The sequence below is a fragment of the Phyllobates terribilis genome, unplaced genomic scaffold (genome assembly GCF_046119375.1).
Source record: "Phyllobates terribilis strain yellow unplaced genomic scaffold, ASM4611937v1 Scaffold_2__4_contigs__length_985480577, whole genome shotgun sequence".
Lineage (NCBI taxonomy): Eukaryota > Metazoa > Chordata > Amphibia > Anura > Dendrobatidae > Phyllobates > Phyllobates terribilis.
The window spans coordinates 177,199,402-177,271,490 of NW_027362762.1; the positions used below are offsets into that span (position 1 = coordinate 177,199,402).

The 72,089-nt window shown below is 45.6% G+C and overlaps 1 protein-coding gene across 2 annotated transcripts; it reads right to left on the reverse strand.

Moving 5' to 3' along the window:
• Positions 1 to 3,501: 3,501 nt before the first annotated feature.
• LOC141250946 (inhibin beta C chain-like) lies at positions 3,502 to 19,792 on the reverse strand. 2 transcript variants are annotated; one of them, XM_073670168.1, is made up of 3 exons: positions 19,593 to 19,792; positions 18,791 to 19,144; positions 3,502 to 4,428 (listed from the first exon to the last, which is right to left on the reverse strand). In XM_073670168.1, the coding sequence occupies exons 2-3, from the start codon at positions 19,134 to 19,136 to the stop codon at positions 3,692 to 3,694; spliced, it is 1,083 nt and encodes a 360-aa protein (XP_073526269.1). In that variant the 5' UTR covers positions 19,137 to 19,144; positions 19,593 to 19,792; the 3' UTR covers positions 3,502 to 3,691. The 2 variants fall into 2 exon arrangements, with proteins under 2 accessions (XP_073526269.1, XP_073526268.1); XM_073670167.1 differs by having other exon boundaries at positions 19,585 to 19,792.
• Between the last annotated feature and the right edge of the window lie 52,297 nt (positions 19,793 to 72,089).

Genomic DNA, 72,089 nt, shown 5'->3' on the forward strand with positions numbered 1-72,089 from the left:
TAAAAAGGAGATTAGGACCGTGGAAGAGGAAAACCACAGTTCTATTTCTCTGGCCTACACCAGAATCTTTTAAACAGATATATTTGTATCTGAACAGTCAGCGAGACACTCAATTTTTTTTTTTATGGAAAAAAGGCCAAAAGCTGGATAATACAGAGATTTGAACCGTGGAACTGCAAAACCACAGTTCTAGTTATCTGGCCTACACCAAAATCTTTTAAACAGATATATTTGTGTTTGAACAGTCAGGGAGACACTATTACTGTTTTTTTTACGGAAAAAGGCCAAAATCTTGATAATACAGAGATTTGAATCGTGGAACTGCAAAACCACAGTTATAGTTATGTGGCCTACACCAGAATCTTTTAAACAGACATATTTGTGTCTGAACAGTCAGGGAGACACTATTACTGTTTTTTTATACGGAAAAAAAGGCCAAAAGCTGGATAATACAGAGATTTGAACTGTGGAACTGCAAAACCACAGTTCTAGTTATCTGGCCTACACCAGAATCTTTTAAACAGATATATTTGTGTCTGAACAGTCAGCGAGACACTATTACTATTTTTTTTTACGGAAAAAAAGGCCAAAAGCTGGATAATACTGAGATTTGAATTGTGGAACTGCAAAACCACAGTTCTAGTTATCTGGCCTACACCAGAATCTTTTAAACAGATATATTTGTGTCTAAACAGTCAGGGAGACACTATTACTGTTTTTTTTTGCGGAAAATAGGCCAAAAGCTGGATAATACAGAGATTTGAACCGTGGAACTGCAAAACCACAGTTCTAGTTATCTGGCCTACACCAGAATCTTTTAAACAGATATATTTGTGTCTGAACAGTCAGCGAGACACTATTACTGTTTTTTTTTTACGGAAAATAGGCCAAAAGCTGGATAATACAGAGATTTGAACCGTGGAACTGCTAAACCACAGTTCTAGTTATCTGGCCTACACCAGAATCTTTTAAACAGATATATTTGTGTCTGAACAGCCAGGGAGACACTATTACTGTTTTTTTTTACGGAAAAAAGGCCAATAGCTGGATAATACTGAGATTTAAACCGTGGAACTGCAAAACCACAGTTCTAGTTATCTGGCCTACACCAGAATCTTTTAAACAGATATATTTGTGTCTGAACAGTCAGGGAGACACTATTAATGTTTTTTTTTTAAGGAAAAAAGGCCAAAAGCTGGATAATACAGAGATTTTAACTGTGGAACTGCAAAACCACAGTTATAGTTATGTGGCCTACGCCAGAATATTTTAAACATATATATTGGTGTCTGAACAGTCACAGACACACTAAATTTTTTTTTTGGGGGGGGGGATACCAAAAGGTTAATAAGACGCGTATTTGTACAGTCTGACTGAGGGAAAAAAAAATACAGGATTTAGATGAAGAAAAAGGATTTTTCCTGGCCCCTGAGACCGGGGGATAAGTCTAGCAATTTGACCAGCAGGAGCACACAGGACTGTAATGCACTGTTTGTAGGTATAACCACTGTGTCTCCTATACAGCCTGCCTGCCTGCCTGCCTGATATCTGGGATGGATATTAGTCCTGAGAAGGACTGTTTGTTTGATTTTGCTGGCTTTAGAGACCCTACACTACCTATTTCGCACTATATATCTCTCCCTAACTCAGCAGCACTGACCCTACACTGTCTGATCCCGGGCGACTGTGTCCAAGATGGCGGCGCCCATTTTAAATACTGGAGGTGACGCTGTGCAGCCAGCCAATCACTGTAATGCCCACAAACAACATGGCTGCAGCATTACAGTGACTGGCTGCCAATCCCTGCATGTTCATTGGCTCTGTAAAGAGCGCCAAACGTGCAGGGCGGAGACCCGAGCTCCCACCCGAGTAACCCAGAAATGCTCGGTGCTCGCCGAACATCCCGAGTAGTGAGATGCTCGGGCAAGTACCGAGCAGTGTCGAGCATGCTCGCTCAACACTATTTAGTACATAATTATACATATAATTTCCTCTGCCCAAGTGCGTGACCTTATATTGATATACATTAATCTTCAAGTGCCATTTCTCTGCTCAAGCCTCCACCTTACATAAACTCCTCTGTAATATTAAATTATCCTCTTCTGTGTTAAGTACCTTTCAAAGTTTAGTATCATCTGCAAATCTGTTAGATGACACAGTGAGGACATACCGTGCATTTCGGAGATCAATCCAAATTTCAACTTATACATTGCTAAGAGTAAATAGACAAATAAGAGTCCAGACAGTCTATCTGCTTTAGTGAAAAAAACGGTAGAGAAAAAGAAAGGATGCAACTAAAACGAGAAAAAAATGGCCCTTCTCTCTCAGACAATAACACTCACATGGATGTTTAAATGGACTGTCGACCACAGTACTCAGCTATCATTATCAGTCAGACATATATGGAATGGAACGGTAGTGTGCATGGCTCATGTGTGGTCTCTGCTTCATTTAAACTCAGACAGGAGCTAGGGATCAGGGGGATTCTGCAGGTGGGGCCTCCAGAGATCATATAAACAGTGGTGTGAAAAAGTGTTTGCCCCCTTCCTGATTTCTTATTCTTTTGCATGATTGTCACACTTAAATGTTTCAGATCACAAAAAAAATTTAAATATTAGAGAAAGATAACACAGGTAAACACAAAATACAGTTTTTTAAATGAAGGTCTTTATTGTTAAGGGAAAAAGAAATCCAAACCTACAGGACCCTGTGTGAAAAAGTGATTGCTTCCCTCCCCTTTAAACATGGTTTATGACTTCTTTGGGAAGCAGAGTTTAATTTCCCTAGCCACACACAGGCCTGATTACTGCAAAACCTGTTCTCAATCAAGAAATCACTTAAATAGGACCTGCCTGACAAAGTGAAGTAGACCAAAAGTTAGACATCATGCTGCGAACCAAAGAAATTCAGGAAAAAATGAGAAACAAAGTAATTGAGATCTATCAGCCTAGAAAAAGTTATAAAGCCATTTCTAAAGCTTTGGGACTCCAGCGAACCACAGTGAGAGCCATTCTAAAAGAATCATTGCCAGTTATCGCAAACGCTTGTTGCTGCTAAGGGTGGCCCAACCAGTTATTAGGTTTAGGGGGCAATCACTTTTTCACACAGGGTCCTGTAGGTTTGGATTTCTTTTTCCCTTAATAATAAAGACCTTCACTTAAAAACTGCATTCTGTGTTTACTTGTGTTATCTTTGTCTTATATTTAAATTTGTTTTGTGATCTGAAACATTTAAGTGTGACAAACATGCAAAAGAATAGGAAACCGGGAAGGGGGCAAACACTTTTTCACACCACTGTATATAGTGTGGACAGGTGATGTTTTTCATGGACTAACCACTTTATTTCATGGCTAGCATATAGGCTTTGTTCTCAGTTTGTCATCATAGACACAAATAAACCATTTTCATCTCATTGATGTGTTCCCCTCATTGGCAGCTCATAACATTGTGAAGAATTTCAAATACTGGATTGTACTGCTTACAATGACACCTACAAGCTCATTATTTTCCTGCTGTTTGAAGTTTTATTTATGGTTTTCCTCTCTGGTATCAGCCATTCATATTGCTGCTCCTCATGAACAGGATGGAACAGAGATTGAATAAGCATAAATAATTTAGATAAAGTTTGACATGGGTTCACATGAGTAACACAAGTTACAGCTGAAGAGAAGGTGAATGTACTGTTCACACATTAAGTGCAACCGCAGCTTTCCACAATCATGTCGGGAATGTCTGACTTGACAATGGTGTTGTTGATATCAAAGTAAAGAAAAGAGAGAGGCCTTCGTTTTGTTGGAACACAACACAGACTGAGGTTAGAATATGCGTTGTTTGCTTTGATAAGGCTGAAGATAGCTGTATGACTGGATGCTGAAATTCCTGGTGATCTGGCCAGGTGAACCGGACATCTTCCTTCACAGAGATTCATAAAATAACCCTTTGGGCTAATTATCCAGTCATTCCAGCCAATATCTTTAAAAGCGATGTAAAATTTTTTAAGACAACATAGTTGCATGTCACCAGTGCACTCTGTGATATGTCTCCGAATTCGCAAGTCCTCCTGTTTGTTGTGAACTTTTAGTGCCATAAACGGACGATGGACAAGGCTAATATTATCCATTTTCAGTGGATTGTGACAGTCCAGGCACATCAGTTCTATGTACATATTTTCTGTTCCCTCGTTTAGGGCTTTTCCAGAGAACATCTGTAAAGGAACCATATACCAGCCACCACTTACAGCTGTAGCTTGGGCTGTGCCTTCTATTGAATAGTCCTTAGGCATAAATGTACCAGTCACTGATAGGGTTATCTTGTTGCGGGATGTAGTTTTCAGATACAACCACAGATGCGCCTGATGGATCTCCTCTCGCTTTTCTCTGTCGGTAGATAGATGAAAGTGAAGAACACTTCTCGCGCCATTTGATTTTTCTGCATATAAAATAATGGGCAAACACTGGTAAGGCAATGTTAATCAAAGACGTTGTACACATTTGCACTGCACATTTTTTCCCTTTCTTTCTGCTGGACTGCATGTTATAAATAAAGCTGAGATTCTGGGAAGAAATAAATTCTTATAAACACTGATCTGCATAAATATTTGCAAATGTTTTAGTAAACTTTTTCTTTGCATACTGACATTTACTAAAGTTGAATGTATTAATGCATGTATCACTTTTTCTGTACTTATCTGACTGTAAGGCTAAGTTCACATACAGTGTTTTTGCTGAGTCTTTTTCTGCAGCCAAAACCTGATCTCCTGGCAGTAAACAATGATGCATTCAAATTGTCGCTTTTTTTGCTACATTTTTTGATTTGGGATTACATGTGTGTTTTGGCTACAGTACATGTTTAATAAAGTTAGTTATATTTCAGGATAGAGCAGTACATCTGTGAATCCATGATACCATCAATGAAACGTAGCTTCCCGACACAGATGTACTGCTTTATGTTCAAAGACGAGATGCTTCCATCACTCCGTATCTTTGGTAGATGTGCACTTTTCCAAAATGACAATGACCCAAAACAAAACCCACATCTGTTGCATTTCTAAAGAAGAACAAGGTGAAAGTGATTCAGTGGCCAAGTATGTCTCCTGATTTGATCCCAATCAAACTCCTATAGGGAATTCTGAAGAGACATCTGAGCATCACTTTCCATCCAGCATCCATGCTCTAAAAGAGGTCGTTCATGAAGAATGGAAAAAGACAGATGTTTCAATATGTCTCCAACTTGTTCATTCCATGCCTAAAAGATTTTATAATGTCCTTAAAAATCTTGGAGGTTATACAAAATACTAGATGTAGTAGTTTTTGATTCTGGGTGTATTCAATTTTGCATCAACTAATTTGAGTAAAACTGAAGATTTTGTAACGAAAGTTATATTATTAAAGCACCACTCCAGCGTTTTTTTTCAGCACTGTCATGATGCTTCTAATCTAAGGTCCCTGCCCACAGTATTATACTTTCCCGCTGGCGTCTTCACATTTTATCAATGTCGCTTCGGTCCTGCGGCGTCATCTTATGACCGCAATTTCTGACTGGCTAGAAGTCAGAAGATACATCACAAGCTCTCAATGTAAGTCTATGAGAGTCAGAACAAGGTTCTCATAGACTTGCATTGAAAAGTGACTTCTGGCCCCCTCCATCAAACACTGGAGCGATCCAGCAGGTCACAGTCACAAACTACTGGTTACCGACGAGAGCAGAGGCGATAAGAGGTGAAGACGGAGGCAGGTAAGTATGAAAGTAGGGGCAGGGACTTTAGATAAACAGCACCACTCCAGTGGTTAAATTAAAAAAATAAGCTGGAGTGGTGCTTTATCCTTAATTTCATGTTATTGGTTAAATACATGTTCTATGAAACTCAGTCTTGTCAAAATTTTAGAAAATGTTCTTATTTAGTGAGACATTGACTAAAATCTTACTTTTCTAAGGGAAGGGGGAGAGTGTACTCATTAATGTTTAGACATGCATAGAAGCTGCACACACAAAACAGTGTCATGTTTTAAATAAAATGTATTTTGTCAAAAAAATATATAGTTGCAAAGATGTCATACCTTATCAGTTTCCCATGGCATCTAGTAAAAGGGACTGTGGCATGGGATTCATTAAGCATGAATTAGGGCTGGCTGCGTGATTGCACCTGAGTATAAGGCAAAGTGCCCACGATGTAGAAATGCTCCGGATTTTTCCTGAGCGTTTCTGCATCTCCCTGGCAGGAAAAACGCATGCGGATTGTACATGCATTTTTCCTGCCAGGGACAAGCGTAAGTAAAGCGTTTTGATCATGCAATTTCGCATGCGGGTTGTCAAGCGCTTTCCAAGCGATTTTAGCATCACTTGGAAAGTGCTTGACAACTTGGTCACACTATATAAATCCGTGCAACTGGCATTGTTTTTTTATAGTGTGGCCAAGTTAGTTAAAAAAAGAATAAAAATGGTAAAAAGTATAAAAAAAAACATTTTACTCACCTTCCGATGGCCCCCGGTCTCCTTATCCGATGCGTCCGGTCTTCCCGGTGTCTCGCGGTTGTGTAAAAGGACCTTTCATGTCGTCATTTAGTCATGTGACAGGTCACGCGACTAAATGGCGCCATGGCAGGTCCTTTTAGACCATCGCAAGCTGCTGGGAAGCCAGGACGCATCGCTATGGAGACCAGGGGACATCGGAAGGTGAGTATAATGTATAATTTTTATTTTAATTCTTTTTTTTTTTACAGGTACTATGGTACCCAGGTCTGGAGGAGAGTCTCCTCTTCTCCAGACCCGGGTACCATCCGCACATTGAATCACTTAATATCCGGATGTGAAAATGTAGGCATGAGGATATTAAGCGATTCAATGCAAGTCAATGGCGGCGAAAACGCCGCGATTACACAAAATAATTGGTAGTGCTGCGTTTTTTTCCGCAATGATAATCTGCAGCGGAAATTTCCCCAGCATGTGCACAGCACGCAGATAATTATTGGGGAACATTGCAGACCTTCTACCAAGCATTTTTTAAGCATTTTTGCAGTGGAATTGCCGCTGCGGAAACGCTTAAAAAACACATAGTGGGCACACAGCCTATCGCTGTCCAAAATGCTGTGCTGTTTCAGAGAAAACATAGTTTGAAAAGTTGGCAGGAGACTCTAGGGACAGACTCATCTGGTGCGGCTCTCAGCCAACTACTTCACACAGGGAGAAGCTGATAGGGGGCCACCCAGGATTAGTCAGTTCTCTCCCTAAGGCCTCCGTCATCTGTCCTGTGACAAAGTCACTGGCAAAGTACTAGAGGGGAGATATGTAGCACTGTGATTATTAGCTCCAGCAATATAAACATAGAAAAAATGTTCCAGCACACGAAGTGTAGAAAGGGGTTATTCAGCCATGTTTAGTGCTAGGGTGGTTAAACACCTGTAGGAAGAGGTCAGAGGATAAATTTCCAGCCTTTTAGAGCATTTGGTGTGGGGTGGGTCTGGAGGCACAAGCTCTGGAGCTGTATTGTCATGTGAAGATAAGTTAAACCTTGGGTTGTTTGTTCCTGAAGCGGGCGGTTACCCGTAGCAACAAGGACTGTGCCAAACGTTATGTTTTGATTTTCCTGTTAGGCCGGGAAGGCTGAGCTTGTTTTGCTAATGTTGTCATGGTTTATGCAGTATTCCTAATAAACCATCAGAAGATTTAAAGAGACAGTGTTCCTATGTCTACCTCTATGTGCAGCCGAGTGAACCGATCTACCACAGTCCGTATAAAATAAGTTCGTGAAAAAATGGCTCTAGTGTCATCAGTGTTTTTAATCATTGTGTCATCAGTGTTTTTCATGGATGGATAAAGAAAGAAATTGCAAAGCTTCTCCTATACTTTACAATGTTAAACACATACAGCACATGGATGGCACTTGGATGGCTCATGGATGGCATCCGTGTGCTGTACGTATTTTTCACAGACCCATAGACTTGCATTGGCCCTTCTCATCCGTGCTGCCGGAAAAAACGAAATTGTGAGCAGCACCATAGGTTATAATGGGTATGTGTGGGTTCTGTGGAGAAAACAAATGACACAAGTAATGGAAACACGGACATGTGAAGGAGGCCTAAATTCCACTGTCAACTTTTTAAACATTTTTTTCTCGAAAATGCTGTAGACAAAACATAGCTGGTTGCAATCGCACAACCAGGCTCTGATTCATGCTGCCATGACTTTGATGACAGGTTTCCTTTAATTCACTTCACTATAGAAAACATATAGGCACTTTATTGAACACTTTAAAGGCATGTTTATACTAATCTTTGTTCCAAGACATCACTGTTTACCCTAGGGGCTTTTTGCACACTGCGTAAATGTAATTATGGATTTTGGTGCAGATTTAACTATGAAGTTCATCCCTGCAATGGAAAGGATTAGCTCTCTAACAGTTCTGCATTAGATATAAGTTTTGCTCTTTGTGTCATAGCTAGTTGAAGTCTTATAGAAACAAGAAAACAAAATATTAGTCTTGCAGTTGTGATACCTTTAACCCCTTCACAACCTTGTGATTTTCTGTCTTTGCGCTTTAGTTTTTTTCGTTCTTCCCAGAGCCATAACTATTTTTCCGTCAATATGGCCGTATGAGGGCTTGTTTTTTGTGGGAAGAGTTGTACTTTTGAATGACACCATTGATGTTACTTTTAGTGATGAGGGAGCACTAAAATGCTCGGGTACTCATTGCTTGGGTCGAGCAAATTGGAATGCTCAAGTGCTCAGTCTGTGTAACGAGCCCAATGTAAGTCTATGGGAAACTCGAGCATTTTTCAGGTGGCTCCCCCCGGCGGTCTGCAGAGGGACTAAAAATTACCCAAATCGATGGGAATAGTGCTCAAATTACATGGGAACAGCATGGGGAAGACCCCTGGAAGCATTTCTGACTCCCAGGTCACTGCTGTCAAAAATGTTGTCAGAGGTATTACGCCACTTTTACGGACTCACAATAAAGCATACAAAAACAAAACCAAAATGGATTTTCCTAGGAAATATGTTAGGGAACATCCTTTCCAGGATAATGACTTGTATATAAGGCAAAATAAATAACCAAAAACAAAAATGCTCCTCCAAACCTTGGGCTATGTTCACACCTAGCATTTTTTATGCGTTTTTGCACTTTTGCATTGCTTTCAACCAAGACAAATGCATTCACCGGGAAATGTCATTTTAACATTTTACAACCTTATTTGGCCATGTGGAGTGTGAAACATGATCAGACACATCCTGTTTCATTTATGAAGGACGGATTATTAAAGTCACAAACACTATTTTTACGGCCTTACTATTGTTAAAGGGCCAGCAGTCGGCTATGCTTTGTTGTTCCCATTATTAAAGAGTGGGTCTCCTATACTGTTACTGCGTATGCAGTGACTGCAAGGGCTGCCAAAAATTTGGACGCACCCCAATACCCCTTTGAAGAGTATAACATAGACATAAAGGAGGGTCTCAGTAAAAAAAAAATTCCCATTATAAAGGGGTGTGTCTCCTATAGTGGTAATGCCCATGCTGTGACTGCAAGGGCTGCCAAAATTTGGGAAAAACCCATCTAACAATTTAAAGACACATAGAGCTGGGCCACAGTAATGAGTACAACATGTTCCCTGTAACATACCTGGCGGCGTCCTTGCATGGTGGTCCATCTCCCACTGTGCAAGAGCGCGCACTTGATCTCCAGTCCAGAATGTCTCTCTGGCTTCCCTCCATGCTATCTGTTTGTGTCTGTTTCTGCTGCTTAAGGGCGGCGCCCGATCACTTCCTGCTTTTTGTACCTGCTGTGGGTCACACCCCTTGTGCGTCCTCAGCCTATTGCTGTCTGTCACCTGGTATATAGCTCAGCTGCTCCCATCTATTCCTGCCTGAGCATAGTGTTTCATTCAGTGTGTGCTTGCACTCTGAAGGTGCCAGGTCCCGTTCTGTGTTCTCTTGTCTGCCTATCCTGGAGGCTGTTTTTCCAGGCCTGTCTGAACACGCTCCTAGCCTGTTCCTCCTGCCTTCTAGGGGCCGATTACCTAGACCCGTTCCTGTATCTTGTCTGACCTGTCTGAACACGCTCCTAGCCTGTTCCTCCCGCCTTCTAGGGGCCGATTACCTAGACCCGCTCCTGTATCTTGTCTGTCCTGTCTGAACACGCTCCTTGCCTGTTCGTCCTGCCTCTCTGGGGGCCGTATTCCCAGACCCGCTCCTGTATTCCGCTGCAGTGTCGGTCTCTTCCGTACACTCAGTTCCAGTCTGAACTCTCTCCTATCCTTTACCTGTTTTGCCTCTATGTCCGTTCCCTTCCTGTTTCTGCAGAGTCTGAACTCGTACCTAACTCCTGCTTGTTGTCTCTGTACTCCCGTTTGTGAGTTTGTGGTCCACTCGCTACTTCTCTGCAAGTACCCTGTGGGTGTCTGGCTCTGCCTTTCCCTTCCTGTCTGTTCCGTGTGAACAGAGCCCTGTCCCCCCTACTCAGCCTTGCCTGCTCTGACTCCTTTGCTCCCCGCTCCGGCGGTTCTAGCCTGCTCTGTCTCCTTTGCTCACCGCTCCGGCGGTTCTAGCCTGCTCTGACTCCTTGCTCACTGCTCCGCAGCCTTGCTCCGCTCTGACCCTTTTGCTCACTGCTCCGGCAGCCTTGCTCCGCTCTGACCCTTTTGCTCACTGCTCCGGCAGTCCTGTCCTGCCCTGCTTCTGCCCGCTGCTCCGGCAGTCCTGTCCTGCCCTGCTTCTGCCCGCTGCTCCGGCAGTCCTGTCCTGCCCTGCTTCTGCCCGCTGCTCCGGCAGTCCTGTCCTGCCCTGCTTCTGCCCGCTGCTCCGGCAGTCCTGTCCTGCCCTGCTTCTGCCCGCTGCTCCGGCAGTCCTGTCCTGCCCTGCTTCTGCCCGCTGCTCCGGCAGTCCTGTCCTGCCCTGCTTCTGCCCGCTGCTCCGGCAGTCCTGTCCTGCCCTGCTTGTGCCCGCTGCTCCTGCAGCCCCGTCCTGCTCTGTTCTTGCCCACCGCTTCGGGCGTTCCCTCTCTGCTGTGGTTGTCTACCGCATCTGCGGTTCTGTGACCCAGTCTGTACTGGGTCTTAACCTTTCTGTGCTCCAGCCCGTCCTTTCGGCCAGTACCTCCCTGCCTGCATACTCGCTTGTATCCACCCATCTGCATACCTGCCGTGTTTGCTTACATCCACCAGTCTGTGCCAGCCTAACCTGCCTGTTCCTGAGTCCCAGTGTGTACTGGGTCCTATCCCGCCTGTGTTCCTACCTGCTAGTGCCTCCCTGTCTGCACTCTAGCTGTGCTTGCCTGTACCCCTCTGCCTGTATTGTTCCTGAGTCCCAGTGTGTACTGGGTCCTATCCCGCCTGTGTTCCTACCTGCTAGTGCCTCCCTGTCTGCACTCTAGCTGCGCTTGCCTTTACCCGCCTGCCTGCATACCAGTCGTGCCTGCCTATACCCTCCAGTCTGTGCGCCAGCCTAACCAGCCTGTTCCAGTAATCCCTGTGTGGGTCAACCCCCGTGTCCGGAGTTTGACCTGGAGTAGGACCTGGTCCCTCTGCCCGGTTTCTCCCTGGTGCACTGGCGTCGTATGCCGTCGTGCCATCTTGGTCGGATCGGCCAGATACTTAGTCACGCCCCTCCAGGCACTCTCCGGTTCATGGTCCAGTGGAACCACAACACCCGCACACGCCAGTCAGTCCGGGCGTGTGCATAACATTCCCATTAGAAAGGAGAGGGTCTGCTATGCAGTTATAGGGTATGTAGTGAGTCCAACGGCTGCCAAAATTTAGGAAAAACCCTACTAACCATTTAAACACACATAGAGCTGGGCCACAGTAACGACATGTTCCCATTAGAAAGGAGAAGGTCTGCTATCCAGTTATAGGGTATGCAATGAGTCCAACGGCTGCCAAAATTTAGGAAAAACTCTATTAACAATTTAAAGACACATGGAGCTTGGCTACAGTAATGAGTATGACATGTTCCCATTAAAAAGGAGTTGGTCTCCCATACTGTTTGCCTATGGAGTGACTGTAATGGTTGCCAAAAATGTGGAGGAACTCCAGTGTCCCTTGCAAGAGACGCAGAGGTCAGAGGGCCTCCTGAAAACAACTTTCCCATTATTAGGAAGTTGGCCTCCCATACTGTTTGCCTATGCAGTGAATGCAAAGGCTGCCAAAAATTTGGAGGCACTCCAATGCCTCTTGCAAGAAACATAGAGGTCGGAGGGCCTCCTGAAAACAATGTTCCCATTATTAGGAAGTGGGTCTCCCATACTGTTTGCCTATGCAGTGAATGCAACGGCTGCCAAAAATTTGGAGGTACTCCAATGTCCCTTGCAAGAGACGTAGATATGGTGATATGGTAGGTATGGTGGTGATATGGAGAATGATGATGAGGATGAGGAGAATGAGGAGGACAAGAGCAAATAGACAAAATCAGGAAGTGTATACCCATGTCTGGGTGTGAAGACAGAGGCGCATGTGTATAGAGTTAGACCTCCCAAAAAATAAACCACTGTATTTGAGTTTATGTTACGCTGCTATCATTTGGTGGTGTTGAGAAGTCTGGTCCAATCCAGCCCTTGTTCATTTTTATAAGAGTCAGCCTATCAGCATTTTCAGTTGACAGGCGAATGCGCCTATCGGTTATAATTCCATCGGAGGCACTAAAAACCCACTCTGACAAAACACTAGCGGCAGGGCAGGCCAGGACCTCCAAGGCATAAAGAGAGAGCCAGTTCATGCCATGTGTCCAGCTTGGATACCCAATAATTATAAGGCACAGAGGAATCAGGGAGGAGGTTGGTACAGTCGGCAGGGTACTCCCTTACCATCGTCCGAAACTTTTCCCTCCTTGTGAGAGTACCCCGCATCTCAGGGCCTGTGCGATGGGAGGGTCTGAGAAAACTGTCCCAGACCTTTGACAGTGTTCCCCTGCCTCTGCTGGATTGCATTTGTGTCTCTCTCGCCTGTACTCCTTGGTTGTCCAACGAACTATGACCTCTGCAGCCAATGTTTTCAGATGGGAATTTTTTCAATAATTCTGCAACAAGGACCTTCTCGTACTGCCCCATTTTTGTTAGGCCTGTCCTGCGCAGGAATAAGAGACAGAAAGTTCTCCTTGTAGTGTGGGTCTAGAAGTGTCACCAACCAGTAATGGCTGTCACCCAAAATTTGGACAATACGAGGGTCACGGGAAAGGCAGCGTAACATAAACTCAGCCATGTGTGCCAGACTGCAAAGAGACAAGACTTCCGTGTCCTCACCAAGAGGACAACTGACCATGCTCTCCTCCTCATCCTTCTCCTTTTCCTCCTCCTCCCTGTCCACAGGCCATCCACGCTGAACAGACAGTATGACAGTTGTGCAGGTAGTACAAGCTATAGCGCAGGAAACTAGCTCCTGTTCTTCCTCCTTCTCTTCCTCATTGTCACCCAATCTATGTTGGGATGAGATGAGGCTGAGCTGTGTGGAATCACCCTGTATGGTCCCTTGCTCCATCTCATCGTGCTCCGCATGCAATGCATCCTCTTTAATTGTGAGCAGAGAGCATTTCAGAAGACAGAGAAGTGGGATGATGATGATAATTATGGCGTCATCACCGCTCACCATCTTGGTGGAGTTCTCAAAGTTTTGGAGGATGGTACATATGTCTGACATCCATGTCCACTCCTGAGGTCTTATGTGTGGAGTTTGAACTAAATACTGACGGCCTTGTTGATGCTGGTAGTCAACAACTGCCCTCTTCTGCTCACAAATCCTTCCCAACATCTGCAATGTAGAGTTCCAACGCGTGGGGACATCGCAGATCAGTCGGTGAGCTGGAAGCAGCAAACGCTGCTGAAGCACGGCAAGGGCGGCGGAAGCTGTAGCTGACTGTCTAAAATGGGCACACAGGTGGCGTACTTTGACAAGCAGATCCATCAGATCCGGGTTGGTTTTGAGAAACCACTGAACCACGAGATTAAGCACATGGGCCAGCCGGCCATTGTCACACACAACCATGCCTGGCTGTAGGGTCAGCAGTGTCAGCCACAGATCTGCCTGCACTTTCAGAGCTGTCCACAACTCTTCAGCATTGTGCTGTTTGTCACCTAAGCATATTAGCTTCAGCACAGCCTGTTGCCACTTAGCCGAGGCAGTGCTGCAGTGCTTCCAGCTTGTGACTGATGTGGTCATTTTGGAGATGGAGGCTGAAGAGGAGGAGGAGGTGAAGGAGCTGTCAAATGTGGGGGCAATCCTGATTGACCCAGGGCCCTCAATCCTCGGCGTCGGGAGGACGTGTTTCGTCCCAAGATTCGACTAGGTCCCTGCTTATATTACCTATATTAACCCAGTGTGCCGTCAGTGAGATGTACCGTTCCTGCCCATGAGCATTTGTCCACTTGTCTGTGGTTAGGTGGGCTTTCCCAGTAACTGCATTGTTGAGGGCATGGGTAATGTTGTGGCACACATGCTCGTGTAATGCGGGGACGGCACACTGGGAGAAATAGTGGCGGCTGGGGACTGAGTATAGAGGGATGGCCGCCGCCATCAAGCTTCCGTCTCCACGAGCCTAAAAGGCAACATTTCAAGCGCAAGCATTGGCGAAATGTGTGAATTTAGTAGTGTGGCCTGTGGGGAGTTGGCTGCATATTTGCGCTTACATTCCAAGGACTCAGGTAGGGACAACTGAATGCTGCGCTGGGACAAGGACGTGGACGTGCTTGCTGATGGTGCTAGTTGAGAGTTAGCAACGACATGTGCAGGATGGGAGGCATCTTCACATGCACCATGGACAGGGGATTGGCGTGCATGCACAACAGCAGAAGAAGCAGTGGTGTCACCTGCAAACACTGTTTCTGGACCCTGGGGTTCGACCCACTTAGTCGGGTGCTTTTCTGCCATGTGCCTGATCATACTGGTGGAGGTCAGGCTGCTTGTTTTGCTACCCCTGCTGATGCTGGCCTGGCAGGTGGTGCAAATGGCCTTTTTGGGGTTATCTTCAAAGTCTTTAAAAAACAACCAGACTCGGGAAGACCTAACAGTTGTACTGGCAACTTCCGTCGTGTTGGCGTTACGAGGAGCGCTTTTTCCGCCTTGTGTCTGCAGCCACAACACTGCTTCTTCCTGCCTGTTGTGGTGCTATGCCTCCCTCCCCCTGTGTGCTGCTGTCCTTGCTCTGTATGTCCCCCTGCCAGGTTGGGTCAGTTACTATATCATCCACCACCTCGTCTTCCACTTCTGCACCCTGGTCCTCCTCCTTACTTTCTGGCAATTGTGTCTCATCATCATCATCATCCCCCTCTTGCGACAGTAATTGCACTTTCCCACCGTTGCCTTCGTGTGACCGTGGCTGCTCAAATGTTTGAAGTTGGCCGGGTGAGAGGCCCCAATCTACAAAAGGAAAAGTGAACAGCTCTTCTGAGTGTCCAAGTGTGGGATCAGTTGTCTCCGGGCACTCGGCCTGGTGGGAGGAAGGAGGATCAGGGTGAGGAATATGCGGTCCAGACTCACGGCTACTGAGACTTGACCGTGTGGAAGACAGAATGGTAGTGGTGGTGGCAAAGTGACTGGAAGCATTATCTGTTATCAAACCAACAACCTTTTGACACTGCTCTGGGTTCAATAGTGGTGTACTGCTTTCCTCTAGTAATTGGGACAGGAAGGTCGAGCGACAAGATGTGGGTGTTTGTTGTGGCACAATTTCAGCTTTTGCATGCACCATCACCATCATGTCCACTTCCTCGTCCCTTGCCATGCAAATGAAAATGAAAATGGAAGAAATGGCTGATTTTGGAACACTCTTATAGGTGTTATGTCTGACAGAGAACCACGGTATTAAATAGCAGGCCTGTAATTTACTAATACTATTCTTCACAGACACCTAGTGTGAATAGCTTGACCGACACACTGCAACAGAATGGAAAAGGAGATCAATATTTTCCACGTTCAGTTCAAATTCCTGGATTTTTATTGCTGAAATATGGAACAGAACAGATCTGGCTGTATTCTGCAATGCTAACATGCAAATTGAGCAGAAAAATGGTGTACTCTGGACTGGTTTTTAAGCAAATATCCAGGATTAGGATAAAAAAAAATTTGCCCTGAGCCCTGATATCTGGGGCTCTGTCTACAAATATCTGTAATTATTACAGCAGCAGCAGACAGGACGTTCAATGGACCCTCTTGCTCTATATGCACTGCAGTCTGCCACATACACTGCCTGCCTGCCTAACTCCTGCCTAGCACTGATTATATGCAGCTGGATTAGTCCTCTGAAGGACTGTTAGTTCAGATGGATATATATATATATATGTCGTGGAATACCTATACTAACAGGACGTTCAATGGACCCTCTTGCACTATATGCACAGCAGTCTGCCACATACACTGCCTGCCTGCGTAACTCCTGCTATCACCACTGAATATATGCAGCTGGATTAGTCCTCAGAAGGACTGTTAGTTCACATAGATATATATACTGTATATATGTTGTGAAATATCTATAAACAAGCAAATCTCTCACCTACGCAGCAGCAGCTCTCTCTACTCTGCCTGTTTCCGGGGTAGACTGTGACGAGTATAGCGGCGCTAGGTCTTATATAGACCTGATGATGCTGTGTGGCCAGCCAATCACTGTAATGCCCATAACCAACATGGCTACGGCATTACAGTGTGTGGCAGGCAATCCCTGCATGTTCATTGGCTCTCTAAAGAGCGCCAAACATGCTGGGAGGAGACTAGAGTTCCCACCCGAGCAACTCGGAAATACTCACCGAGCTTGTCGGGCACCGTGATGCTAGGGCGAGTACCGAGCAGTGGCAAGCATATTCGCTCATCACTAGTTACTATATAGTGTACTGGAAATTGGGGAAAAAAATCCAAGTGCGGTGAGATTACAAGAAAAGTGCAATTCCACAATTGTGTTTTTTTTTTCTATTTACCATGTTCACTAAATGCTAAAATTTACATACCAATATGATTCTCCAGGTTAGTATGAGTACGCAGATAGCAAACATGTATAGGTTTTTTTTTATTTAAGTGGTGAAAAAAAATTCCGAAATTTGTAAGAAAAAAAAATGTCACCATTTTCAGAGACCAGTCTCGTCTCCATTTTTCATGATCTGGGGCTGAGTGAGGGCTTATTTTTTGTGCCCTGAACTGATGTCTTTATTGATACTATTAGGGGGTAAATACAATATTTTGATCAACAGTTATTGCATTTTATTGCAATGTTCCAGCCGTCAAAAAAATGTAATTCTGGAGTTTTGATTTTTTTTCTTGTTACGCCGTTTCCTGATCGGATTAATTTCATTTATATTTTAATAGATCAGACATTTCTAAAAGCAGTGATACCAAATATATATATTTTTTTATTATTGTTTTATTTTGAATGGGGCAAAAGAGGGGTGAATTGAACTTTTATGTTTTTTAAATTTTGTTAATATTTTTTAAAACTTTTTTTTAAAACTTTTTACTGACTTCAATACTCCCCTTAGGAGACTTAAAGCTGCGATCATCCGATCGCCTGTGCTACATATAGCAGTGCTCCAGCCCTGCTATGTGTAGCATAAAACATGATCTCCTATGAATGCCGGCCATGGGCTGGCGTTCATAGGAGATTTACAATGACAGGCACAATGTGTTCTTTAGAACCTTGGCTATCACGTCAACCCATCGGCAACCCGCGATCACGTGAAAGGGGCACCGATGGGCAGGTCTTGTTAAAAGCCACTGGTGGATCTTGGATCCACCCACTGCTGTTAGAGGCACATGACAGCTGATCAGATCAACTAATCAATGTGCAGGGAAAGATGCGGGCTCAGTGCTGGAGCCTGCATTAAATGCAGGGACACGACCTTTGACGTACCTATACAATTGTAAGTCTATTGTTTTTTACTTATTTTTTTTCTTTTTATTCTCTTATTGATCACAACAGACATTTAAAATTCTGCATTATGTCTAGGGCCTTTGAAAAAAAAATGGATATATATATTTAATTTTTTATTTCTTTTTATTATTTTGTAAACCCTATTAACTCCAACTGCACTTTGCTATGGAATATCAGTGAGGATTGTGCAAATAAGCTTGAATGTAACTCTGCAAATATATGAAACATCTGTAGAAGGCAAAGTCTTTGTAGATTTCGTAAAGCAAGGTTTGTAAAATTACAGACTAAAGAATGTACTGTCAGTTAAAAACTAGTCAAGTTTCTTTTATCTTCTCATATGTCACTGACATGTAACATTAGAGCTAAAAGTATGGCATTTTATAGAACATCATTTTAGCAGTCATTGACCCCTGCTTACAGACCTCAGTCTTTTGCATGGCTCATGGATATGAAAGAAGATAAAAAATAGAGTTGCCACCTTCAGAAAATGAATCTACAGTTATGTCTATAAGTCTTGCTCTGCTGATTAAATAAAGAGATAAAATATCAATGTTACGGGGCTGTGAACACAGTACAATGTATAGTAAGGTCACTGCATTTCCTACAAGAAAGAGAGTGCAGTCTCCTGAAAAAAATAATGATCCTTAAATTATAGTGGCCCCCACTAATTGCCAGAAGCTGCATGTACATCCCCAGTTCTCTCTTGGTTCTCCCTTGACCACAAGGTCTTGGCCAGAAGGAGCTGAATGAACAGTCTGAGATCTCCTGGCCTAGGTCTTATGGCCAAGGGAGAATCAGTCAAATTTGGGATTTATACCCATCTACAATTAGCACTCATTCTGTGATTAAGTGATCATTTTTTGAGACCAGTATAAATGTCAGGGCTATACAGAAACATATCATGTTGTACAGATTAATGCTAATCCTTTATACACATAATATACATTGCATACTGCACCTATTTCAGCAAAGCTGATGACTTCATAGGTTTGACCAATATCCATTTCCTTGTCTAATTTACTATTCTTTGTTGGCAAGTCTGGTGATTGGTCCTCATCCAACTCAATGTTCAGTCGTAGCAGAGCCTGTGCCAGATTTTCCCTGGACACCGTCTGTGAAATGTTTGGCCGCTGGTGCAAGTGAAGTTTGCTCAGAATGTTCTGCTTGGCCACTTCCAGAAGTATGGCTTTCTCAGCTTCAGCCTCCATAGGTTGGTTGAAAATGCTGCAAGACGAGCACGAAAAATTTGCCAGTGATGCCTGCATAACAACCAGCAGTAGAGGTAAAGCAACATAGACTGTCATGATGTTATCTGCGGAGAAGGACATGGCAGGTCAACAAACACAAAACATAATGATCAACTAAAAGCACAGTCCTGTCTTGTTATTGTAGAAAAAGGAATCTAGGAAACATGCCAAACTTAAGTGAACAGTCTGCCTACTGTATGTATGTATATATATATATATATATATATATATATATACACACATATATATAACAGATAAATTGGTCAAACAACCTTTACACCATGTTATCACGTAAATGCGTAAATACAGTATATAAACTGTGTGTATATATATATAAATATATATATATATACTATATTTATGTGATATTAGGATGTAAATATTGCTTAACCAGTGATTATTTGACTATATAAACAGGAGATAAGCTAACTGAAAAAAAGCACAAGTAACATAGTCATCTGCTCAGCAGTTCATAATACAATGATAGTGATTGCTAAGAAGAAACCTGGTTACAAGGATTCTTTGATTGAAGATCTGGAGCTGGTGACTGCTTCGCTCTTCCTTCTGTTCTGACTCTGGTGTCCTTTGAAATTGGGAGGAAGCTAAACCCAAAAGTGCAAAGTTTTCTATAATTATAGCTTTTGTCGTTTTTTTTTTTGTTTTTTTTTACCAAACAAGAAATAAACCAAAGCTGTATGAGTTCAGCAAATATACACAATGGGTGACCTCAGGAGAGCCAGCAGAGCACAATTAACCCTTTCTGAAATATCCCATGTTACTTCTGGTCAATATACAGTATATTCTAGTTGAATTTTATAAGAAAAACAAATTACAACACTATGAATAACTATACACTTTATGATATTTGGTATGATATATATTTATATGCGCTGCGGAATATGATGGCTTTATATAAGCGAGTATGATAATTGATTTTATCTTTTGTATTCTTTAGTACTTAATGTGTAATCTAATGAGTACCTAATAGGACTATAATAGTTTAAAATATTACTTTATTATTGATAATGTTTACCCAACTCATTGAATTTACTGCAGTTTGAAGATGCCTGTATACAATTCTACAAATACCCCTTTAACAAAGTATTGATAGATTAAAGGGGCTGATTAAAAGCATGTAAATGTAATAGAGAAGCTTTCCTAATCAAGACCTGTGTGGGCAGAGAAGAAAGTTTATACAAAGTGCACCTGTCATTCTGAAGGATCGCTGGTGGCTTTGCATTGACATTGCATTGATGCCTATTGTCTGCAACAAGTGCTTCATTTTAAAGTGAACCTTTCACGCACAAAAATATCTGTAATCCGTAGGAGATTAACAGTTTATGACATTTTAAACATGTTTGTCAGTTCAACTGGAACAGTGGCAACAGGGAGAAAATGAAGTCTTATTCTCCATGCAGAAGCTTGCTCGGGACGGTACTGCAGAGCAGGCTGTCAGTCAAGGTGCAGGAGGAGTGATTTCAGTGCGCTTCATGCACCAGTTCATAAAAACTTTATTTCTTCCTTGTAGCTTTTAGTCACTTTTTCAGTAATCTGCTATTTATGAGCAGATTACTACTATGTCAACCATGTGTTTGTAGTGGACAGATTCTATTTAACTGCAGCATCAGTGCAACAGGAGGGAAACTCCTAACCCCCCACCCCCCATACAGATATTAGCCGATATGAAACTAGACAATTAAATTAATTATCATCAGAACGTAAAACAGCCCTTCCATGATAATATTAAAAGTGAAAAATCTTCTTTATTTAGCTCTTCAAAAAAAAATTTGATAATACGTGGTTCACATAAAAATGAAGGACGAATTTCTGCAGTGGATAACGCCCTTAGTCATAGCCTGAATCAGGAAATTGTTAGTGAGCATTGAAAAAAACAAGGAACCAATCACATTGAAGTGCGTAATCAATCAAAATTTGTATTATAAACTCCCATGCTGTTGATCGATAAATGTTAAACCATATTTTGAATTCATTCCATTTGGTTTTCTGGTATCAAATAAGCTTCCCTTAATAATAATTGTCACTGTCAGTTCCCACATTGAAGCGGAAGATTATCCTTTTCAATTTCATAAAAACCAAACTACTCTATACCGACTTTATGGATAATAGATTATTTAGGCTATATTAATTTGTTGCTGTTATATTGGTGTATAACTGAAGAGTGTGAATACACAGTAGAACCATCATGGACACGTAAGGCTATGTGCGCACGTTCAGGATTTGAATGCAGAAAATTCCTTAAGGTTTCTGCATCTCTTGGCAGGAAAAACGCTGCAGAAAAAAATGCACGTTTGCCGCGATTTTGATGCTTTTTTTTATGTGGTTTTTTTTGCGTTTTTATACATCAGTGATTGCTTATTGGGGCTAAGTAAAGATATTTGAAAAAATAAATGTGGGACATCTCTTTAATCCCTGGAGTACCATCAGACCTGGGGTGAGTATATTGGTTAATTTAAGTGATTAAAGAATGTGTCTGTTGTATTTCAAATGAAGTGTTTTACTCTGTGTGTGTTTATTTAACGCTTTACTTTAATTAGGCTTAGTAATGAAAGTGTCCGACACCTTGTCATCACTAAACAAAAGAGCTAGGTGTCAGCTAATCCAATAAACCCATTCTTATTAGCATTCCCATTCAAGTCATTTCTGGGGCAGCTGAGAGCTGCTATTTTTAGCCTAGGAAGGTGCCATTACGCAAACATATTCTCTTGCTATTAATAACAGCTTACAGCTGTTTCCTTCTAATGCCACACATTTGTTGTCAATACATGCGGATCCACTACATATAATGACATTTCAATCGGTAAAAATCTGCAGAGGAGACTAGCGTCTCCACTGCAGAAATTGACATGCTGCAGGTGAGTTTGGATACGTGCCTGAGATCAGGAGCTGCTGCAGGTTTGAAGCTGCATGTTTATGCAGCGTCAAACTCGCAGCGTCCAGATGTTACAGCATAGTGGATGGGATTTCTAGAAATCCCATGTCCACTATGCATGCATCTGAGGTTGCGGATCACCCGCGGACACTGACATGCGGCGCGTTTTTCAGGACTGCAGCATGTTAAATTCTCTTGTGGAGTTGCTAGTCTCCGCAAAATAAATTTGACCACTAGAATGTATTGAATGCAATAAAACCGCGTAGTTCAGTGAACACATGCGAATTTACCTGCATTCAATAGAACGCAGAAAAAACATGCGGCATCCAAAGTGCTGCTACGTCTGGATCGTGAGCACATAGCCTAAAATGTAAAAAAAATGGCGTGTCATTTTCATAACTTTCCATAAGAGGGAAAGCCGACCGCTGGGAGCTGATATTAGCAGCTGGAGAAGGGGGCATTAGCCAAAAATGTTCCCTGGCTATTAATAACAGCCCACAGCTGTTTGCTTAGCCTTTACTGGTTAGATTACAGGGGAACTCCAAAAAAGATTGACGAAGAGTCCCCCTATAAAATCTAACCAGAAAAGGCTAAACAGACATCTGCGGGCTGATATTAATACCTATGGAAGGGGCCATGGATACTAGCCCCCTCTGTGACTAATAATATTAGCTCTCAGCAGCCCCAGAAATGGTGCATCCATAAGATGCGCCAAACCTGGTGCTTAGCCTCCGCTCTTCCCACTGCCGTGCAGCAGTGGCGAGTGGGATAAGATTGCAGTTCATGTCAGCCTTGTATTGGCGGCTGACATGAAGCCCAGATTAGCAATGAAGTGCGTCTATAAGACGCCCCCATTACTAACCCCATAGTAATGTTTTTGACACTTTTTCAATAAAGACACAACCAGAATAAAGTATTTTATTCACACAGTTGTAATAATTTATTTAAAAATAAAAAACACTGTATACTCACCTAAAGCCCAGTCCCCGAATCCCTCGTCTCCTGTAAAAAAACAAAAATAAAAAACAACCATATCTCTCCCCTGTCCACTGTCATGACATAATCCCAGTGTCCCACGGTGATCCGGGCCACTTCTACAGCAGCCACATCAATCACTGATGTGACTGCTGTAGAAGACAGTACTATACACTGACAGGAGTGTAATCACTCCTGTCAGTGTACATCGCTGCGCTGCTGGGAGTGAGGTCATTGGAGTTCATCAGCTGAAGATCAGTTGATAAGCCCCGGTGACCTCATTTACTGCATCAGTGTTGTGTGGGAAAATTCCCATGCAGCACCAATGCCGTAAACTGAAGTCAAAGAGCTCTCAGCTGACCTTCAGCTAATAAACTCCAGTGAACTTAGTCCTGGCAACGCAGCGATGTACTCTGCCAGTAGCGAGTGTTCTCCCGTCAGTGTACTGTCGGCTGCCGGGTGATCGGGTCGCCAGGGGACATCGGGAGGACACTGGACAGGTGAGAATGAAAGGTGTTTTTTATTTTAAGGTAGATTTTTTTTTTTTCCATCTTTAAACACCGTGCACAGACGCTGGCTGAGGAGACTACTTCTCACCTCAGCTGCGCCTGCTCCCGCTGTTATCAGCGGGAACGGCAGTTGGATGATGGGAGGAGTAGTCTTCTTCCCCACCCTGGGTACCATTCTTTGTGCGTTTTTGTGGCGTATTTGACTCATTGACTTGAATTGAGTCAGTCAAATACGCAGCAAACATCCACAGAAAATACGCAAATATATTTATGCCTGCGGGTTTGCTGCTGTTCAATTGAACTTAATGGGCGGAAAACGCTGCAGAAACGCTAAAATGAATGGACAAGTTGCGGATTTAAAAGGAATGACAATCCTGTCAGGAAAATTCCTGATCATGTGCACAGCACATCAGGATTGTCATTGTATTAGCTGGCACGCAAATTACCTAGCGTTTTTGTTGCATTTTCGCGCTGAAAAAAGGCAGAGAAAATGCATTAAAAATGCACAGTGTGCACATAGCCTATGGGTGGTGCACTGTGCTATCGCGTTCCTGCCCATGAAGACACCAATCGTGTTGTATGTATTATGTCATGTGTTTTTTGTATATATTGTGTCATGTGAATTGTATTGTGTTGTGATGTAGTCATATATACTGTGAAGTAATGTATAGTGTATAGTATTATAATGCATAGTGTAAAGTATAGGATAGGTAGTGTAAGACGATGCAGATAGTTGACTGTAGTATAAGTAATGATGATAGGGTAAGATAGAGTTAATGTTTGGGACTAGCCCACAGGGGGTGGAGTTAGTGTTAGGGAAAGTGACTTTGTTAGTTGGCTAGATAGGGTCTGGAGAGTAAAGTGAGCAGAGCTGCATGAATGGGTGACCATAAGTGTAAGGAGACTAAGGATGAGGGATAGTGTGATCCTGAAGAGAAGTGACTAATGAGACAGAGTGGCCTTCCGGAGCGGGGTCCATGGATAGGCCTCTGAGTCAAGAATCCCAGAGCTTGTAACGCAGAAGGTAATGGAGTAGGATTGAGTAGTGGAGGTCCCGAGTGCAAAGGTTCCAGAGCGCCAGTAGTGGAAGAAATAGGAAGCGGAACCGATTACCAAGTAAGCTGGGTTGTGGCAGTGTAGAGAGAAACAAAGTGTGTTATTAGCCCTGGAGTAAACTACGGAGGAAGGATATTGAAAGTGAAAAATGCTTTATACTGTGAAGGAAACGTCCATAAGACTTTGTACCCTCTATCCCTTGTATATAACCTTTACCAAGATACTATCCAGTAAAGAGTTTGTTTTGGAACGGAAGTCTCCCTCATTGAACTGTGAAACACATGGTTCTGGCCAGCCCACACCATTGGCTACATGCTGCCTTCACGGATGTAAGGCTATCACAGCACAAATCCACACACCCAGCCAGAAACCACGCTTTCATGCAGCACCGTGGTGTAAAAAGAGACAAGTGCCTCACCCACGTCTACCGCCCTGCACCTTGCTACAGACACAAATGCCAATTCTGCAGCAAAATCTTGACGTGTCACACAATATTGAGTTAGACTGGCTACAAAACTGCAGTAGAATAGTGCATGCTTTACATTTTAAAAATTTCTACATGCTTGTAAAACCACAAACTGTAGTTTATTTCTTCTGAATGTGAATGTGCTGAAAAGCTTAGGTTGGTGGTCATTGTCAGACTAGGATGCCAAGGGCTCATCAGCAACCAACTTCAGGACAAGTGAGGCGTGACTCAGCGCTGGGTTGTGGGTGGGGTTATTCCCCACATCACACCCAGCATCCACCGCGCGCTTTCCCAATGAATCGGGAGAGGGAGAGCGTGCAGTGGATGCTGAGTGTGACGCAGTGTGACGCTGAGTGTGACCCCGCCCACAACCCAGCAGTCACCGGTGGAACGCGAAAGAGGGACCCTCGGCTGCAGCCTGAACTTGTCGTGACGTCAGCGGATGTCAGCGCCGGTTGCAGCCGGGGGTCACGTGATGCCTGTGAGCGGCCAGTGATAGTGCCGCTCACAGGCATTATCTGCAACACAAGGTATTTACAGAGATACTTATGCCCACATGCTGAATACATTGGGCAACTTAAAAAAAGTACCGGACAACCCCTAAAAATAAATAAGACGCTGCCTTTGTCTGTACATAGTGATTCAAGTGTATTGTGCCAAGTACTGCTCATATAAGAGGTGGTGGCCCACTCTTACACAGGGTTCCACCGGAGGATTCTCCTGTGGGCCAGTCCAAGCCCGTTGGTGGTGTATTTAGTCAGGTGAGTATGACTCGCCCCCTGGGCCGTGGGGTACTCGAAACCGGGTCTTCTGGTGTACGGTGCTGATGAGGGTAGTAGTGGCAACCCGGTCCCGTGGCGCAGGGTGGTCAGACCAATGTTGTGGCAGTCTATTTATAGATTTGTGAATGTGAAAGTCCGACTACGCCACCCGTGGATTGCGATCAGGGATAACCGCCGCTGCAGGACAGACCGCTAGGGCTGGTGTTGGTGAACAGCACAGGAATGGTATAGGAGTGTAGGAGTGTAGCCCCAGGGCAGTGTAGGTGGATGTTGGGGGTGATAGTTCCGGCCACGATGGTCAGAATGCAGAGTCCGCTTAACCCCTTTCCAACCCTTGCCGTATTAGTACGCACATTTGCGTACCCCCGGTTCAGTGAGGGCTCCGGCGCTGAGCCCGCACTGAACCGAGCACATGTCAGCTGATTCTTACAGCTGACATGTGCCCGCAACAGCCGCGGGTGGAATCGCGATCCACCCGCGGCTGTTAACATGTTAAATGCCGCTGTCAATCTCCGACAGCGACATTTAACGCGTGCTTCCGGGTTGCGCGTCATAAGCCCCGCCCACCGGCGACCCCGTCACGTGATCGCGGGTCACCGATGGGCGTGCATGACAACCCAGGGTCTGCAGCAGACGCCTGTGGTTGTCATGATCTCGTCGCTATGAGCGCCACCTAGTGGTCGGCGCTCATAGCACAGGACCATTTCTGCTATATGCAGGGGATCTGCTGGTCCCCTGTATGTAGCAGAGACGATCAGACAACTGCTGCTTCTAGTCTCCTATGGAGACTATTGAAGCATGCAGTAAGTGAAAAAAAAATGTTTTTAAAAATATAAAAAAAATAAAAAAAATATAAAAGTTTAAATCACCCCCCTTTCACCCCATTCAAAATAAAATATAAAAAAAAAAAACCCACATACACATATTTGGTATCGCCGCATTCAGAATCGCCCCATCTATCAATATAAAAAAATAATTAATCCGATCGGTAAACGGTGTAACGAGAAAAAAATTGTAAACGCCAGAATTACGTTTTTTGGTCGCCGCAAAATTGCAATAAAATGCAATAACGGGCGATCAAAACATCGGATCTACCCCAAAATGTTATCAATAAAAACGTCAGCCCGGCGCGCAAAAAATAAGCTCTCACCCAGCTCCAGATCCCGAAAAATGGAGACGCTACAGGTATCGGAAAATGGCGCTATTTTTTTTTTTTTTACCAAATTTTGGAATTTATTTTCACCACTTAAATATAAAATAACCTATACATGTTTGGTGTCTACGAACTCGTAATGACCTGGAGAATAAGAATGGCAAGTCAGTTTTAGCATTCAGTGAACGTGGTAAAAAAAAATATAAAAAACAACTGTGGTATTGCACTTTTTTTGCAATTTTACCGCACTTGGAATTTTTTTACCGTTTTCCTGTACATGATATGGTAAAACTAGTAGTGGCGTTGAAAAGTACAATTTGTCCCGCAAAAAATAAGCCCTCACACGGCCATATTGTCCAAAAAATAAAGACGCTATGGCTCTGGGAACAAGGGGAGCAAAAAACGAAAAAGCAAAAACGACAAAACCCAAGGTTGCGAAGGGGTTAAACAGTTCAGGGTCTTTATTGTAACAGATGGTAATGACCCAACAACAGTACTGGCTAGAAGGGGACCTGGATGTCTGAGAACACTCAGGAAGCCCCTCTGGTCAGGGTGAGGGTGTAGGCCTACCGTACTCTCTATGCTCTTTCTGACTATTTCCCCCTTTAGTAGTAAAATAGCCCACGTCCCTGAGCGTGCCGTGTATTCTCACCCGTATGGCTTGCAACTTGGACTCCTTTTACCTCTGGCCTCTCTTGGCTTTGCTGGTCCCTTCTGTTGTGGCGGAGCCTCCGGGCTTTTTAGGCCAAAGGACATGAAATCCCTCGCAGATTGGTTCTCTGCTGCTGGACTTAGAGTCTTTACAGCCTCGGACCCCAATGTCCGGTTAGATTAATTCTTTGCCAGGACCGGCTCTCGTCGCCTCTGTCCCTGGCCTGCAGTCTCTCCTCTGCCTCACGGACTCCTCAGCTGCTGCTGACCTGTCCCTTCCTCTAAGGAACCCTTCCGGTCACTTCAGAAGTGGGTTCTGGTCTCCCTAACCCTGCCCCAGTTCCAGCTTTTATAGGGCAGCCAGCTCCCCCTACTGGCCTGGGACAGGAGGTGCTGCATGCTAATTGTCAATTACCAGGGAACCTCCCTCCTGCTCTCAGACACAGCCTTTATTATTTGTGGCATCCAGGCCTGGGGTGACACAAGTACATAGCCCTTTAGACACATAACTCGCCTATGTGAATACACTAAACAGCCTCTGTCGGGTGTTGTATCAATGTAGTTATTCTTACTGTACTTAGAAACATTATTTCCAGGAGAGAAACACCCATCACATATAAAATATGATGGTGAGTGCCCAATTTTTTCTTTCAGATTCCTTCAAAAAAATTATATTCTCCATATAAAATCCGAGGCATGCACAGGTACAGTGGTGGCCCCATGCACTTGAATTGGAGACCTAAAATTGAGATGTAATATAGCCATGTAGATGAGGAATAATGGTCTTAGCGCTTGTGTTTTTTTTTTTTTAAATATGTTACTACCTGTTTCACAAGGCAAAAATATGAGGGAAAGAAATAACCTAGAGTTTCCCAGTAAATACACAGGAAAAAAAGAATGAAAATGTAAAACATATAAGAATTTTGCTGATAAATAAATGAGTTTAAAGATTGATGTGATATCCCTAAAATATACCAACAATTTATGAACAGTTAGATCTAAGGGTGCTGATTAGTTTTGAGCGAGCATGCTTGACACTGCTCGGTACTCGCCCGAGCATCTCACTACTCGGGATGTTTGGCGAGCACCGAGCATTTTCGGGTTACTCGGGCGGGAACTCGGGTCTCCGCCCTGCATCTTTGGCGCTCTTTACAGAGCCAATAAACATGCAGGGATTGCCAGCCAGTCACTGTAATGCCGCAGCCATGTTGGTTGTGGGCATTACAGTGATTGGCTGGCCGCACAGCGTCACCTCGAATATTTAAAACCGGGCGCCGCCATCTTGGACACAGTCACTACGGATCAGACGGTGTAGGGAGAGTGCTGCTGAGCTAGGGAGAGATTTATACTGCGAAATAGGTAGTGTAGGGTCTCTAAAGCCTGCAAAATCAAACAAACAGTCCTTCTCAGGACTAATAGCCATCCCAGATATCAGGCAGGCAGGCTGTATAGGAGACACAGTGGTTATACCAACAAATACTGCATTACAGTCCTGTGTGCTGCTTCTCAAATTGCTAGACTTAGCCCCAGGTCTCAGGGGCCAGGAAAAATCCTTTTTTTTTTTTCATCTAAATCCTCTTTTTTTTTTCCCTCAGTCAGACTGTACAAATACCCATCTTATTAACCTTTTGGTATTTCTCCCCTTCCCCCCAAAAAAATTGAGTGTGACTGTGAGTGTTCAGACACAAATATATCTGTTTAAAAGAGTCTGGTGTAGGCCAGAGAACTAGAACTGTGGTTTTCCTCTTCCACGGTTCAAATCTGGGTGTAATCCACCTTTCTGCATAAAAAAAACAGTTTGAGTGTCTCGCTGACTGTTCAGACACAAATATATCTGTTTAAAAGATTCTGGTGTAGGCCAGAGAAATAGAACTGTGGTTTTCCTCTTCCACGGTTCTAATCTCCTTTTATTACCCTTTTGCCATTGATAGTGCAAATGTAAGCTATTTTACTTCATTTACAATGGGCAAGGCGCGTGGCAAGGGACGTGGAACTGGACGTTCTGGTGATGGTGCGTGCACAGGACGGGGCCGTGGCCAAGGTGAAAATGTGCCACAACCAACAGCCACATCTTTTCGCTCCCAGTTCTTGACCAAATTACTAGGGAAGCACACAACACCACTATTGCGAACTGATCAGTGTGAGCAGGCTATTAATTGGATAGCAGATAATACTTCCAGTCACCTGGGCACCACCACCTCCGGTCTGTCTTCCACACGGTCAAGTGTTAGTAGCCGTGAGTCTCGACCCAATACTCCTCCTCACCCTGATCCCACAGTTGGATACTCTGAAGAGCTGTTCACTGGTCCATTTCCATACACTGTGTGCAGAATTATTAGGCAAATGATTATTTTGATCACATGATACTTTTTATACATGTTGTCATACTCCAAGCTGCATAGGCTTGAGAGCCAACTATCAATTAAGTAAATCTGGTGATGTGCATCTCTGTAATGAGGAGGGGTGTTGACTAATGACATCAACACCCTATATAAGGTGTGCTTAATTATTAGGCAACTTCCTTTCCTTTGGCAAAATGGCTCAGAAGAGAGATTTGACGGGCTCTGAAAAGTCCAAAATTGTGAGATGTCTTGCAGAGGGATGCAGCAGTCTTGAAATTTAAAACTTTTGAAGCGTTTATCACCGGACAATCAAGCGTTTCATGGCAAATAGCCAACAGGGTCGCAAGAAGCGTGTTGGCCAAAAAAGGCGCAAAATAACTGCCCATGAATTGAGGAAAATCAAGTGTGAAGCTGCCAAGATGCCATTCGCCACCAGTTTTGCCATATTTCAGAGCTGCAACGTTACTGGAGTATCAAAAAGCACAAGGTGTGCAATACTCAGGGACATGGCCAAGGTAAGGAAGGCTGAAAAACGACTACCTTTGAACAAGAAACATAAGATAAAACGTCAAGAATGGGCCAAGAAATATCTTAAGACTGATTTTTCAAAGGTTTTATGGACTGATGAAATGAGAGTGACTCTTGATGGGCCAGATGGATGGGCCAGAGGCTGGATCAGTAAAGGGCAAAGAGCTCCACTGGTGGAGGTGGGTACTGGTATGGGCTGGTATCATCAAAGATGAACTTGTGGGACCTTTTCGGGTTGAGGATGGGGTGAAGCACAACTCTCAGACGTGCTGCCAGTTTCAGGAAGACAACTTCTTCAAGCAGTGGTACAGGAAGAAGTCGGTATCGTTCAAGAAAAACATGATTTTCATGCAGGACAATGCTCCATCACATGCATCCAACTACTCCACAGCGTGGCTGGCCAGTAAAGGTCTAAAAGAAGAAAAAATAATGACATGGGCCCCTTGTTCAACTGATCTGAACCCCATAGAGAACCTGTTGTCCATCATAAAATGTGAGATCTACAGGGAGGGAAAACAGTACACCTCTCGGAACAGTGTCTGGGAGGCTGTGGTGGCTGCTGCACGCAATGTTGATCGAAAACAGATCAAGCAATTGACAGAATCTATGGATGGAAGGCTGTTGAGTGTCATCATAAAGAAAGGTGGCTATATTGATCACTAATTTTTTTTGTTTTTGTTTTTGCATGTCAGAAATGTTTATTTCTAAATTTTGTGCACTGATATTGGTTTACCTGGTGAAAATAAACAAGTGAGATGGGATTATATTTGGTTTTTATTAAGTTGCTTAATAATTCTGCACAGTAATAGTTACCTGCACAAACAGATATCCTCCTAAGATAGCCAAATCTAAAAAAAAAACACTCCAAATTCCAAAAATATTAAGCATGGATATTTATGAGACTTTTGGGTTGATTGAGAACATAGTTATTGATCAATAATAAAAATAATCCTCTAAAATACAACTTGCCTAATAATTCTGCACACAGTGTATTTGAGCCCCTCGCCTGCTCCGCTTGTAGTGGTGGAAGAGGAGATCCCATGTAGCGATGGCCAAATATTTGAACAGCCATGGCCACAGGAAGGCGACGCTGGCAATTTGTCAAAAGAGGTGGACGATGACGAGACACAATTGCCACGAAGTGAGGAGGAGGACCATGGTGCGGAAGTGGAAGAGGAGGAGGTGGTGGATGATCTAGTAAGTGACACAATGTGGCAGGAGGACACGCAGAGCGAGGCCAGCAGCACACAGGGGGAGGGAGGCAGAGTACCCCAACAGACAGGAAGAAGCAGTGTGGTGGCTGCAGACAGAAGGCGGGCAACCGTTCCCCGTAACACCAACACGAGGGACGATGCCAGTACAACCCGTAGTTCTTACAGAGTCTGGAATTTTTTTAAAGACTCTGCTTATAACCCCAAAAAGGCCATTTGTACCAGTTGCCAGGCCAGCATCAGCAGGGGTGACAAAACTACCAACCTGACCACCACCAGCATGATCAGGCACATGTCAGCAAAGCACCCGACTTTGTGGGGCGAACCACAGGGTCCACGACCAGTGTCAGCGGGTGTCACCACTGCTTCTTCCGCTGTTGTGTGTTGTAAGAGAACCCCCTGTTGTGCGTGCAAGGCAATCCCCTGTCCATACTGCATGCAAAGATGCCCCCTCCTCTCAGTCTTCACTTGTTATGGCAGTTTCTCAAGAAACAGCATCAACGTCCATGTACACGTCCCACCGTGGCATTCAATTGTCCATATCACAGACCTTTGAACGAAAGCGCAAATTCGCAGCCAATGCCCCACAGGCGACAGTCCTAAATTTGCACATTTCACGACTACTTGCATTGGAAATGCTGCCTTTTAGGCTGGTGGAGACGGAATCCTTCCGCAACCTTATGGTGGTGGCCGTCCCTCGATACTCGGTCCCCAGCCGGCACTATTTTGCCCGGTGTGCCATCCCCGCACTACACAAGCACATGTCCCAAAACATCTGCCGTGCCCTCAACAACGCAGTTACTGGGAGAGTCCACCTGACAACGGACACGTGGACAAGTGCTTGTGGCCAGGGACAGTACATCTCCCTGACGGCACACTGGGTAAACATAGTGGAAGCCGGGACCCAGTCGGACCTTGGGACAGAATATATCCTCCCCACACTGAGGATTGCGGGCCCTATGTCAGTCAGAGTTGCCCCCACAGTGTACAGCTCCTGCACATCATCCTCCTCCTCCTCATGTTCAGCCTCCATCTCAGATATCACCACATCAGTTACAAAATGGAAGCACTGCAGTACTGCCTCAGCCAAGAGGCAACAGGCTGTGCTGAAACTCCTAAGCTTAGGTGATAAACCTCACACTGCTTGTGAGTTGTGGACAGCTGTGAAAGAGCAGGCAGATCTGTGGCTGAGACCGCTGAACCTACATCCAAGCATTGTCGTGTGTGACAATGGCAGCTCTGAGGCGAGATCACACACGTACCATGCCTGACTCATGTGCTTAACCTCGTGGTTCAGCGGTTTCTTAAATCATACCCCGAGTTGCCAGATCAGCTCGTCAATGTACGCCACCTGTCAGCTCATTTTCAGAAGTCGGCTACAGCTTCCGTCGCCCTTGCTGTGTTGCAGCAGCGTTTGCAGCTTCCGTCACACCGACTGGTGTGTGATGTCCCCACACATTGGAACTCTACCCTCCACATGTTGCAAAGGATTTGTGAGCAGAATAGAGCAGTTGTGGAGTACCAGCTGCAACAAGACCGTCGATATTCAGGTCAGACTCCATACATAAGACCTCAGGAGTGGACCTGGATGTCTGACATATGTACCATCCTGACAAACTTTGAGGAGTCCACCAAGATGCTGAGTGGCGATGACGCCATCATTAGCGTCAGCATCCTACTTGTCTGTCTTTTGCAACGCTCTCTGCAGACAATTAAAAATGAGGCATTGCAGCCAGAGTATGATGAGATTGATCAAGAAGCCGTAACGGGCGATTACACACAGGTCAGCCTCATCTCATCCCAACGTGCATTGGGGGACAATGAGTCAGAGGAGGAGGAGGAAGAACAGGAGCTCGTATCATGCGCTTTAGACGGTAGTACCTGTACAGCTGTCATATCGTCGGTTCAGCGTGGGTGGCCTGAGGACAGGGGGGAGGAGGAGGAAGAGAGCATGGTCAGTCATCATCTTGGTGAGGACACGGAAGTCTTGCCCATTACCAGTCTGGTACGCATGGCTGACTTTATGTTACGCTGCCTTAACCTTGACCCTCGCGTTGTCAAAATGTTGGGTGACAGTCATTACTGGTTGGTGACACTTTTAGACCCCCACTACAAGGAGAACTTTCACTCTCTTATTCCTGAGGTGGAGAGGTCTACAAAAATGGGGCAGTACCAGAAGGCCCTTGCTGCAGAACTGTTAAAAAAGTTCCCATCTGAACACGCTAGTGGCAGAGGTCACAGTTCGTTGGCCAACCAAGGCGTACAGGCGAGAGAGATGCAACTCCAATCCAGCAGAGGCAGGGTAACACTGTCAACATTCTGGGACAGTTTTCTGAGACCCGCCCAGCTTACAGGCCTTGAGGCGCGGGGTACTCTCACAAGGAGTGGAAAGTTTCAAAAGATGGTGAGGGAGTACCTTGCCGACCGTACCAGCGTCCTCCGTGATTCCTCTGTGCCTTTTAATTATTGGGTATCCAAGCTGGACACTTGGAATGAACTCGCTCTGTACGCCTTGGAGGTCCTGGCCTGCCCTGCCACTAGCGTGTTATCGGAGCGTGTTTTTAGTGCCGCTGGGGGAATTATAACTGATAAGCGCACTCGCCTGTCAACTGACAATGCTGACAAGCTGACCCTTATCAAAATGAACAAGGGCTGGATTGGGCCAGACTTCTCATCACCACCAAATGACAGCAGAGTAACATAAAGTCAAATCCACTGTGTTATTTCGGGAGGTGTATTCCCATGCACCGCTTCACACCCACACATGGGTATACGCTTCCTCATTTCGGCTGTTTTTTGCTCTTCTCCTTATCCTCAGCCTCCACCACCACTATACCACCAGGGTGACCGTGGTCCGTGTTGCCAGCATTGCAAGTTCCTCCATCCTAATTTTTGGCAGCTTTTGCTTGGAAGGCATAGACAAAGACTATGGGAGACCCACTCCCCAATAATGGGAATAATGTTTTTAATATGCTGTACTGCATGGCTCTTGTAAGGGGCATTGCAGGTTCCTCCGTACTAATTTTTGGCAGCTTTTGCTTGGAAGGCATAAGCAAAGACTATGGGAGACACACTCCACAATAATGGGAATAATGTTTTTAAGATGCTGTACTGTATGGCTCTTGTAAGGGGCATTAAAAGCGTCTTGTTAAGCTACTGCGACCTCCACCACTTTTCCGAGGGGCATTAAAAGCGTCTTGTTAAGCTACTGTGACCTCCACCACTTTTCCGAGGGGCATTAAAAGAGTCTTGTTAAGCTACTGGGACCTCCACCACTTTTCCGAGGGGCATTAAAACCGTCTTGCTAAGCTACTGGGAACTCCACGTCTCTTCTGAGGGGCATTAAAACCGTCTTGTTAAGCTACTGGGACCTCCACCACTTTTCCGAGGGGCATTAAAACCGTCTTGTTAAGCTACTGGGACCTCCACGTCTCTTCTGAGGGGCATTAAAAGTGTCTTGCTAAACCACTCTGAACTCCACAGCTCTTCCAAGGGGCATTGAAATGTTGTTTTTAATTAACTCTAACCTCCACGACTCTTCGAACGGGCATTGCATTTCCTCCTAATTTTTGGCAGCTTTTGCTTGGAAGGCATAAGCAAATACTATGGGAGACCCACTCCCCAATAATGGGAATAATGTTTGTAATATGCTGTACTGCATGGCTCTTGTAAGGGGCATTGCAAGTAGAGATGAGCGGTGTTCGACTCGAACTGTTCGCCAATCTCAAATTAGAGCTGTTTTGGGCGGTGATAGAGCCGTTCGGTGAACACGAACAATTTGAAAAAAATTCGGCTGTTCGAGGTTATGTTCGATAACTGTTCGTGCACCTAAATCATAACTGGATTTTTTCTCAGTAATGCTGAAAATTAATGTTAATACGCAGTTTGAGTGTACAGCGGGGCGGGGGGAGGGGCAGGGGATGGATCTCTGCAGAAATAATGAAGATCTCCTTTTTTTTTTCTCTTTCCCACATTTACAGTGGGGAGGTGCAATCTGTCAGCCTATCAGCAGCGCACACACGGAGCGAACTGCTTTTTTTCACACAAGCAAGGGCATGTGTCATTGGCAGTGTATGTCACATGTCCTTGCCCTATAAGACCCAGCCATTTTCCCCGTCGCCACCATTTTCTCACTGCTGCAGCTGCGTGTTAGACGGCACCGCTGTTGCTGTGTGCACTATACTTGGTTAATTTCAAGCCAATTTTCGCACAAATCAACAGATAGCTTGGGAGTAGGGAATAGTTGTGATTGCAGTCCTTTTAAGGACTAGGTTACATCATTTCCTACGACTTTTATCAGGCCGGTCTGTGCTCTTAAATAGATAGGTTGGGAGTAAAGACTAATTGTAATTGCAGTCCTTTTCAGGGCTAGGTTACATCAGTTCCTATCACTTTTATCAGGCAGGTCTGTGCTCTTAAATAGATAGGTTGGGAGTAAAGACTAATTGTAATTGCAGTCCTTTTCAGGGCTAAGTTACATCAGTTCCTATCACTTTTCGCCAGGCAGGTCTGTGCCAGTGCTGTGCAAGTTTTTTTCACAGCATTTGGCTAAATCTAGCAAAGCAAATCCTTTTTGTCCTCTTGCAGTGTGTGTTAGTCAGTGGAGAAGCCTATCTGTGTTGCAAGCTACACCACCTGTGTATAGAATACAAATTTTTTTACTGCACCTAGTGAAGTAAAACCTTTTGGGCATAGCATAATTCTACTAGTCCATCTATACTAACCTCCACCAGGTTGCAAATTCAATATAATTTTTTTCTGCCTCTAGCTCTGAAAAAATGTTTCGGCTTGTAGCAGTGTGTGGGACTTGTTCTATTAGTCCATCTATACTAACCTCCACCAGGTTGCAAATTCAATATAATTTTTATCTGCATCTAGCTCTGAAAAAATATTTCGGCTTGTAGCAGTGTGTGTGACTTGTTCTATTAGTCCATCTATACTAACTTCCACCAGGATGCAAATTCAATATAATTTTTATCTGCATCTAGCTCTGAAAAAATATTTTGGCTTGTAGTAGTGTGTGTGACTTGTTCTATTAGTCCATCTATACTAACCTCCACCCGGTTGCATATTCAATATAATTTTTATCTGCATCTAGCTCTGAAAAAATATTTCGGCTTGTAGCAGTGTGTGAGACTTGTTCTATTAGTCCATCTATACTAACCTCCACCAGGTTGCAAATTCAATATAATTTTTATCTGCATCTAGCTCTGAAAAAATATTTGGGATTGTAGCAGTGTGTGGTACTCATTGTATTAGGCCATCTATACCAAGCTCCACCAGCTTTGAAATTAATAATAATTTTTAGCTGCATCTAGCCCTGAAAATAATTTTTCTTCCCAATAGTGGTAGCAATAGAAATATGGGGCGCGCTTCTGGATAACAAAAATATACGCTTCATAACAAAAAATACCAGCCTAGCACACTGCATTAATAAGATGGCATCATCCTCTCTCCCAGTGCTAGGCCTACTACGCCGGCTAGCATTCCTGTGCCTAAAACACAATGTATGGGTCTGCGCTAGCCACGATGCTGAGGGGTCTAAAGCTGCTGCTAACGCTTTATCACAATTCAATTGGCAGATTTTCACAGAGCTCTTCCCCAACGCCCACCCATCGGGCAACAGTTGCCCACCCTCCCTATGGGATCTAGTGGCGAATAGTTGATGCCATTAATCAGAGCGTTAGTTGCCCCGTCGACGTGGCAAGCATACGGTAAGGCATGCGAAGAGTGGACTCGACTAGTAGCAGGCAGACGGGTTGACCAATGTGAACAAGCCAGATCACAAGTCACCATAGAATTTCTCCACCAGCTAATGATGAGGGGCATATCAGGGGCATCAGCGCAGCGGTGTCTGACCGGAGTAGCATTTCACTTCCAACTACTGAATTGGGGAGATGTGACAAAGATTCATCATCAGACAATCCATAAAAGGGTGGAAAAGGGGTCAGCCAAGTCAGGAGTGTAGATGTCCCGTCCCGTGTCACTAAAACTGATTTCTCACATCATATCCCTAACACCATTAACATGACACTCACAATTTGAAGCAACACTACTGTCTACTGCATTTGCGATCGCCTTCTTCGGGGCGCCATGCATAAGCGAATTAGTCCCTCAATCCAAAATTACCACCAGTGGAGGCTTATTACACCAGGACGTAGTCATAGCCAATAATGCAATACGTCTACGCATACGCCAATCGAAAACAGTTCCAGCGGGCAGGGGCACTTGGGTACTTCTACAACCCACAAACGGTACACTGAGTCGGGTAACAATAGTAAAATCATATATAACCATCATCACAAAGTAATTTCTTCCTATCACACATTGATGGAACGCCATTATCAAGATACCAGTTCCAAGCTAAAGTTAATAAATGCATAACATCGGCAGGGAACCACCCCAAAGATTATGGGACACACTCATTCCGCATAGGCATGGCCACGGAAGCAGCAAGAGCAGGACTGTCAGAAACGGAAGTTCAGAGGATAGGGAGATGGCGATCTACGTGTTTGGCGAGATACATAAGACCGGACTTGTTATCCTAACGTGGTTTGTTTCTTTTACAGGTGACGCTAAGCCAACAGTGTGTGTGATAGGCCACTTGTATATATATTGGGCAGAAAAAAGGGCGAAAGTCCGCCCAGGCGGGAGGAAATTAGAGTTTCATATCACATATTTCAACTGGAGAGGTATTAGAGGCCTGCTATGGCCACAGGTACTAATGGAGGTAATCAATGTAGGGAGAGAGGCAAGAGGTCTGGTCATCTTAGTTATACAGGCCGGGGGAAACAACCTAGGTCATCACAAGAGGGCATAACTAATGGCAATAATGAAACTAGACACTGAGCGCTTCAGAGAATTTTTCACAAAACTAACTATAGTATGGTCAGAGATTGTGCCGATAGCGGTATGGCAAGGTGCGCGAGACATCACGGCCATCGAACGGACAAGGCGGGTGATAAATATTCAGATGGCAAAATTTAGAAGAGACAGAGGCGGTGCAGTGATACGACACTGAGAACTGGAAGGAGATAAAGCAGGCCTCATACGGCCCGACGGTGTTCACTTAATGGATATTGGACTGGACATATTCCTGTCAGGACTCCAGGACGGAGTGGAACAAGCGTTAAGAGTGATGGGTGGGGGTCAGAGTCCTGCATACGAGAAGGCAGGATCCTCCGTGGCTTGGAAATAGAAAGGACATGTTGGAGAGTTACACTTGTTGGCCAACTTGCCGGAGTGGAGACCCAGGGCATGCTGCAACAAGCTGAATTATTTTAGAAATAAAATGCCTTTCTAATGGAATGAGTATAAAGAGTTAATAAAGCTGTGACCGATCCAGCTGTGACTCATCCAGTTGTAAGAGTTACATTATTGTATTGTCAAGGAAAGGGGGGCGGTAGGGGGGCTGAGCGTCTGAGTTTGGTTGGGGGTCCCCACAGTCTGCCTAGGCTAGATGCATTTAAAAATTCTTATTAGATACACAGGCGGTGCAGCTTGCTTCGGAGCTGGGCTACTACACCCAAAGTATTGCCTAGGCTAGATGCAGTTAAAAATTCTACGCTGACTAGCAGACACTGAAGCTTTGGAGCAGACCTCTGAGTAAACAGCTCTTCAGACTCAACCATCTGTGTTACCCCAAGCCATAGTGTATGTAGTTTCTTACAGTTAAAAGGGGGGGGGGGGCGACCCAACCCACCTGGAATTGACGATGCCACGTCACGTAAGACACAGCAAGGGGACTCCAAAAAGAGTCTCCATTTTTTCCCAAAATTGTAGCACAGACACCACTTAACTTAGAACGCATACCTGGGGCCTTGCAGGCCCGCCCTGTTAATTGTTTTCTATTTTCTGCAAGATTACTTTAGTTAGAATTTTGAAACTCTAGGTATTCTTCATGTATATAGTTGTTTGTCATTTGAGTTTGAGTTATTCCATGTTATTTGCACACGGGCCTAAAAGGCCCCAGGTATGTGAAAGTGTAGATTTTTATGGTCATGCGTTCTAGGGTTAAGTGGCATCAATTGCCCCACAGTTGCTTAAAACGGTTGGTGAGGTGATTTTACCAAATCCTCAAGCTTTTAGTCTCCACAGGATGACACAGGGGTAGAAAAGTCCTTGCGAATCCATGATTTGTTCATCTTTATGAACGTGAGTCTGTCTATATTCTCAGTGGACAGCCGCGTGCGCTTATCTGTCAGCACACCACCAGCAGCGCTGAACACACGTTCAGAGAGAACGCTGGCTGCAGGGCATGAGAAGATCTCCAAGGCGTGAGTGGCGAGCTCCGGCGATTTTTCCAGATTGGAATCCCAAAATGAGCTAGGGTCCAGTGACACAGTCATGGCTTCGATGTTCACTTGGAGATACTCCTGTACCATCCTCTCTAGGCGTTGACTATGTGTCAGACTTCTTGTCTCCTGTGGCCTTGCAAAGGATGGTCTAAAAAAGTGGTGAAAAGATTCCACAAAATTGCTGTTACCAGCAGATACTGTGTTACTGTTACGGTTTAAGTGATGAAGACTCGACAGTCCCACGGTTGGCAAGTTAGAACTGTGAGATTCACTATGTGCACCACTGGTGTTTTGTGGAAAAGCACATGTAAGATTCTGCAACAGCGTCTGCAGATACTCCTGCATGCGTGAATCCCTTTCTATGGCAGGAATTATTTCGGCAAATTTACTTTTGTACCGGGGATCTAAAAGTGTGTCAACCCAGTAGTCGGGATTACTTCGAATTCTGACAATCCGAGGGTCATGTTGCAGGTAGTGCAGCAAGAAGGCACTCATGTGTCTTGCGCATCCAGGAGGACAAAGTCCTTGTTGTGTTGGTAGCGAGGTAAGAATCATGCTTCCTTCCTCTGCCCTCTCCCCCCAACCTCGAACAACAGAAATGTGATCAAGGTCTCCCTCATCTGATGAGTCTTACATGCCCATCGCCAGTTCATCCTCCACTTCTTCCTCGGCTCCTGCACCTTCCTCAACAGTTTGGCTGCTACCATGCGCCCTGGTTAATCCCTCTCCCCCACCCTCCCATGCCTGCCGCCTTGGTGCTGCCGACCGTCTGGACCTTGGACATGTTATCCCTTCTGCATACGACTCCTCCTCTACTTCCTCCACCTCCTCTTGTCCCACCACCTGACTCTGAATTCTGTTTAATGTGTGCTCCAGAATAAATCACCGGAATAGTCATGCTGATAATGGCATCGGCGTCAGCACTAAACATCTTCGTCGCCATTTCAAAACTGTGCAGAAGGGTGTGTGGCGCCCCTGAGGGTTCAGTCGCCACAGAGTCACTGCATCTCACCCAGAGGTGTGGTATCTCACCCTCAGGTAAGGAAGGAGTATGTCTCGGGACCCTAAGACCTGCATCCAACACATACCTGCAGTGGGGGTAGGGCGAGATTGCTCCTAAGGGAGAGCACAGTCCCAGGTCCCTAGCTGGCGGGAGGGTCCTATGTAGTGGGTGCTTAGGGGAACAGCTTAGGGAAGCACATGACAGGGAGAGTATAAATAGGAAGCCATCTTAGAAAGAGCAAGCCAGTCAGAGGAGGAGAAGTGACAGGAGCAGAGGCTCTGCATGAGCTCTGCTCCGAAGGCGGGCCTAGCCTGGGAGGCCCAGGACTGAAGGAGAGAAGAGAGGAGTGGGAGCAGGAAGGCTCGAGGAACCAAAGGGAACCTAGGGGTACGGGCCATGCAGAAGGCCACCCGTACGCCTGCTGCTACCAGGAGGTAGAGGGGTCAGGCCAGATAAGGGGAACCGGTCCCTCAACTAGCGGAGAAACAGCAAGGCTCAACTAGAAACCGGAGGCTGCAGCATTTCATGTACTGCAGGCCAAAGTCCACACCAGTCTCACTAAGAAGGTAGCCACATGGGACCCAGGGGACGGAACAGACGTCGCCCGCCAAGGCCCGAGGATACCGGATAGAAGTGTCAATGGGTGTGAGGTGCAGGGAGAAGGCCAGAGAAAGGACACACAGAAGGGGGTCCTGCTAAGTACTCCGGAGCTATCTGGGGGTGGACTGAGCCCCTCACTGAGTAAGCACAGCATGACGGGGGAGATTGCTCTGGTACCTGTAATCTGGACTGCAACAACTGTGAGTAAAGATCTTGGGATGCATCACACGGACTCTGCACTGACTCTCTGCACTACAACCACCATCATCCACCCACACTGCCCTGAAGCTACACTCTTCCTGTGGGGAGTAATAATACCATTGCTGCAATACCACCAGCTTCAGAGGACTGTTCCGCAGCGGTGGCCCCTTTGGCCGCACTCCACAGGAGGCGTAGTCGGACATTATAAAACCCATATATACAAATTACCCTTGGATTGACGGCCCTGGGTCACGGACCGGGTCACCGCCACAGTGACTACAACCCCCAGTGTCTACCGGCCCGGCTCCGGGTACCCCACGGCCCAGGGGGCACGTCAACTTCATAGGTCCCTGATCTGAGACCACTCCTGCAGCGTGATTTGCCCCACCTCTGGATTTTGTTGGCCCAGGCTATACGTCAGAACGTATTGCACCAGGGCTTGTCGGTGCTGCCACAGTCGCTGCAACATGTGCAGAGTTGAATTCCACCGTGTCGGCACATCGCATTTCAGCCGGTGAACTGGCAGGCCCAACGACTTCTGTAAATATGTAAGTCGTTGAGTTGCGGGATGCGAACGGCGGAAGTGAGAATACAGCGACCGTGCCCTCTGCAGAAGGCCATCTAGTCCGGGATAGTGGGCTAAAAATTGCTGGACAACCAGGTTCAACACATGAGCCATACAAGGCACGTGTGTGACATTGCCCCGGCGAAGGGCCGCACCCAGCTTTGCAGCATTGTCGCACACGTACTTCACTGGTTGCAGGTCCAGTGGAGACAACCATTCATGAAACTGGGTCTCCAGAGCTGACCACAACTCCTCAGCTGTGTGACTCACATTTCCCAGACATTTCAAAGTAAACACTGATGCCGTTGAGCCCTGCTGCCAGCATAGTAAGGAGGTGTGCAGGATTCCTTCTGCACAGTTAGAAAGCAGGTGGCATTACCAGACAGGCTTTGGGTGCAGGTGGAGGACCGAGAGGAGGTTGAGGAGGCAGAAGCAGTGGAGGAACTTCGAGATAAAGCGGATTGACGCATAACTCGTGGGGACGGTAAGACTTGGACAGCAGCCCCTTGTCCTGCTGTCACCATAGTTACCCAGTGCCCAGTCAGCGACATGTAACGCCCCTGTCCATGCCTACTCATCCAAGTGTCTGTGGTGAAATGCACCCTGTCACACACAGAGTTTCTCAAAGAAGCGGTGATGTTGTGTGCGACATGCTGGTGGAGCGCAGGCACACCTTTCTTTGAGAAGTAGTGCCGACTGGGCATCTGGTACTGGGGCACTGCGACGGACATAAGGTCTCGAAAATCCTCTGTGTCCACCAGGCGGAAAGGCAGCATTTCTCTAGCCAAGAGCTTGCAGATGGTGAAATTCAACCTCTTAGCTTTGTCATGGCTAGGAGGAAATGGTCTTTTACTTGTCCACATCTGAGAGACCGAGGGCTGGCTGTTGTGCTTAGACGGGGTTGAGTAGGGTGTCCCCAGCAAACTGCCGGTCTGTGAGGAAGATGCAGGCGGACATGTTAGGTTGCCTTGATCCAAAGGTGGTGCTCTCGATGTCGGAGAGCGCTCAACACCAGCAGGTGTGTCCACTTCCAAATGAAGTGACGACCTGCCAATCAAACTGGCTGTTGCGGGTAAAGAGGTGGCAGGTCTGCGTCCAAAAACATGTGTGACTGCTGTCCCCCCAGTCACAGAGGATGAAGAGGCCGCGGATGCACAAGATGGGGCAGACGGTGGTTGGCCCGCCCCGCTAGGCCGCATTGTAGCACAGTGAGCTTCCCACTGCAACTTATACTTCATATCCATGTGACGGTTCATGCATGAAGTACTCAAACTATGGATTTTTTGTCCTCTACTTAGCTTTTGGTGACAAATATTACAGATAACACGAGTTGGGTCATCCTTATCGATCTGAAAAAATGCCCAGGCTATGCAAGGCTTAGAGCCCATGCGACCTGAAGAGCCACTACGACTTGTGGTCAGAGGCAGAGTTGTGGTTGAGGATGCAGTTGTTGACGTGCTTCCAGTACTCCGTCTCTGTCCAGGAAGGTGCAACCTAACCTCGTCGTCAATAGCATCTGTGACGCCCCGCTGCGCTTGGTATCACAGATCCGAGAAGAGTGCATTGATGGAATCCTCCACAAGAGGCCCCCATAAACATTCACACATCTCCACCTTCCACCTCAGACCAGCAGAGGGAGCCCGTTAGGGATATAAATAGGGAAGGTGGAGCTAGGCAGTTCAGTTCCTCTGAAGAGTTCAGGCAGTAGAGAAGCCTAAGAGAGGTCAGTCTGCAGTGGAGCTCAGTCTAGTCTAGAGAACTCAGTTAATATTTCAGCAGTGGAGCACGAGGCTCCTGCTAGCTAGATTCAGGGAGCCCAGTTACAGCTTAAGGTGTGCCGGCGCCATAAGATCGGTGAAGAGCGGCAAGCTGCCGTTAGTGTGTATAGCCTAGTGAGGGCCCGAGTAGGCCGAAGGCGAGTGGCGAGTTAGTACATAAGGGGCAGAGGAGCTTAACCAGCTCACCCCGAAGCATTTACCGGACACTGGATCCGAGCTTACCGGGATCTCTATGACCCAGTAAGGCATAACCGGAATCCCTGGAGAACTACAAGTCCCAGGATCACTAAGGTGCTGATACGTAACAGACCCAGGAGACGCTTAGGCCCCGCATACTGGGAGCGTGAACTCCAAGACAAGGCCCTACCATAAGGTCAGCCATCGCAGGACAGAGACAAAGTTAGGCCTAGCTCCAGGCAGGTCAGAAACTTACTACGCAGAGGCAAGAAACAGGAGGCCCTACACCCGCTCATTGGGGAGGATCCTGATATGCACCCTTCACCCCACAGTGCTCCGGGATGTGCCTGAATTTCCACCAGTAAAAGGTACAGAAGTGACTGCCGTGTCCATTCCCGTTCTTGCTCTGACCCAGCTGGGTCTCGCCTGTCTTGCATTCCCCCTGCATACGCTTTTCTGAAGCCTAGCTCCACCTGTGGGGAGCTATACCATCGAGCTGCCTTATCACCGGCCTCAGTGGACTGCTGCAGCGCTGGTGCTTCTCACCAGATACCACAGGTGGCGTCACGAACTCTTATAAAATTAACAATTATCCACCCTTTTAAAGAGTGACCCCAGGGTACGGACCCGGGAGCTGACCACCGCGACATCCCCAAGGCCAGGCAAAGGCCCGGGTACCGAGTCATCCCCATCCCCTGGACTAGTCACATCCTCCTCCACCTCCTCTGCTTACCTCATCGACTGGCTGACTATGGGTTGACAGTAAGTGGGATCTCCAACCTCGTCATCATCACCCTGTGTGTTCTCACACCCGTCGTCCTCAGAGCCAACTTCTTCCTGCCCTGACCGAAAAGTCAAGTTGTCGCTCCAATCAGGTATTTGAGTCTCATCATCGTCTTCATCATTGTCTTCACAAACAGGAGTTACAGTTTGGGAACGAGGGTCTACATTATGCTCAGAACCTTCTTCATCTGGTCCTGGATCCGACTTATAAAGATTCTGGGCATCAGTGCAAATCATTTCCTCGTCTGGATTAACAGAAGCTCTGGAGCAGACCTCCGTTTCCCAGGCTATAGTATGAGTAAAAAGCTGTGCAGACTCAACCATCTGTGTTACCCCATACTCAGACGGGCAGCTGGAGACTTGGGAGCTGTGAGGAAGCAAGTGCGATTGGGGTGACACCTCTGAGGACTGGAGTATTTGTGATGTTGAAGTTGATGTGGAGGAGAGCCCACTTGAAGGAGCACTTGATATCGGTTGAAGCACCTGCTGTTTTGGTGCCTCATCTGGAATTTGTAGCGATGGGCGTGTCCGTAAGAAAGTGATCGTATCACATTGTCCACGAAAAGAAGTAGACATCTTAGTTTGGCTGGAAGATGGTTTTTCTTCTACAGATGTTACCCCCCCCACCGCGGGGGGGCTCGACCCACCAGCGGACAGGCACCAGTATTGGGAGTGGGGGGCTGGCCGTCAGGGTCCACCGCGGCTCTGGCACAAACCCGGCGACACGGAGGTGACACGGGCAGGAACGGACTGGCTGTGTCAGCTTAGCACTTTTTTGGTTTTAGAAGGGCATGACATGCCTATATCTGTGTCTCCCCCTCCCTTTACTCCTCCACCTCTTTTCTTTTCGCATGACTATATATGTACTTGTCACTTTTCCATGTGTTAGTTGTGTCTTCTGAGCAGTTTGTCAGCTTTTGGACACCCTTGAAGGTGTTTTCTATGTGTTTCTATGTGTTTTTGTTTGCCTGCCATTGGTTTTAACGGTGTTCGAAGGTGTTCGACGAACAGTTCGACGAACATACGGGTGTTCGGCGAACCGAACCGCACTCGAACACTACGGGGGTGGCTCAACACTAATTGCAAGTTCCTCCATCCTAATTTTTGGCAGCTTTTGCTTGGAAGGCATAAGCAAAGACTATGGGAGACACACTCCCCAATAATGGGAATAATGTTTGCAATATGCTGTACTGCATGGCTCTTGTAAGGGGCATTGCAAGTTCCTCCATCCTAATTTTTGGCAGCTTTTGCTTGGAAGGCATAAGCAAATACTATGGGAGACACACCCCCCAATAATGGGAATAATGTTTTTAAGATGCTGTACTGTATGGCTCTTGTAAGGGGCATTAAAACCGTCTTGTTAAGCTACTGCGACCTCCACCACTTTTCCGAAGGGCATTAAAACTGTCTTGTTAAGCTACTGTGACCTCCACTTCTCTTCCAAGGGGCATTCAAACCGTCTTGTTAAGCTACTGGGACCTCCACGTCTTTTCCGAGGGGCATTAAAACCGTCTTGTTAACCTACTGTGACCTCCACGTCTCCTCAAAGGGGCATTAAAAGCGTCTTCTTAAGCCACTCTGAACTCCACAGCTCTTCCAAGGGGCATTGAAATGTTGTTTTTAATTACCTCTAACCTCCACGACTCTTCCAACAGGCTTTGCATTTCCTCCTAATTTTAGTCAGCTTTTGCTTTTCAATGCAAAGGCGAAAACTAAGGGAGACCCACTCCCCAATAATGGGTAGAAGGTTTTTAGTACACTGTAATCCACGTCTGTTTCAAGGGGCATTGCTGTTCCTCATAATTTTTGGAAAGCCTTCCATTCACTGCATAGGCCATCAGTGTACAGGAGACCCAGTTGCTATAAATGGAAAAAATGGTTTAGTTAAGGCCCTCTGACCTCCATGTCATTTTCAAGGGGCATTGGAGTGCCTCAAAATTATAGGGCACTCACTGTATGCCCTATAACTGTGTAGCCGAACCGCTCCTTTTGTTACAAAAACATATCCTACAAGACATATGTGGTTGACTGGCCTGATATTGATGTGAATGGTCCCTGTTACTCCTGCTCTTTCTCCTTTGCCACTACCTCATCCATCATTTATCACCTGAAGCTTTGTTTTAACGGGAGTCATAGAACTGGGATAGCAGCAGGAAAACATCCAGCAATCCTCGGAGGAGGTAGGATATGCGCCAAAACACTGACCACCTCAGGCCTAGCAGCTACTACATACATGCACTTGCATTCCAAGAAAACAAAGCAGATGCTAACTTCTATCATCATCATCATGCTCCTCACCTTGGCACTCTCAACTCCCCTGATGGAGAAGCCAGGGCCCGCCGGAGGAGTCTGGTTCTCTAGTGGGCTCGTCCAATGCTGCCCTAAAGCAGGCCGGGCTAAGAAAAGTGTGTGGGGGGAAGTTGACAGGAGAAATAGGGGCGGCTGGGGACCGTTTATGGACACCCAGCTGCCCCCAGGCGGCTGGGGACCGTGTGTGGAGTATGGATACCAGGCCGCCAACGCAGCCATGACGTGGTGGCCAGATGCCGCCTCCACATGCCTAAAAGGCCCAATTTCAAGTGCAAGCAAGCAGTATGGTATTGCAGCCTGGGGGTGGGTGGGTGGTTGGCTGCATATTTGCGCTTGCATTGCAAGGAATGGGGGAAGTACAATTGAACAGTGCCCTGGGACAAGAACTTGCACGGGGATAGTTGCAAGTCTGCATCTTCTGATGCGGCAAGGATAACTTCTGAAGGGCACACTTTTAGGCAGTGACCTGGGTGTCAGAGATGCTTCCAGGGGTCTTCCCCATGCTGTTCCCATGTCTTTTCAGCACTGTATGCATGTGTCACACAGCATATGGCCAGATAAGGTTGTAAAATGTTAAAATGACATTTCCCGGTGAATGCATTTGTCACGGTTGAAAGCAATACAAAAGTGCAAAAACGCATAAAAAATGCTACTTGTGAACATAGCCCAAGGTGTGGAGGAGTATTTTTTTTGGGTTATTTATTTTACCTTATACACAAGTCTTTACCCTGGAAAGAAACTTCCTTAACATATTTCACAGGAAAGCAGTTTCAGTTTCGTTTTTGAATCTTTTATTGTGAGCCCTTAAAAGTGGCTTAATACCTCTGACCACGTTGTTGACAGCAGTGACCTGTCAGTCAGAAATGCTTCCTGGGGCAATCCCCATGCTGTCCCCATGTCATTTGAGCACTGTCACTATCGTTTTGGGCACTTACATAGTTACATAGTTACATAGTTTATAAGGCCGAAAAAAGACAAGCGTCCATCCAGTTCAGCCTATTTCTTGTGCACTGCAGCTATTCCGTAGCGTTGATCCAGGGGAAGGCAAAAAAAAAACATGCGGTATAGGCCAATTTACATCATTGAGGAAAAATTCAATTCCCGACACCAATCTGGCAGTCAGATTAAATCCCTGGATTAATTAACTATCACTAAGCATAAGATGTAATTTTATTGTTCTCAAGAAAGGCGTCCAGGCCCCTCTTGAACTCATTAAGTGAGTTGGACATCACCACTTCCTCTCCCAGAGAGTTCCAGAGTCTCACGGCTCTGACCGTAAAGAATCCCCTTCTATGCTGGTGCAGGAACCTCATTTCCTCCAGACGCATAGTGTGCCCCCTCGTCTTTGTCACCATTCTTGGTATAAACAGGTCATGGGAGAGATCTCTGTACTGCCCCCTGATGTATTTATACATGTTTATGAGGTCTCCCCTAAGCCTTCTCTTTTCCAACGTAAATAGGCCTAATTTTGACAACCTCTCTGAGTATTCTAGTCCCTCCATTCCCTTTATTACCTTAGTCGCCCTCCTTTGTACCCTCTCTAGCTCCAATATGTCTTTCCTGAGCACCGGAGCCCAGAACTGTGCACAATATTCTAAGTGCGGCCTTACCAGTGCTTTATACAGAGGAAGAACAATGTTCTCATCATATGCCCCTATTCCTCTTCTGATGCATGCCATGACTCTATTTGCCTTCGCAGCTGCTGCCTGACACTGGGCACTCCAATTTAATTTGCTATTAACCAAGACGCCCAGGTCCTTCTCCATGTCAGATTTCCCCAACGGTTTCCCATTTAATATGTATGGGTGACTGCTGTTTTTCTTTCCCATGTGCATGACCTTACATTTATCGGCATTGAACCCCATTTGCCATTTTTTGGCCCAACTCCCCAATTTATCTAAATCCTCCTGTAGCTGTGCCCTATCCTCATCTGTATTAACTACTTTACAAAGTTTAGTATCATCTGCAAATATTGCTATTTTACTATGCAACCCTTCCACTAGATCATTAATAAATATATTAAATAATATAGGGCCCAAGACAGACCCTTGAGGCACCCCGCTAGTAACCCTGAAACCCCCTGAGCTTACTCCATTGATAACCACCCTCTGCTTTCTATCACTCAGCCAGCTATTTACCCACTTGCACACATTATCCCCCAGACCAAGCATTCTCATTTTATATACCAACCTTTTGTGTGGCACGGTATCAAACGCTTTGGAGAAGTCAAGGTATACAACATCCACTGACTCTCCCCGGTCCCGCTGTGAGCTCACCTCCTCGTAGAAGGCGATCAGGTTTGTTTGGCAGGAGCGATCCCTCATGAATCCATGTTGATATGGAGTTAGACAGTTATTATCATTAAGATATTCTACAATAGCATCTCTAAGAAATCCTTCAAACAATTTACCCACAACAGACGTTAAGCTTACTGGTCTATAGTTCCCAGGGTCACTTTTAGACCCCTTTTTGAATATTGGTACCACATTTGCTTGACCCTCGTCTAGTGGGACAGTCCCTGTCCATAAAGAGTGCTTGAATATAAGATACAGCGGTCTGTCTATCACATTACTTAATTCTTTTAGTACCCGGGGGTGTAAGCCATCTGGGCCTGGTGACTTGTCTATTTTGATATTATTTAGGCGTTTCTGAACTTCCTCCTGGGTTAGGTGGGTGATATTTAGCGGAGGGTTTACTTTATCACTCTGCATTTCCTCCGATAAATTGTTTTCTTTTGTGAAAACAGTGGAGAAGAAGCTATTGAGTAGGTTTGCTTTACCCTCATCGCCCTCTATGATTTTACCCAGGTTATTTTTCAATGGGCCATCTCCATCAGTTTTAATCCTTTTACTGTTTATATAGTTAAAGAACAGTTTGGGATTCGTTTTACTTTCCTTGGCAATTAGTCTCTCTGTCTCCTCTTTTGCTATTCTTATTTGTTTCTTACAGATTTTGTTTTTTTCCCTATAAGATATTAGCGCTTCCTCGCTGCCTTCTTGTTTAAGTTTACCGAAAGCCCTTTTTTTGCTTTTCATTGCCCTCTTGAGTTCCTTATTTAGCCACATTGGCTTCCTCCTATTCCTAGCCCTTTTATTCCCATAACGTATGTACCTTCTACAGTGACTATGTAGGACTGTTTTGAAAATTTCCCATTTTCTATCCGTGCTCCTATTACTAAAGATACTATCCCAGTCTATAAGGTGAAGGGCATCTCTTAGCTGATCAAACTTTGCCCTCCTGAAGTTCAGTGTTTTTGTGACTCCCTTGCTGGGCACCCTACTGAAGCACATATGGAATTGTATAATGTTGTGGTCACTATTTCCCAGGTGCCCCCGGACCTGCACCTCAGTTATTCTGTCTGGCCTGTTAGTTAATATTTAGTCTAAAAGAGCCGTCCCTCTAGTTGGTTCCTGCACAAGTTGTGACAAATAATTGTCTTTGATAATTGACAGAAACCTGTTTCCTTTCTGAGATCTACATCTTTCGGTTTCCCAGTCTATATCGGGGTAGTTGAAGTCACCCATAATAATCACCTCGTTATTTTTTGCTACTTCGTCTATTTGTCTCATTAATAGACTTTCCGTAGCTTCTGCTATATTTGGTGGTTTATAACAGACTCCTATGATAATTTTATTATTGTTTTTTGCCCCATGTATCTCCACCCATAAGGACTCGACCTCCTCATTTCCCTCCCATACATCCTCCTGTATTGTAGGCTTTAGACACGTCTTTACATATAGACAGACTCCACCCCCTTTCCGATTTCTTCGATCCCTTCTAAACAGACTGTAACCCTGTAAGTTAACTGCCCAGTCATAGCTTTCATCTAACCATGTCTCGGTTATTCCCACTATGTCATAGTTACCTGTAGATATTTCTGCTTCCAGTTCATCCATCTTGTTTGTCTGGCTTCTGGCATTTGCTAGCACGCAGTTTACACGATTTTGTTTTGTTCCAATCTTCACCCTGTGGATTGTATTAGAAATTTTCTTACCTCCCTTCCAAGTATCTTGTCTTGGACCTTCTTTGTCGCACTTCATATCTTTCATTAGTATGTTCTCTGGTTGCATGTTCGTGTCCGGCGTTTTTCTTCCCATCCCCTCTTCTTCTAGTTTAACGCCCTCCTGATGAGTGTTGCGAGTCTCCTGGCGAATGTGTGTTTCCCGGGTTTGTTGAGGTGTAGTCCGTCTCTGGCAAGGAGTCCATCATAGAGGTAATTCACACCGTGGTCCAGGAATCCAAATCCTTGTTGTCTGCACCATCGTCTCAGCCAGTTGTTCACATCAAGGATCCTGTTCCATCTCCTGACGCCATGCCCGTCTACTTGTTAGGCTTTTAAAAGACAGCCGGGGGTGCCGCCGCAAAAATGCTCGGGTCTCCCATAGACTAACATTGGGCTTGTTGCTCAGGTCGAGCACCCGAGTATGACGGCGAGCTCGGCCCGAGCTTCGAGCACCCGAGCATTTTAGTGCTCGCTCAACACTAGTAATAACACCTTGCTCTGATCTCACAGCAGAGAGATTATAAATTGAGTACAAAAGACATAAGTATGATATTCACACTTTGAGTGGCAGTGCAGCAGAGATGACTGAGTTATGAAAGAAGAGCTGATAGAAGGGTTTGTAATGTGACACAGGTAAACTCAGTTGTGCTGCCCCTCCCCTACCCCTACATTGACTCATTCAGGAAGTTAGACCAGTAGATCAGCGCTGTATCATTATGACTCGCCCCCTGGGCCGTGGGGCACGCGGATCCGGGCGATAGGGGAACGATGGGGGTAGTAGTGGCGGCCCGGTCCCGCGGCTCAGGGTGGTCAGACCAATGGTAGTCTGCTACTGTACTTTAGATAATGTCCGACTACGCCACCCGTGGATTGCGGTTATTAGGAACCGCCGCTGCAAGGCAGTCCGCTGGGACTGATGATGTGTGCAGCTGGGATGGTGTGACTCCCCACGGGAAGAGTGCGGCCCCAGGGCAGTGTAGTGGATGTTGGGAGTGATGGTAGTGAGAGTCCCGGTGCTGATAGTGCTGGAGGAGCGAAAGAGCACACAGACAACGTACTGCAGTCCAATGTCGTTTACTCACAGTTCAGGTACTCCAGGTCACTTCTGTACAGGTAGTGACCGCCCGAGCCGTGCTGCGTCCACCAGGTGTGGGGCTCGGTCAACTCCCAGGCAGTTCAGGAGCATGGCACAGGACCCCCCTTTAATCCTTTCTCTGGCCTGCCTCACCAGTGACCCACTTTTGTCCAGCTGCCGCGGACTTGTGCGGTTAAACGTGGGCCCCGTCCTCCGCTGTCCTATATGGTGCCTTCCTAGCAGGTTTCATGAGGTGTCGCACCAATAGATGATCACGACAACCGGTCTTTGGCTGAGGGTAGTTTCTCCTCCACCAACTTGGGATCCGGTACCCTTAATCTGCCTGACCCTTCACCCTGGATTCTCGTGGGTTCTTAGGGTCCCTTCCACCTTCTTGTTCCTGAGCCCTTCTGTTTCTCTGTCTCTTCTTCTCCTTTTCTGTTCTTTCCTGTTCGAGCTGGGATGAGCCACAATCTCAGCTCCCCTTCACCTCCTCCTCAGCCTCTCACTAGGCCCTTCTGGAGTAGAGCTCCTACAGAGCCTCTACTCCCTGTCTTCTCCTCTCTGGACAGAACCTAGATCTAAGATGGTGCCCACCTTTTATACCTCCCTCTGACCATGAGCCCAGGTGACCAGCAACCAATGAGCTCCTTCCTACGCTCAGGAACCAACCCCTATCTGCCCCTACAGCACTGGGTGTTCCACCCCCCTCCCCACTCCAGGCAGGGACATAGTCGGTCGTGCCTGAACTTCTGTCTAGTGGGAGCACCGTTGAGCTGTCCCTCGGAAATGGGGTGTGTGTGCTGTATGCAGCTAACTGAGCCCTGGTCCACACTCCATCCTTACCCGGGAGTGGAATACCACACCTCTGGCAGAGGAGCAATACCCCTGTAGCGGCCGAGCCCTCGGGGCGCCACATTCCCCCCTGGTAAAGCACAGCACGTCCTCGGGCTGGAAAAGAGCAAAAACAGGTAATTACAGGACATGCAAACTTTTTAAAACTTTTCACATCAGAAAACAGGCAACATGGTTCAATTCCCTTTATGGGAAACGCCCCTCCCCTCCCGTCACACCACTACAAAACGCCTACCAATACCTCTGGAACTCTTCTGACATACAAACACCATTAGAAAACATTCACATTACTATCTAGCAGCATATAAAAACTTTTCATATAAAACATTTGCAGGAAAACATTTTTACAACACATTCTTGGATCCTGGGGCGGTGCAACTTGCGACCAGGTGTGCACTCTTCTTGTAAGTGCAGGAACTTTGGCAAACTTGTAAACACGAGGGACTTGCTGTCCCGAGGTAGACGTGGTAGTCTTTTTATAAAACCAGTAGGGGGCGCTTTAGGAAGGACAACTATATACAAGGGATTGACCGCTCTCAGTCCTCGGCCAGTTTTGGGAAGGGAATGGCTGCTCACAGTCCTCAGCCTGGTAGGGGATGAGGGGCACACAGGTAACAGTCTCTTAACAGTAATCAGTTCTCTGTACCCTGACGGGTAACTATGTACACAGGTACTTTGCTACTTACTAGTAGCGGTGTCCTCCATATGCTCCTTCTTCCTCCTCATATGGTTCTTCAGACCCGTCCGGGTCCTCTTGGCTCTCCTCATAGCCGCGGTGTTGTAGTTCCTCCTCAGTGAGCCGATGAACATGTAGGGCATACGGTCCTTTTGCACCTACGTGGCGGGTAAAGGCGACCACATCACCAGGGTACAAGTCACGGCCACGATGTCCCTCAGGTAGATGACTCTCAACATCCCTGCGGGTCACAAAGACGTCGCCTGTGGTTTCTGGGCCCCTGATGAACCCCCAGCCGTTTTCCATGTGGAATTTGACTATGGTCCCGGTGATTCTGGGACCACGGGCTGCTTGGGGGTCTTGGCAGGCCTTACGTTTTTGTTCAGCACTCTGGGCCTGGAGCCGTTCCTCTCTGACGCGCCTCTCTCGTCGCTCCCGCTCAAAAGGTCGCCAGTTGCTGATGACAGGCCTCCAGACGACGGACCGCGTCTGCCCGGGTCTCTTGAGAGAACCCCATCAAGTTCTCGCTGGTGGGGTCCCACGCAAATTGGACGTCCTCCAGTGGGGGTAGGGGGACCTCTACGGGTTCTGGAGCCGGTATCAGAGGTTCGAGCGGGGGCTGGGCCTTCCATGGCTGACTGCCGGTCACTTCCGCCTGCCACTCCAGCGGCAGTCCATCCGGACTGGTATGATGTGCCAATAGGTCCACGCCCAGCGATGGTATAGTGGGGGGACCTGATCTGGGAGCAGCGCCCGGGGGCACTCGGCCTTGCGACCAGGCCGGGGGTCTTTTGGCTGCGCTAGGTGGCAGTCCCATCCGGGACAGGGGCGCAGGCTTAGCGATGGCGCCCGGGTCATCCAGGGCTTGCGACCGGGCCGATGATGCTTCTTGCTTTACGGCGCCCGGGGTCAAGGGGCGTGGCGCCGGGCGGGGCGTGGCCGCGGCGCTCGCCGCTTGAGGCCTAGCTGGGAGCAGTGGCGGCGCGGCAACAGGTGCAGTGAGTGGGGCTTCGGGTGCTGCGACGGGAGGCTGGGGCAGGCTTGCGGTTGCCGGGCTTGGGGTGGTGACGTCCCCTTCACTTGCCTTAGTCCTCGTGGCTCCCTCCGCGGCGTTGCCTCCGGTCCTCTCTCCTCCTGCGCCGTCCTCAGAGGCAGGCAAACTCCGGGGTGCGGTTGAGGCCTGTCGCTGGTGGGTCTCGGCCTGCCGGGCCAGTTCCTCTCTCCACTCAGTGAGTGCACCCCGCTGCGCCCGGACCATCCTCCGCTCCAGGTCCTCCAGTGCAGCTTGCGCACGCTCCGGGTCTCTGGGGAGCTGCGCTAGGACTTCTGCTAGGCTGCAGAGCGGTTCGGCCTGCAGCAGGCTTCAGGCCAGGAGGCTGGTGCTGCTGAGGGCGTCCATCCCCGGGTGCGGTCTGTCTGGACTGATCCAGACCACCCCCTGCCCCGCAGTTTTCTTCTCTTTCCGCCCCAATGGGGGGTGGTCCTGGGGCATTCTGCTGACAATCACTCTCAGGGGCAGCCCCCCCACATTGACGGACATTTCCACAGCCGTGCTCATGGTTGTTGGGGGCGGGCTTCCTCTTTGCCGCCATTCTGGGACCCGGCCCACGATGGGAGGCGGCCTCCTGTGGTCTTTTGGCGCGCACATTATGGCGCTCGTTCTTCTAGGGCGGGCGCCATCTTTAGTACAACGAAACAGTCTCTCTTCAGGCGCGCAGTACCCGTGGTTAGCGGGCACGAAATCCTGCCGACTACGCCAAAGCTGACTTGCCCCCTGGGCCGTGGGGCACACGGATCCGGGCGATAGGGGAATGATGGGGGTAGTAGTGGCGGCCCGGTCCCGCGGCTCAGGGTGGTCAGACCAATGGTAGTCTGCTACTGTACTTTAGATAATGTCCGACTACGCCACCCGTGGATTGCGGTTATTAGGAACCGCCGCTGCAAGGCAGTCCGCTGGGGCTGATGATGTGTTCAGCTGGGATGGTGTGACTCCCCACGGGAAGAGTGCGGCCCCAGGGCAGTGTAGTGGATGTTGGGAGTGATGGTAGTGAGAGTCCCGGTGCTGATAGTGCTGGAGGAGCGAAAGAGCACACAGACAACGTACTGCAGTCCAATGTCGTTTACTCACAGTTCAGGTACTCCAGGTCACTTCTGTACAGGTAGTGACCGCCCGAGCTGTGCTGCGTCCACCAGGTGTGGGGCTCGGTCAACTCCCAGGCAGTTCAGGAGCATGGCACAGGACCCCCCTTTAATCCTTTCTCTGGCCTGCCTCACCAGTGACCCACTTTTGTCCAGCTGCCGCGGACTTGTGCGGTTAAACGTGGGCCCCGTCCTCCGCTGTCCTATATGGTGCCTTCCTAGCAGGTTTCATGAGGTGTCGCACCAATAGATGATCACGACAACCGGTCTTTGGCTGAGGGTAGTTTCTCCTCCACCAACTTGGGATCCGGTACCCTTAATCTGCCTGACCCTTCACCCTGGATTCTCGTGGGTTCTTAGGGTCCCTTCCACCTTCTTGTTCCTGAGCCCTTCTGTTTCTCTGTCTCTTCTTCTCCTTTTCTGTTCTTTCCTGTTCCTTTCTGTTGGAGCTGGGATGAGCCACAATCTCAGCTCCCCTTCACCTCCTCCTCGGCCTCTCACTAGGCCCTTCTGGAGTAGAGCTCCTACAGAGCCTCTACTCCCTGTCTTCTCCTCTCTGGACAGAACCTAGATCTAAGATGGTGCCCACCTTTTATACCTCCCTCTGACCATGAGCCCAGGTGACCAGCAACCAATGAGCTCCTTCCTACGCTCAGGAACCAACCCCTATCTGCCCCTACAGCACTGGGTGTTGCAACCCCCTCCCCACTCCAGGCAGGGACATAGTCGGTCGTGCCTGCATTTCTATCTAATGGGAGCACCGTTGAGCTGTCCCTCGGAAATGGGGTGTGTGTGCTGTATGCAGCTAACTGAGCCCTGGTCCACACTCCATCCTTACCCGGGAGTGGAATACCACACCTCTGGCAGAGGTGCAATACCCCTGTATAGGCCGAGCCCTCGGGGCGCCACAATTACATCTCACACAGTGAGAAACCTGCTCTAAGCTATGGTGGGGACGTGTTCTTTTTTCCTTTGAGTGCAGCTGTCTGCTTATAATTGGTCAACCTCATAAAGCGGGACGAAGTACACGCAACCAGGGAAAACTCTCTGAGAACACCCACTTGTATTTAAGGAAAATTAACACAGTATGTGGCAAATCCTTTGATTTCTGATATCTACACAACGGTGAGGTGAAATTAGAATGAAATAATAATGACAAAAAACGGTTTATTCCACTCTGCAGCTACTATTACATAGTCTTTCCAGTTCAACATGAAGAATTAAGTGAAAAGAACTCTCTAAGAATGGTGAGACGTGACATTCATGTGTATTGGTAATTTATGCTCTTTCATGTAAAGTTATTATTTGTGTACTGTTTGTAGTTGATGTTATTTGTGGCATGTGCCAACAAATCTCAGCATTACGTGGAAATTGATACAGAGTCGATTGTTTGCCTAATCAAGTAGCTGCAGAAAAAACAACAAAGTTCAACTGTCTATACATCATTACTGGGACCTGGCCCTGAAACCACAGGCATCCCTCTTCACTGGGCATTTATGGCCTGGTGCTACAAATCTCAATGAAAAAAACATATTCAACTGTATTCACATCGTAGCTATGGACCTGTAGTCTATGAGAAGGTGGATTTACAGTGCAGGGCAGTGGAGGACATCATCACACCTGCCTGTCCTACACTGGAGACAGTTTAGGCCATATGGCCTTCACCACACTGTCTGTAGTAACATGGAACATTAGAAAGGTGCATACTGGATTTTTCTTGCCTTGCCATTTAATTTTGAGGGCACTGTTATGGGCAATCTAGAGAGCACTAATACTGTTAGGGGCACTCTAGCATAGTTACTTTTGGAGAAGCACTATTACCACTTACAGCACAATGGTGAATCACTATTATCATAGGTGACACTAACACAGTTACTTTTGGGGAAAAATTGAGGGAACTTTGGCATAATTAGTTTTGTTTTGACTAAGTAACTGGGCACAGTTAGATTGTTCAAATGCAATAATGAACTGGGCCCTAAATGGCTAATTATATATGGGCACGCATCCAAATTATTTGGTTGATTGTGTCAGCCATAATCATTGAAGATATGTGGATAAAATCAAGCAGACAGTCACTGAGTCTTCGTAGACAAAAATTAGTAGTAGTGTTTGGTATACTGAAGAAGTCAGTGACTAAAAATCTGGCAATGTCATAGGATGCCACTAATGTCACAAGTCATTTTTTTACAATTTTGATCTGACAGATCATTGCCAGTCAACTGCAAGTTCTCATAGAATCGTAGAATATTAGAGTTGTAAGGGACCTCCAGGGTCAATCTGGCTCAATGCAGGATTCACTAAATCATCTCAGACAGATGTCTGTCCAGCCTCTGTTTCAAGATGTCCATTGACGGAGAACTCACCACCTCTCGTGGTCGCCTGTTCCACTCCTTAATCACCCTCACTGTCAAAAAGTTTTTTCTAATATCTAATCTGTATCTTCTCCCTTTCAATCTCATCCCATTGCTTCTAGTCTTTCTTTGTGCAAATGAGAATAAAGGCCCCGTCACACTAAGCGAGATCGCTAGCGAGATCACTGCTGAGTCACAAGTTTTGTGATGCAACAGCGACCTCAGTAGCGATCTCGCTACGTTTGACACTTAGCAGCGACCAGGCACCTGCTGTGAGATCGCTGGTCGTGTTGGAATGGTCTGGACCTTTTTTTGATCATTGAGGCCCCGCTGGGTAGCATGCATCGGTGTGTTTGACACCTTACCAACAACCTTGTTGACGACTCAGACACAGAAAAACATAGGCGTGCATCGTTATACAGATCGTTACGGGTCGCCGCATCGTTGCTGCGTCGTTGGGAAGATCTGACTGTTTGACATCTCACCAGCGACCACATAGCGAAGCAGCAATGATCCCTGACAGGTCGTATCATTGTCGGAATCGCTGTAGCGTCGCTTAGTGTGACGGGGCCTTAAAGCTGATCCCTCTACAGTGTGACAGACTTTGAGATATATGTAAACAGCTATTAAGTCTCTTGTTAGTCTTCTCTTTGGCAAGCTAAACATTCTCATATATTCTAACTGTTCCTTGTAGGACATTGTTTGCAAACCAGTCACCATTCTGGTTGCTCTTCTCTGAACTTGCTCCAGATTCTTTGTGTCTTTTTTAAAACGTGGTGCCCAGAACTGGACACAGTATTCCAGATGAGGTATTACCAAGAAGGAGTAGAGGGGGATAATTACTTCACATGATCTAGACTGTATGTTGCTGTTAATGAAAACTGAAAAATTGTGCTTGCCTTTTTTACTGCTGTATCACACTATTGACTCATGTTTAGTCTGTGATCTATTAGTATACACAAGTCTTTTTCACATGTGCTGTTGCTTAGCCTTACTCCTCCCATTCTGTATATGCTTTTTTCATTTTTCTTGCCCAGATGTAGGACTTTGTATTTTTTGTATAATGGTTAAAAACCATTATGTTAGTTGCTGCCCACAGTTCCAGTTTGTTTAGATCTTTTTGAATCCTCTCTCTCTTTTCTAGTATTAGCTATCTCTCCTAGCTTTGTGTCATCAGCAAATTTAACACGTGTACTCCTAATTCCTTCATCTAAATCAATGATAAAAATGTTGAACAACACAGGGCCCAGGACAGAGCCTTGTGGTACCCCACTTGAGACATTCTTCCAATTGGATGTGCAACCATTTATAATCACTCTTTGGGTCCGATCACTAAGCCAGTAATGAATCCACCTAACAGTTGCTTTGTCAATTCCATAGTTGGTCATTTTTTTCAATAAGGATGGTATGAGATACTTTGTCAAATGCTTTGCTGAAGTCAAGATATACAGTACTATATCTACTGTGTTTCCATGATCCACCCAGTCAGTGATTCTGTCATAGAAGGAAATTAAGTTAGTCTGACAAAACTTATTAGTTACAAACCCATGCTGGCTCTGGTTAATCACTTCATTCTCATAAAGGTACTTGCATACATGTTGTTTAATATTTTTTTCAAAGATCTTTCAAAGTATAGAAGTAAGGCTCACAGGCCTATAGTTACACCTTCTTCCCCTTTTTGAAGATAGGAACAAGATTCGCTCTTCTGCAGTCTTCTGGGACTTCTGTTCTCCAAGAATTTTCAAAGATTATGGAGAGTGGTTCAATAATTTCCTCTGCTATCTCCTTCAGTACCCTAGGATGTAATTCATCTGGATCTGGAGACTTAAATTGATTTATGTTAACTACCTATTCCCTCACTATCTCTCTGTTTATAGATAGTGTGGATTCTTCTCTTCCTTCAATAGTACAGTGAAGATCAGTTGATGCTACATTTACTTTCTGAGAGAAAACAGATGGAAAATAGGAATTTAAAAGTTTGGTCTTCTCAGCATCATTTTTTACCACTTAACTATTTTCATCCTGTAAAAATCCTATAGCATCTTTGACTTTTCTTTTACTTTTGACATACCCCCGAAATCCTTTCTTATTGCTTTTGACATCTCTTGCAAGCCTTAATTCATTATTAGCTTTAGCTAATCTGATGCGTGCCCTACAGGTTCTGTAGACAGCATTATATTCTTCTTTAGATATGCCTCCATATAACTTTAACTATTTCCATTTGATAAACATTTCTTTCTTCCTTTTTAGCATGTGTTTAAGTTCTGTGTTCATCCATCCTGCTTTCCTTAAATGCTTCCTATTCTTCCCTCTTTTAGGGATTGTTAACGATTGTGCTTTGAAAATCTCATTTTTCAAAATTTCCCATCCTTCTTGGACATTTCTGTCCTTAAGGACATCCAGCCATTGGAACCCTCCTATCCTCTTTATGAGTCCTTGAAAGAGGACAACTTCTATTTACTGCTATTACTGCTGCCAGATTTCTTTGGCAACGGTTTATGTCCCGGAGAACAAAAGGATCGGAAGTTAGAAATCCAACAAGCTAAATCTCTTGCTATGCACTGAGGAAGGGCAAGACCCATAAACATATGTCTGCAAAATCAAATTCTGGTTTGGCTTTTATCCTATGTCACATGGCAAGCTAGGTAAAGGGTCAATATTGAATTTAAGGGTTGCTACTTCCAGAAGGTGGCACCAGAGTTCAAGTCCTCTGTTTCTCTGAAGAGGTAATTTGCATATTTAATTTCCCAGAGGAGTATTACATGGCATATAAGTCTCCTAACACTGGCATGTCACTCTCCAGAAGGAGAGATGTTAGCCTTAGACAAGCATCTTAGAACCTCTGTCATTTTTGTTAATCAGGGAGACTAATAAGGATTTATGTTCTTTATCAGTGTTCTCTTAAGACTTTCTATAACAGTATACAATACTGGTAAGTGATTTAAGACCCCCTTAACTTGATAACTTACATTATTAATCCTTTGCAGAATATCTGTTTATGGGTGATGAAACTCGGTGTCAATTACTGTAACAAGAATATCATTGTTTATGGGAGTTTTTTAGTGATGAGCGAGCATACTCGCAAGTACTCAGATTCTCGGGTCCCCTCCCCGCTCTTTAGAGTGCCAATCAACATGCAAGGATTGCCTGACACTCACTGTAATGCGGCAGCCATGTTGGTTGTGACATTACAGTGATTGGCTGCCCGCACAGCGTCATCAGGTCTATATCAGACCTGGCGCCGCTGTGCTCGTCAGTCTACTCCGCAATCAGGCAGTGTAGGGAGAGGTGCTGCTGAGCTAGGGAGAGATTTGGTTGTGTATTAGGTAGTGTAGGGAGAAAACAAGTACATTACACATATCCATCTCAACAAACAGTCCTTCTGAGGACTAATCCATCTGCAGAGATATCAGGCAGGCAGTGTATATAGGCAGGCAGGCAGTGTATATAGCAGACTGCAGTGCATATAGCACAAGAGGCTCCATTCCAGTTCTGCCTTCTGCTGCTGTTAGACATATCTAGAAAAGGCCCAGGTCTCAGGGGCCAGGAATTATTTTTTGGGGATCTTAATCCTCATTATATGCTTAAAAAGCAATCCAGAGAACACCATTTTTCTGCGCTATTTGTTTGTTGGCATTGCAGAATACAGCCAGGTCCTTTCCATATTACAGCGCTAAAAATCCAGCTATTTAAAACTGTGGTTTGTCCGTCACACGGATCACATATAATTGCGCTGAAAATACTGCCATTTTTGGCCTCCATCACATATATAGTTACCTACAGGCCAGGTATTTAAAACTGTGGTTTCTCCACCTCACGGATCACATATACGTTTTCTGAAAAATCTGCCATTTCTGGCCTCCATTCTAATTTTTTTTCAGTGTGTCAGCAAAGTTTTTGACACCGGTTTGCTGTTCAAAATAGTTCCCTACAGGCCAGATATTTAAAACTGTGGCTTCTCTGTCACACGGATTACATATAACTTCGCTCCAAATTCAGCCATTTGTAGTGTGCGTGGAAGATATTGTCCTCCATTTAAAATGGGCAAGGCGCATGGCAAGGGACAGGGAACTGGTGATGGTCATGGTGCATGCAGAGGCCGAGGCCGTGGGCAAGCTGAAATTGTGCCACAACAAACACCCACATCTTCTTGCCCGACCTTCCTGTCCCAATTTCTAGGGGACCGCAGCACACCACTATTGAACCCAGAGCAGTGTCAAAAGGTTGTTGGTTGGATAGCGGATAATGCTTCCAGTCACTTTGCCACCACCACCACCCTGTCTTCCACACAGTCAAGTCTCAGTAGCCGTAAGTCTGGACTGCATATTCCTCACCCTGATCCTCCTTCCTCCCACCATGCCGAGTGCCTGGAGACAACTGATCCCACCCTTGGACACTCAGAAGAGCTGTTCACTTTTCCATTTGTAGATTCGGGCCTCTCACCCGGCTAGCTTCAAGCGAGTCAAGAGGAGAGCACGTGTAGCGATGCCCAAAGATTTGAGCAGCCACGGTCACATTAACTGCAATGGGTAGGAATTGTGTATGGTAATCTTATTAATTTCACGAAAATGCAGACACGGATGCAAACCCCCGTCCTTTTTTTTAACAAAGAAAAATCCAACTGCCACAGGTGACTTAGAAGGTCTAATGTGACCAGCAGCCAGGCTAGTCTGCATGTACTCCTCCAAGGCCTTTCTTTCAGGGATAGTTAGATTAAACAAGTGACTCCTGGGAAGATCAGCTCCCGGAATAAACTCAATGGCACAATCATAATCTCTATGAGGAGGTAAAACTTGCGACTCCTCCTCTGAAAAAACCCTCCAAAAATTTTAAATAGGTACAGGTAATTCCCCTTTTCCCACAACCGCAATGCGACCATTACAACATTTATCATAGCATTTCAAACTCCAAGACTTAATCATATTAGTAGACCAGTCCAGCAAAGGATTGTGCAGTTTTAACCAAGGCAATCCTAGAACGACCGGAGAGGGTAAATTATCTAATACAACCAAGTCCAAAATTTCTTGGTGAAGACCATTGATAGTGAGGGGAAATGCAGCAACCTTGTGAGTAATACATTTCAAGAGAGTGTTATCAATAGCAATCACAGAGATAGGTGATGACAAAGGTTGGGATTTCAATTTAAGTTTTTCCAAAAACCCTTTTATCAATCACATTAAGTGTTGAACCACAATCCACAAATACCTGAAATTCAATACAATTTTCCTGCAAAGTAGTACTCCCTGAAAGAAATACTCCTGCAGAACGTAAAAAAGCTATACGGGCGTACCTGACCTTTTTTTTTTCTTTACTTAAACGAAGCTCACAATACTTAATCAAATGGTCAGCTTTACCACAATAAAGACACAATCCCTTGGCAAACCTCTGGTCTCTTTTCTGAGAGCGGAGTGGCATTGCCCCAACCTCAATCGGTTCTCCGCCGTCTGAGCATATTTTCTGGGGACTAGGACCTGGCATTACAGGAGTCTTTACCTCATTCTGCCTAGATCTCAGCCTCCTAGGCACAGGAACAGCTAATTGCATGGCATCCTGCAGAGTCTAAGGTGCAGGGAATGCAATTAGCAAATCCTTAACCCTTTCACTCAGACCAGCAAGGAATAGACATTTCAGACCAGGATCATTCCATCTGACTTCAGAAGCCCACCTTCTAAAGTGTGTGCAATAAATCTCAGCATCATCTGACCCCTGATTCAAACACCTGAGTTCTGCCTCAGCAGATGAGATATGATCAGGATTGTCATATAATAGACCCATAGCAGAAAAAAACTCTTCTACCGACTGTAAACATGGATCATTAGGTTGAAGAGAAAAGGCCCACCCTTGTGGTTCATTGCGCAAAAGTGACATAATAAAACCAATGCCCTGTTATTCATTCCCAGAGGACCTTGGTCTCAAAGGAAAATATAACAAACAAGCATTTTTAAAGGAAAAAAAATCTTGCTGTTTACAATAAAAATCATCCGGCAGTCCTACCTTGGGTTCCACAAAATGCGCTCCGGAACAGCTACTCACGTGTTGCTGGAGCTCGGCCACCTCCAGAGTCAAACCCTGCAAGCGTTGAGCCAAATCCTGGACGGAAGCCATACTAATCCCAGTATTAATATTTCCTTAATTTTTTTTTTTTTGGGCTGGACTTACTGTTATGATCTGCAACAAGACTAAGGAAAGAAGGGGAAAGCTTTTCCTATAGTAAGACTAAGCTGAATCCCTACGATGTAGCAGGCTGCCTGTTCCTAGCGAACAGACCCGTCTTAGTCCTAGTCTAGTCTGAATGAAGACCTATAGAGTAAAGGGAAGGAGTCCCTAAAAGAACTAAGGACTGGAACAAAAAGAAACACCTCCTAAACAGAGAAAGTTGTTGCAGTAAACAAAAGATAAACTGACAAAAAGGTACTAGAGGTCCCAAAGAACCAAGCGAACAAAGAGATAGGCACCGAAGCACCTGGCTAGCAAAACAGTCAAACAACACTGAAGTCCAGCACAGCCAATAAGGGGGAGCTGGAATATGAAGGCAGATGGTCATGTGACCGCAAAACACAAGATGGAAAAAACAAACAGGAGGGTTCTAACACTGACTCTTATAAAAATTAACAAGGGCTGGATTGGGCCAGACTTCTCAACACCACCGAATGATAGCAGCGTAACATAAACTCAAGTCCAGTGTCTTTTTTTCAGGAGATGTATTCCCATGCACCTCTTCACACCCACATATGGGTATACGCTTCCTGATTTTGGCTATTTGCTCTTGTCCTCCTCCTTCTCCTCGTCCTCCACCACCATATCACCAGGGTGACCGTGGTCCGTGATGCAACACCCACATAATTTTTTTAAAGGGTGTTTAAGATGCCCGTAAAAAAAAAATTTATACTCTATGTTCATGTATACCCCCCAGGGGTAAATGTTTGTCAGCACATAGACTTAGTGCATGGGCATTATAAGTATAGGAGACCTGCTCCTTTCTAATGGGAACATTTTTCAAGAGGCCCTCCTCCACATCTCTTCAAGGGGCATTGGAGTGCCTCCCAATTTTTGGCAGCCGTTGCATTCACTGCATAGGCCAACACTATGGGAGACCCACTTCCTAATAATGGGAAAACTTTTTCATGAGGCTCACTACGTCTCTTTCAAGGGGCATTGGAGTGCCTCCAAATTTTTGGCAACCATTGCATTCACTGCATAGGCAAACACAATGTAAGACCCACTTCCTAATAAAGGGAACATTGTTTTCAGGAGGCCCTCTGACCTCCACGTCTCTTCCAAGGGGCATTGGAGTGCCTCCAAATTTTTGGCAACCCTTGCATTCACTGCATAGGTAAACAAAATGGGAGACCCATTTCTTAATAAAGGGAACATTGTTTTCAGGAGGCCCTCCTCTAAGTCTCTTCAAAGGGGTATTGGGGTGCATCCAAATTTTGGGCAGCCCTGCCACTCACTGCATACTCAATAACAGTATAGGAGACCCACTCTATAGTAATGGGAACAATAAAAAATAGACGGCTGACAGCTCTCTACACTCCCTGACAGAAGTTATGTCATTCTTTGCTATTCTGCATTCTTTGCTATTCCTGATGACTTCATTAATAAATTGTATGAATCATTGTTGAACCGCATGGATGCAGTCCTTCAAGCTCATGGAAGTCACACAAAATATTAAATATGACTCTAATAGCACCACAACTTCATTCACCAATGTTATGCAACATATATTTGTATTTTAAGATAATTATTTGCTTGAATATAACATTACTTTCTGTGGGCGACAAAACTTTTGTCTTGCCAAAATCTGACCATTCTGTGTTCATTAAATGATCAATATTTCAGCATTGACGGCAATTTATTTTCTTAACCTAAACCTAATTTGGGAGGGTTTCAGCTTTAAAAAGAGTAATTTATAAAACCAATGGATGAATTTAACGTCAGGTTATAAGCTTTTATTTACATAACATGGATAAGCGACATAACTTCTGTCAGGGAGTGTAAGAATAGTGAGGGCCGACTGCTGGCCCTTTAAGAATAGTAAAGGCTGCCTGAGGGCCCTATAAAAATAGGCTTTGTGACTTTCAGAGTCCTTCCTTCATAAATGAAACACGATGTGTCTGATGATATCTCACACACCACATGGCCAGATAAAGTTGTAAAATGTTAAAATGACATTTCCTGGTGAATGAATTTGTCACCGTTGAAAGCAATGCAAAAATGCAAAAACGCATCAAAAACGCTAAGTGTAAACATAGCCCAAGGCTTGGAGGAGTATTTTTGTTTTTGGTTATTTATTTTGCTTTATATACAAGTCATTACCCTGGAAAGGATGCTCCTTAACATATTTCCCAGGAAAATCCATTTTGGTTTTGTTTTTGTATGTTTTATTGTGAGTCCATAAAAGTGGCATAATACCTCTGACAAAGTTGTTGACAGAAGTGACCTGGGAGTCAGAAATGCTTCCAGGGGTCTTCCCCATGCTGTTCCCATGTCATTTGAGCACTGTTCCCATCGATTTCAGCAATTTTTAGGCCCTCTGCAGATGGCTGGGGGGAGCTGCCTGAAAAATGCTCGAGTTTCCCATAGACTTACATTGGGCTCGTTGCTCGGGTCGAGCACTCGAGTATTCCTTATGTGCTCGACCCAAGCATCGAGCACCCGAGCATTTTAGTGCTCGCCCATCAAATTGTTTTTTAGTCTTCACATATGTATGAGACCTCTTTCTATCATCAAGATTTAAAAAGCAGTGTCATTACCCTGTTGTGTAAATTGCCGGTCCCTTTATCTATCAAATCAAGTATGTATTCATTAGCTGTGAATGGTGAATTGTAATACCCAGATTTTCTAATGTTTGGCTACAAAAATGGAATTAAAATTTAGAAAAATGTATGTATATATATATATATATATATATATATACTGCTCAAAAAAATAAAGGGAACACTTAAACAACAGAATATAACTCCAAGTAGATCAAACTTCTGTGAAATCAAACTGTCCACTTGGGAAGCAACACTGATTGACAATCAATTTCACATGCTGTTGTGCAAATAGAATAGACAATAGATGGAAATTATTGGCAATTATCAAGACACACTCAATAAAGGAGTGGTTCTGCAGGTGGGGACCACAGACCACATCTCAGTACCAATGCTTTCTGGCTGATGTTTTGGTCACTTTTGAATGCTGGTTGTGCTTTCACACTCATGGTAGCATGAGATGGACTCTACAACCCACAGAACTCATCCAGGATGGCACATCAATGTGAGCTGTGGCAAGAAGGTTTGCTGTGTCTGTCAGCGATGTGTCCAGAGGCTGGAGGCGCTACCAGGAGACAGGCCAGTACACCAGGAGACGTGGAGGGGGCCATAGGAGGGCAACAACCCAGCAGCAGGCCCGCTACCTCCGCCTTTGTGCAAGGAGGAACAGGAGGAGCACTGCCAGAGCCCTGCAAAATGACCTCCAGCAGGCCACAAATGTGCATGTGTCTGCACAAACGGTTAGAAACCGACTCCATGAGGGTGGTATGAGGGCCCGACGTCCACAGATGGGGGTTGTGCTCACAGTCCAACACCGTGCAGGACGCTTGGCATTTGCCACAGAACACCAGGATTGGCAAAATCGCCACTGGCGCCCTTTGCTCTTCAGCGATGAAAGCAGGTTCACACTGAGCATATGTGACAGACGTGACAGAGTCTGGAGACGCCCTGGAGAGTGATCTGCCACCTGCAACATCCTTCAGCATGATCGATTTGGCAGTGGGTCAGTAATTGTTAGAACCCTCCTGTTTGTTTTTTCCATCTTGTATTTTGCGGTCACGTGACCATCTGCCTTTATATTTCAGCTCCGCCCTTCAGGCTGTGCTGGACTTCAGTGTTTGACTGTTTCTCTAGCCTGGTGCTTTGGTGCCTTTCTCTGTCAGTTCGCTTGGTCCTTCTGGGACCTCTAGTACCTTTTGTCAGTTTGTCTTTTTGTGTTCTGCAACTACTTCTCTGTTTAGGAGGTGTCCCATTTTTTGTCCCAGTCCTTAGTTCTTTTAGGGACCCTTCCCTTTATGCTATAGGTATTCGTTGAGACTAGCCGAGGACTAAGGCGGGTCTGTTCGCTAGGAACAGGCAGCCCGCTACATCGTAGGGATTCAGCTTAGTCTTACTGTAGGGACAGCCTTCCCCTATCTTTCCTTAGTTCATGTTGCAGATCATAACAGTAAGTCCAGCCCAAAAACCTAAAAGGAAAGAAATTCGGGGATCAGTATGGTTTCCGTCCAGGATTTGGCTCAGGGGATTGTCCCTGGAGGTGGCCAAGCTTCAGCAACACGTGAGTAGCTGTTCTGTAGCGCATTTTTTCGAACCTAAGGTAGAACTGCCTGATGTTTTTTATGGTAAACAGCAAGATTTTTTTTCCCTTTAAAATGCTTGTTTGTTATATTTTCATTTGAGACCAAGGTCCTCTGGGAATGAATCACAGCGCATTGGTTTTATTATGTCACTTTTGCACAATGAACCACAGGGGTGGGCCTTTTCTCTCCAACCTAATGATCCGTGTTTAAGGTCAGTTGAAGAATTTTTTTCTGCTATGGGGCTATTATATGATGATCCTGATCGAATCTCATCTGCTGAGGCAGAACTCAGGCGTTTGAATCAAGGGTCAGGTGATGTTAAAAATTATTGCACACACTTCAGGAGATGGGCCTCAGAAGTTAAATGGAATGATCCTGCGCTGAAATGTTTATTTCTTGCTGGTCTGAGTGAAAGGGTTAAGGATCTGCTAATTGCATTCCCTGCACCTGAGACTTTGCAGGATGCCATGCAATTGGCTATTCGTGTGGACAGGAGACTGAGGTTCAGGCTGAATGAGGTAAAGACTCCTGTAATGTCAGTTCCTAGTCCCCAGAAAATCTGTTCAGATGGCGGAGAACTGATGGAGGTTGGGGCGATGTCACTCCGCTCTCAGGAAAGAGACCGGAGGTTCGCCGAGGGATTGTGTCTTTATTGTGGTAAAGCTGACCATTTGATTAAGTATTGTGAGCATCGTTTAAGTAAAGAAAAAAAAAAGGTCAGTTACGCCCGTATAGCTTGTTTACGCTCTGCAGGAGTATTTCTTTCTGGGAGTACTACTTTGCAGGGAGATTTGATTGAATTTCAGGTATTTGTGGATTGTGGTTCTACACTTAATGTGATTGATAAAGGGTTTTTGGAAAACCTTAAATTGAAATCCAAACCTTTGTCATCACCTATTTCTGTGATTGCAATTGATAACACTCTCTTGAAATGTATTACTCACATGGTTGCTGCATTTCCCCTCACTATCAATGGAGTTCACCAAGAAATTTTGGACTTGTTTTTTTCATATAATTTACCATCTCCGGTCGTTCTAGGATTGCCTTGGTTAAAACTGCACAATCCTTTACTGGACTGGTTTACTAATGTGATTAAGTCTTGGAGTCTGAAGCGCTATGAGAAATGTTGTAATGGTCGCATTGCGGCCGTGGAAAAAGGGGAATTACCTGTACCTATTCAAGATTTTTGGAGGGTTTTTTCGGAGGAGGAGTCGCAAGTTTTACCTCCTCATAGGGATTATGATTGCGCCATTGAGTTTGTTCCGGGAGCCACTCTTCCCAAGAGTCGCTTGTTTAATCTGACTATCTGACTATCCCTGAAAGAAAGGCCTTAGAGGAATACATACAGACTAGCCTTGCTGCTGGTCACATTAGACCTTCTAAGTCGCCTGTGGCAGTTGGATTTTTCTTTGTTAAAGAAAAGGATGGGGGTTTACATCCATGTCTGGATTTTCGTGAAATTAATAAGATTACCGTACGCAATTCCTACCCATTGCCGTTAATTCCTGACTTGTTTAGCCAGTTAGTGGGGGCCAAGTGGTTCTCTAAAATTGATCTCCGGGGGGCATACAATTTGTTACGAGTGAAGGAGGGTGATGAATGGAAAACTGCTTTTAACACTTCGGTAGGTCATTTTGAGAATCTGGTGTTGCCTTTTGGTCTTACCAATGCACCTGCATTTTTTCAGAACCTTATTAATGACATCCTGAGACCTTTGATTGGTAAGAATGTGGTTGTGTATTTAGATGACATTTTGATTTATTCACCAGATCTAGAGTCCCATTGGCAGAGTGTACAAGAAGTTTTGCAGTTATTGAGTGATAATTCACTCTTTGCTAAGCTGGAGAAATGTGAGTTTGCTGTGCAGAAAATTAGTTTTTTCGGCTACATTGTCTCCAGCGAGGGCTTTGAGATGGACCCTGTGAAGGTTCAGGCTGTGCAGGAATGGCCTAGGTCTATTGGTTTGAAATCTATACAGAGATTTTTGGGTTTTGCCAATTATTACAGGAAATTCATTAAGAATTTTTTTGTAATTGTTAAACCTCTAACCGATCTCACCAGGAAAGGTGCGAATACGGCCCAGTGGACTACTGAGGCCGTTGAAGCGTTTGAGTATCTCAAAGAGAGGTTCAGTTCTGCCCCTATCCTTATGCAACCTGATGAGACCAAGCATTTTTTGGTCAAGGTCAATGCTTCATCGGTGGGGGTCAGAGCAGTTTTGTCTCAGGAGAACAAGGGTGGAGTACATCCTTGTGCCTTCTTTTCGAAAAAAATTTCAGAAACTGAATTAAATTATGATATTGGAAATCGGGAGTTGCTGGCTATTAAACTCGCGTTTGAACATTGGCGTCATATTTGGAAGGCGCTAGATTTCCTATTAAGGTTTTCACAGATCACAAGAATTTGATCTATCTGGATGCTGCCAAGCGCTTGAATGCCTGTCAAGCTAGGTGGGCACTTTTTTTTTCTCGGTTTCATTTTTCTGTTACCTATATCCCTGGTACTAAGAATGTTAAAGCCGATGCTTTATCTTGCAGCTTCTCTCCTACGGCCGGTGCCGAGCAGGAGGAGAGCATTTTACAGAAAGGAGTTGTGGTGGCGGCATTGGACTCCGTGTTGGAGAATGGGATTCTGAAAGCTCAAGATGATACTCCATCTAACACTCCCCATGGGAGATTGTTCGTGCCTAGAGCCTTTAGGAGAGATTTGTTTGTGGAGTGTCATGAGTCTCAGTTGGCAGGTCATCCAGGAATTTCGGAGACTAAGAGACTTATCAGTCGCAGTTTTTGCTGGCCTGGATGGCAGAAGGAAGTCATCAAGTGGGTGCGTCAGTGTACTGTGTATGCTAGGTCAAAGGCTTCACATACTCCTGCTGCGGGGTTGCTTTGCCCTCTGGAGGTTCCTAGTGTGCCTTGGACGCATCTCACAATGGATTTTATTACTGATCTTCCTGTGTCCGAGGGTTTTACTGTCATCTGGGTGGTCGTGGACCGTTTTAGTAAGATGTGTCATTTGGTTCCATTCATTAAGTTGCCCTGCACCAAGACACTTGCTAAGGCATTTGTTAAGGAGATTGTCAAGCTTCATGGCGTTCCCACGGATATTGTTTCTGATAGAGGACCTCAGTTTGTGGCTCACTTTTGGCGTGCTTTTTGTGACAGGTTGGGAGTCCAATTGTCATTTTCGTCTGGTTATCATCCTGAGTCTTATAGACAGACTGAAAGAAAGAACCAGGATGTTGAACAGTTTTTGCATTGTTTTGTGGCGGACAATCAAGAGGTGTGGTCTGACTTTC

Coding starts and splice junctions, on each gene's coding strand:
- LOC141250946 (XM_073670168.1), bottom strand. CDS start 19,136: ATGACAGTCTATGTTGCTTTACCTCTACTGCTGGTTGTTATGCAGGCA. Junction 4,429..18,790: donor CATCAGCTTTGCTGAAATAG/GTGCAGTATGCA, acceptor TTTTATATGCAG/AAAAATCAAATGGCGCGAGA.